Consider the following 72,089-nt stretch of genomic DNA (forward strand, 5'->3'; position numbering starts at 1 on the left):
GAGTCTTTTGCATTTCTACATAAAGGTATACTTGTCGTAACCGATTTTGGCACAATGTAGACCCTTCATGCATATTGTATTAGTGTTCATTATAGTTAGTATATTTCATGCACAATGTAAATATATTATGATTAGATGCATGTAGGTATTCTGAATTTGGTTTCTTATGTAAATGTTATTTAGCCTTATATGTTAATCTAGAATTATAGAAAGGAAGAATATTCGATATTCAACATCTAATAGAAAGACCGGTTTGACCAGGCGAGATGGGGTGCTAATACCTTCCCATTTTTGTAACCTAACCCCTTACCCAATCTCTGACCAGACCAGATGAAAACATGTAACCCTTTTTTTTATCATTCAGATAGGACTACACCCATTGGGTCCTAGTCCCTAATCCTAGGTGGCGACTCCATTTATTTGTTAAGCATGATCCCAATACCCATGATTATTTATATGATTTAACTCACCCAAGACATTAGACCTTGTCGCCAGAGGGGCCACGGGAAACTCCTGGATCCCCCGCCCCCAAGGCGGAGTTGACCCGCATTCGGAGGCCAGGGTACCTACACTTGCAAAAGATAGAAGAAGAAGAAAGAGGAAGAGTTATTCATACATAATGTAACATAGGACGCTTTTGCATGGATTGAGTGCATTTATGTGCCTGGGATGGTGCATAGTGCTTTTCGCCTCGATTTGTATGCATTTATGTGCCTAGGATGGTGCATAATACTTTTGTCTTGATCTGCTGCATTTATCTGCCTAGGATGGTGTATAATGTTTTGCCTCGATTTGTGTGCATTTATGTGGCTAATGTAGACGTTGAAAATTGCCACCCGCCCATGGAGATGACGACAACTGGACAAGGATGAACGACGACACCACTCTCATAGTCACCAAACTTCAGAAATAAGACCCAAAAATCCATAAAGATGGCATTCTAAACCCAATGGCACTAGAGTGACACTCCAATGGCACCGAAGACTATGCCATAAAACTGAGCGACACTCACTCAATAGGGCCGTCGAAGCACCATCATACAAAAGCAGTGCCAAAGAGCTCAATGGCATGGACGTCGCCGCCCGGAATCGCGTACGGTCATGTGCAGCACCGCTTAATTCTTGGGCGGCGCTGTTGAAGCCAGGGCCCCATTATAAATAGACGACCCCCTCCCCTTTGTGCCATAAGCTAGGGGAGGCATGCCAAGGAGTGCCATAGTCAGTTTTTTCCTCTTTTGAGCTCCCCTAGGCCATTTTTTTGCCCATTTCGATCCTCTCCCCTCTTGTCTTGCAAGATCCCAATGAGTTTTGCTTCTATCCTATCCTTTGAAGTTAGAAATCCTAAAGCTGTTAAAACATACTGTCCGTCAAACAAAATGCATATATCCCAACCTGATTGCTTTACGTGTGGGTGATGCTCCTACGTAAATTAAAACAAGGAGATTGGAAACATAATTAGGAACATACAGTATATGGGGTAGGGGTAGATATGGAAGAAACAAGTACTGAATCTACGAATGGGGGGTTAATATTCGGCTCTGAGAGCCAATTAGTTACAGAATGACAAACCAAGAATGGATCAGCTCTGGCTAATCCTTTAACAATCGTATTTCTGACAGTCTAAAGGTAGTAGCACGTGATAATAAAAACTAGAACAAAAAACAGATGTAAGATTGTTTGTCAAGGACTTTTGATGAGAAGAAAGAGGCACATAGATGGGCCATGGTGGCATTGGAGAGAAGTTCTGCTCTCAATCCGGGGGGGCTTGTAGCCCAGATATGCTAAGTCCAATTACATGATAAGAAAAGATGACAGATGGATTGACCACAAGAACCACATAAAGCACAAGTAGGCTCGGTCGAAATCCATTTCTCTCGAGTCACTTTAACTGGCAATCCTGCATTTAAAACACGCCAAAAGAACATCTTAAATTTTGGATGAAGGTTTAATTTCCAAAAAAAAATCGCCACCATTTTGAAAAGATAGAGCTTGAAAGAGATGGTGGATTAATGAATTTTGCTGCTAGTCGAGTGGAGAAGAGACCGTTCTTAAATAAAGAGCATCTTCACTGATCTTCTTGGCCTGAAATAGAAATTTTTAAAATTTCCCCAACAAATGCAAATGGTAAGATGTTAAGAAGAACATTAATATTCCAAAAAGATTGGGACATAGTATCACTAACAAAAGAGATAGAGTGGCATTGAGTAATCTCAAAAGGGATTGAACAACCAGGAATCGATGGGATCCAAGGGTCATACCAAAATCTGGCCTTGTCACCATTCCCAATATTTAGATAAACCATCTGTCTCAGTAAAGGGATGATTAATCCTAAGCTGTTCCAAGACCAAGAGCCTCTTTTGTTCAGAACCTGAAGGTCAACAATTGAGGTGTGGGGATAATATTTAGCTTTGATGGTTTGGACCCAAAAGGATGAATCTTCACCTAAGAGGCGCCACCCAAGTTTTAAGATGAGTGCTTTATTATGTGTCATAGCTTTTCCAAGACCCAATCCCCATACTGAGTAGCGGAGCAGATCTTATTCCAACCAATCAAGTGAAATTTCTTGGTCGGACCAAAGTCACCATTCTAGAAACTTAGGTAAATAGAATCGAGGGCTCTGCAAGTCTTTAAAGAATCAAGTGAAGTTTCTTGGTTTTTGTGTACTTGAATGTCTTAACGACACAATGCTGACTGGGTTGGCATTGAGGGCAACCACAGTATGATTATTCTCTATGATTTCAAATCCTGAAGGCGAAACACTCCCACCCACCCCTCCCCTCCCCGAGTCCGGATCAGCTACCCACATGGGCAGAAAATTCTGCACCCCACATGCCCCTGTATCAAGTATGTGACATTTGTCCAATGGCAAACAGAATTAAACGGACGAGATGAGAGCCGTCAGTTCGTTTTTTTTAAACCAAATTTCCCCTCCCCTCCATGAAAAAAGAAAAGAAAAAGGGAGCCTCCATGCGGGTACGATCAAACCCAACTACTCCTGCAGGGTTTGGCATTACATTTGAAAGCTGGACTCGCCGAACATTGGAGCTTGATGAAGGGTCGGCACAGCAAAAAAAATTAACTTAGATGAATAGGATTCCCACGATTCCGGGGGCCATTGACGCTGTGTCTAGAATTTGGCAGAATTCTATCCATCTTCGGCTCTTCCAGAAAGAAAGGTAGTCCCTGTAAGCTGAACGTTCAACTAGGAACTATTGTATTTTTTGGAAGCCATCAAAGAATGTAAACTTCTCTGTTATTAGTTCTGAGCTTGATGCAAGCAAGGGAGTAGTCATAGGGCATCCTCCTTAAGACGGGACTCAGTTGTGGAATCTTAACCTGCCCCTAAATCTAAAAGTTTTCATATGGTGAGGGCATCCAATTTTGAGAACATTATATTTGCATGAGAAGTCAGATTGATCCGATGATTAAGCCAAAACCAGACAAAGATGCAGACATTTTGTCCTCTTGATGAGCCCATCAAATTATTTGATAGAAAGCTTTCCACCCTAAAGCAAAAAGTTTCCACCCTCAAAAGAAAGCTGCTTGATCACATGATTCCTATGCCTAGACATAGGGCAAGAGATCGCTGGTTAGTCGTGTAGCCCATGCACCAACACGGGGACCAATGAGAGTTTATTCCACAGGGGATGAAACGGTAAATTTGCATGCTCCAATGTTTATGGACCGTGAACTCAAAAACAAGCCAAACCCGCCCCCAAAATGACCGCCCCAACCCTCATTGGCCCCACGGTGATGGTGATGGTGCTGGTGCTGGTGCAACGGCCACACGATCGAGCAACATGGGAAGAGTTCTCTGTGGGAGACCATGGCCCCTATGCATGCACAGGACCAATGGAAGCATGTCCGGAGGCATCAACAGGATAGACATTACCACCTTTCATGGGAGCGGGGCATTCATTTCACCCCATACCCGGCACACCCACACAGAAAAGCTTTCTTCCCTATTTATTTACATTTATGTAACATGCTATTGTAACAATCAATCTGCCTGTGATTATTAAACAAAAAAAATAAGAAAAGGGTAAAAGACTCTGTCCAGGAACATGGCTCCTACTCCCAGACACATGGTAGGTCAAAATGAACACCCTACCCCCATGAAACACACAAATCCCACCCATGTTGATGCTTCGATGTGCACTCCCATTGGCCTTCACACTAACGCAGGTGCCGAGCTCCCGGGCAGAAAACTCTTCAGCGCCCCCCAAAAAAAATAATAATAATAATAAGACAATAATCTGACCACATACATGTTATTTATCTGACCGCAAACTTGTTATTTATCTAATAAGCCCAAATCCATCATATGTTCCCCAGCTTATCTAAATCTGCTCTGAATGACCTGTAGCCTTGCAAATCACTTTGCAAACCAACTCCACATTATAGTCATAGTCGCCCAAATATTCTTTAACATCTGCTACTTCTGAAGCATCATCAAGTTCGATTTTTGTAGCCGGAGGAATCTCGTGGTGAGTTGCTGATAAATACCTGCAACTAAGGTCCTGTTTTGCAGCATCATCTTCAGAAGTGGTTGGTTTACTGATGTTAGAATCCTTCAGAGTCCTTGGCTCCAGCAAAAAATTGGATGATGGACAATGAGTTGATTGTAAGAAGTTGAAGTATGCATACTTGATATCGAACTGCATATCATACCCTATCAGAATGATCCGTTTCTTAGCATCAAAACCATCAACAGACCCCAGGACGGGGCGCAAAATAAAATAAAAAATTAAAAGAAAAGATGAAAAGACTGGTTTCCTTACAATAGTTTATTGCAATGGCAAGTCCTCTGTCATCTGGACTCTGTCTAACATGATGAAACCACATACTTGGCCTGCGTTAACTCCAGTTGATCAGTCCAATATGCGTTTAATGCACCAATGGTGGGTGAACAAATTATGAAGTTGCCAGATTAAAAGTTAGGGAATAGGGAGAGAGCTACAACACCAAAAGTGTTGTTCCCAACAAGGGGGGGTGAATGGGGAGGTGGATAATCGAATCATCTAGTAAGCGGGACGTTCAATAAGGAGTGTGGGGTCCACAGGTGGGATGTGAGAGGGCATGCTCAGTGATCTCCGCACTGGCAGCGCGGGCTTCTTTTTCCCTAAAAAGTTATATGGGACAATAAAAGCTTATTCATTTTTAAATTTTTTTCTATGCTTTGCTTCCACAATGCAATATGGTTCAACATTTGAATGGAGCTAGTGATTAAAGTGAATCAAAAATTCTGGCTCAGAGACCAAATGATTTTCCTGGGTGCATTCCCCTGAAATTAAGAGGTAAAAACACTAAACAAATGGAGCTGGCATGAATGATACTTGTGGAAGCATGGAAACTTGCCTATAGTGCAAGTTTTGATGGATTTATAGGCATTGAGAATTTTTGTTCTTCACACCTAAAGCAGGGCGATGAAACATGGACTTCAAAATCAGAATCGAATAGGCTAAATCGCCTGATTCAAATAAGAATCCATCGACGCAGATTCCGATTTCCACTGATCCTTCAGAAGGAAAACTGAATCAGTAAAAAATGCATACAAACCTCATCTTTTGGCAATTATCTCTTTCCTTTGATCACAAGAAAAAGCAGGAAGTCGAGGAAACTTATCGTTTCGTATAAATCTACAACATTCTTGAGCCAAAAAGCCCAAAAAATACAGAATCTGAGGAAATCTATACACACCCTCCCCCAAAATCCCATTTCTTCTGATGCGGCTGATTCAAGCCAATTTCATCTGGTTTCTGGAGGCCTATTGCGCCGCCAAGTCTGAATTTTAGATCCTTGCAACGAAGAGATAGATTTATACGCCGAGATGGGTATAAAAGAAATCCTCCCAATGCAGGAAAGCTTTACCAAACCTTTAATTTCTACGAGTAATGGGTCCATTTTGTTCATAGCATCCTAAGTAACTCCGAACCCCCCCCCCCCCCCCAAAAAAAAAGTCTACATTTTAGAAAGGCAAAATGTTTTATGGATGTGCACACCCATGTAGAATGTATAGGTGAGCATACCTAGTTGTGCCACACGAAAGGCTGATGTGGAAATTTCAACCATTGGACACCCAAGGAATGGTCTGGATTGGCCACGTGTCAAATTTGAGCTTCAAATTAGATCATTTTGCCCTCCCATGTTTTTCCATACAGCCCCTTTGTGGTCCCATATTCCCTCTTAATATTCCTGAAATTTTTTTAATAATTTTTTTTTCCATGTGGCCAACTCAGTCTGGACTGAAACTTGAGATGTGAGTAGGGGAACTCGGAGTCTCTAAGGGCTACCGCCAAGGGAATAGGAGAAAGTGATGAAGGAGAGGACCGTGAGGAGGGCGGGACCACAGATGCACTCGGTGAAGGAACATGAGTAGGGGGCGAGTAGGATGGCCGTAGAGATGCAACGGCCCATGGAGATGAGGTAGGGGAAGGTGAAGGTGGTGGATCTAAAATAGAGGCGGTGAGAAAAGGGAATGATGACTCATCAAAGTGCACATGCCTAGCAATGAAGAGGCGGTTAGATTAGAGGTCTAGACAACGATAAGCAAAGTGGGAGGGACTGTGTCTGAGAAACACGGACAGTTGAGACCGATACTCCCTTTTATGACAATTATAGGGGCGAAGATTGGGGTAATAGAGACACCAAAAACACAGAGTAAGGAGTATTTAGATGGTTTGTTGTGAACAAATTGAAAAGGGGAAAGACCACCAGACACCGTGAAGGGCATTCTATTGATGAGTAAAACGGTCATGTCAAAGGCATAATGCCAATAAGACATTGGGACAGACCCATGAGCATGAAGGGAAAGACCAGTTTCAGTGATATGGCGATGACGGCGCTCTACAGCCCCTTGTTGCTCATGAGTGTGAGGAGCGGCCGCGCAATGAATAATGCCAAGTTTAGTAAGAGTGGAGGAAGAGAGCGATACTCCCCTCACCAATCTGTTTGAAGAAATTTAAGAAACGTTCAGCCATTAGTTGAAATTGAAGAAAAATGGAATACAAATCTGACTTACACAATAATGGGTAAAACCAAATAAATTTGCTATGATCATCAACGAAAATTACATAATAATAGTGTCCGGACACAGAGGGGTAGCAGAGGGAACCCAAACATCACTGTAAACAAGATCCAATGGAAACAAGATCCAATGGAAACGGACTTCGCACATGAGACGTAGATAAAGACAATCTACTAGATTTACCCAACTGACACAACAGAAAAACTGGACTCAAGCGTGCGGGCTGGCACGGTAGACTATTAGCCTTCAACATATGACGAAGCAGGCGTTCATGTGGGTGACCCAAACGGCAATGCCAACCATAAAGAGTGGTGTGCTTGGCTACGTGACCAAACGGAGAAGAACGGGAAGAACTAGGATGGAGAGTATATAGCCCTCCGCTACTCGGACCGGGTAGCAATGTTGACTTGGTGACCTGATCCTTCACAAGAAAAAAGGAGAGATGGAATTCAAAAAACACATTATTATCCTTGGCAAACTATTGGACAAAAAGTACATTTTTGGAAATAGATGGGACAAGTAAAATATTAGATAATTTAAATGAAAGAGAAGAGAATGGGTAGGAGATAGAACCACTACCAATATTTGTGATTGGCAATCCCTTACCGTTGCCTACATGCACCTGATCAGGACCAGTGTATTCATCATAGGAGGACATGGAATGAATGTCAGAAGTGACATGGTAGGATGCACCCGTATCAGGGTACCAAGGGAGGGCGGTGGAGGGGTGAGGATTAGGGAGAAGTGGGAGGTTGAGATTAGGGTAGGGTGTGGATGGATTAGGGTAGGGGAAAAGAGAAAAATTGACATGAGGGGGAGGGGGCAAGTAATGAGGATAAGAGGTCTGAGGGCGAAAGAAACAGTTGGCAGTAGAATGATTGTTGCGGTTGCACTTTGAACACCATTGATAACCACGACCACCATATTGACCAAAACAACCAACAAGACCACACCCAGATCTGCCATGCCCCCCACGGCCTAAGGAGGAGCCATTGTCACCGGGTGGAAGAGCGGGACCACTGAACGGTATGGGCAAAGGGAGTGGAAGGAGCAGCAACATCGCTAATGGACAATTTCCGAAAGGTGCACATGCTTTCATGACTAAGTAAGAGACCATGAAGTTTAGTATAAGACGGAGGAGTAGGACGAATGAGGATGCCAGAAACAACGTCCTGCAAATCATCACACAGAGCTCGGAGGACATGTAGATTGAATTTGGTTGGCTTGAGGGCATTACCAGAGGCTGAAACTTCATCAAAAATAGTTTTTGCAAGGCGGAGAAGAGAAGTAACCGACTCATCAGGCTTTTGGCGAAGGTTCTGCAAGTCCAGATGGAGAGACATGATCCTGGTAGAGGACATGGACCCATAGGCTTCTGGAGAGTGTTCCAGCATTCAGGACTGGTTTCCTTGTCCAAGAGAGGAGGAACTAGATCTTCAGTGAGTGAAGCAACAAGAAGGCTGACTAACTGAGCATCTTGTTTTTGCCAGGCAGCAGCAGCAGGATCGGTTGGTTGTTGGTGAGAGCCACCGAGGAAACCAAACAAGCCTTAACCCTTTGAAAAGGGTATGATTTGCTTTTTCCAGATCAAGAAGTTAGATCTAGAGAGCTTTATGGATATAAAGTGTTGCACCGATGGGAAGGTAAGCAGGGGAGTGACAGATGGAGTAATGGAGATGGCGATGGGTGTAATTGAGGGATCGATGGACATGACAAAGAGCTTGTTGTAGAGAGAGGAGGCAGACGGTGTTGATGTATAGGATTGAAGAAGGTGAGATGCTCGCGGGAGCAGAAAAAGGGGAAAAAAAAGATGCTTGTGCCCGGTGGAGCATCTAGGCTCTGGATACCATATTATGGATTGATTTTCATTGCATTAATTTCTTTAAGGAGAATGAATATATATAATACAAGGATTGAGAATCCTAGTCTATCTCAATAACTAGGAAAGAAGTGATTGACTATGAACCGATATCACATGTGATATGGTTTCTATACAAGATAAACCAAATATATTTAGTTTCCTAATGTAGATGGATTACTATGCACGTGAGTTGATACTACCTGCCTACTTTCAGCACCATCTGACCTGCCACATGGCTGCACAATTAATGATGTGAGATTTTAAGACAAGAAATAGATCCTTACCTCTCTAAAATCAATAAATTCCACTATCATGCAATGCACATTTAAGGATCAAACATAACCAATAACAGCTACATATGTACTTTCCAGAAGCAGTAAATACAAATAACAAATCCAATAAAAAACCCACCAAATTCTAGATCTATGCCTGTACCTACAACCCAAGTTGGAAACCGTTACTCTAATTATATTCAACACCAGAGCTAATAAACTATTCAGTTGATTCCTGTTTACACCTTTAAATCCTTTCCAACACCAAGTTGGTTGTACTCTATAACAGTATAAACTTAATTGGTAACGTCAAAGAAAGACTTAAATCCTAGTTCTTGGGGGATGGGGTGGGGAGCCCTGATTACATTATGTGATTAAGCCTAGCCCTATAAACATAGTTGCGGGCTCATCCAAAATTCAACAAGAGGATTTTCTTTAGTGTGTTTTCTCCATAAGGGAGCTCGAGGGAGTCAATAATCTCATGTTGGAAGCTTAACATGAGTATATTGTGTTTCACATTAACCAAAGCACTCCAACTAATCGGATGATAGGGTAAGGTCATCATATGCATCCATTCCTAGTAACTAAGGCCAACATCAGATCTGAATCTTGGATGGTCTTTTCAAACTTCTTCTGTGGAACGGCCAATAGCTTCTGTTCATTACCTGAACCGTTTTGATTGGTGCGAAATGATTGTCGTTGGCGCATTTCAGCAGGCAGGTTGAGGATGGAACACTGTATGCTGCCCTTTGTGTTGGAATACACATTGGTTCTTCCTTCCACCAACCATAACATTTTTATCATATAACTGCGATTTTCCCAGTAACACATCAGTCAGCCTTAGGTATAACATCACACCAAATATCCTCTAAATAGAAATAGTTGCAAAGGTAGGAGCAATGCTGGTTTACCTCTAACTTATTGCCATTTAGTAGTGATACGTTGTATGGTTGTGGATGTTTCTCAGTCTTAAATCCAGCCCTTTTCACAAAGAATTCAGAAACAACATTAACACAACTGCCACTATCAACAATTACCTGTATATTGTGATCCCCAGAACGCATACGACTGTAGAATATGCAACTGTGTCAAATATCTTCCCCTTTGGTTCCAGCCACCAAAACTCCAGTAACCACGTGAACTTCATAAGTATCATCATCACAATAACCAGCCTCAAAATCTCCATTGTCCATGGGATAAGGATGCAGACCAGAATCACAGTTGAGAGACAGAGAGAAAAGACAGAATGATTTGGGCTTGTCAATGAGACAGAGGCCACCACTCTTTATAATCTTGAGAATGTTACAAATATGGTATGATTGCACAACACACAATCACACAATTAACGCATTAAACATGTTTATAATGAATCTAGACACTCCAACGTACCTAGTTATATTACACACTACCAAGAGAACCAAACTAGAAGAGAACCGAACCGAACCAGTCTTCAACACTCCCCCTTAAATTGGTGCATAGATATCACGCATGCCTAACTTGGAAACAATAGGATGGAAGGTTTTAACTGTTAAGGCATTAGTGAACATATAGGCCAGTTGGTTCTCAGTAGTAACAAATGGAGTGCAAATCAGACCATCTTCAATCTTCTCCTTGCTGAAGTGACGGTCAATTTCAACATGTTTTGTTCTATCATGCTGAATAGGGTTATGAGCTATACCGATTGCAGCCTTGTTGTCAAAGTAGAGTCTTATAGGCCCTTCAGTTGCTATTTTTAAATCTTGGAGGAATTTCTTTAACCACACGAATTCACAAACCCCCTATGCCATCGCCTTGTATTCTGCCTCAGCATTGGATCTAGAAACTACAAATGATTTCTTGCTCCATGTCACCAAATTCCCTCCAAGGAATGTACAGTAACTTGAAATAGATCGTCGGTCATGAACAAAGCCAGCCCAGTCAGCATCAGTAAAGGAATCCAACCTTATACTTCCATTGTTTGAGAACATGATTCCTTTCCTTGGGGCTGACTTTAAGTACCAAAGAATCCTATATACTGCTTCAAGGTGAGTGGTCTTCGGATCATGAAAAAATTTGCTAACAACCCCCACAACATAGGCAATGTCTGGTCTAGTGTGGAAGAGATAGATAAGTCTTCCAATGAGGCGCTAGTACCTCTCTTTGTAAACAGAGTCACCACCTAGGCTGCCCAATTGGTGATTGACTTCAATGGGAGAGTCAATAGGTTTTACACCCAAGCATCCATGTTTCTTCAAGGTCTATGACATATTTTTGTTGGGAGATGAAGATCCCTTTGCTGGATCAGGCTACTTCAATCCCTAAGAAGTGCTTTAGATGTCCTAGATTCTTAGTTCCAAATTCAGCTTTCAACTAAGTTTTTAGGGATGAAATTTCTGCTTCGTCATCTTCGGTAATTATTAAGTCATCCACATATACAATCGGCGCAGTGACTTTCCCATCCTTGTGTTTGAGAAATAAGGTATTATCAGCATTTCTTTGCTTGTAGCCAAACTTGATCATTGCTTTCTGAAATCTCCCAAACCATGCACGAGGAGATTGCTTAAGCCCATTGAGTGACTTTATAAGTCAACAAACTTTGCCAACTGTAGTAGGCAAGTCAAAACCAGGAGGTATATCCATGTAAACCTCCTCCTCAAGATCACCATTCAAGAAGACATTCTTTACATCCAGCTGCTAGAGACTTCATCCAAGTTTTGCAGCGCAGGATAACAAGGCTCGAACAAAGTTCATTTCTGCAACTGGAGCGAAGGTCTCTTGGTAATCGATGTCATTGGTCTGTGTGAATCTCTTGGAAATTATTATGGCCTTATAACGAGTAACATAGTTGTCAAGGCGGCAAGGCGACCCAAGGTGATGGAGGGGTGTCTAAGAGATTAGACGATAGGGTGCCCCGCCTAGGCAACCAAAGCGACCAAGGCGCCCAAGTGTTATATTTTATTTCCCCTCTTTTCTAACATTATTTAATATGCTACAATATGTACCTTATATCATAAAAAATCAACATTGAGCCACATCAAGTCATCAAAAATCAACATTAAGTCACATCAAGACATCAAAAATCAACATAGAAATAGAAGACAACAGAACTGAAGAAGCAAGCTAGTGGAACTTTGAAACAATCAAAACATACATTTGGTTTATATGTTTTTGGAATTGGTCAATTTCAGGCATACCTAGTCTCACATTTGGTTTATACTAGTCTTAGAAAATATGATCTTATCAATAAGTAATTAACTTGCTCTCGATTTAGAGAAATGTTTTTGTTCCCTAAGAAATTTGATTGATCAAATGATTTTATTTTTACATAAAACTTTTTGTATTAGTTAGAGCATAAAACCAGCTTTCCAACAAATCCAAGATTGGTTAAATCTGATTTATATTGAAGGAGTTATGTTTCGGTCAAACCTTATTTGGCGTGCGCGAATGCTGTCAAAATCGTTCTAAATGAAAATATTTTTTTAAATATCAAAACAAATGAATATTTTACCGCACTTTCGTTTTTTAGCAATGTTTTACCATATTAAGATTTATGGAATTTTTAGATTTGAGAGCAACCTCAGCATTAGAAAGTTGAAATTTCACCTACAGCAAAAAATCGAGTTTTTGTTCTTGAACTGAGGGGTTGATTTTTTATCCTTTCGGAATTTGATTTAAATAGCGGATAAATAAGTGCCAAAACCTGGTTCGATACCAATTAAACCAGTGCAAGGCATCCTACAATAAGGCGGCAGCCGCTTAGGCACCTAGAAATCCGCCTAGACGATGCCTAGACAACTATGACGAGCAATGGTCCCATTTCCATTTTGTTTTACTGTGAAAACCCATTTGCATCTAACTGGTTTCTTCCCATTAGGAGAAGGTACAAGCTCCCAAGTATCATTCTTCTTCAAGGCCTGCATTTCTTCTACCATAGCATTCTTCCATTTTGGGTCAGTAATAGCCTCTTTCCAACCCTGTGGAATAGACACAAAGGCACAATAGGAGGGAGATAAAGATTCATAAGAGAGTTAGAAATAGGGTGTTTGGTACAAGTTCTGACTCCTTTCCTTTGGGAAATAGGTCGATCATCAGAGGAAGAAGATGTATTACCTGGTGCTTGAGTTGGTGGGACCAGCTCAGGGAGCATAGGTGGACATGGTATGTTAGGGATAGTCTTTTGCTTTCTGTGATAGGTGATAAGATCTTTGTGTTTAGTGGCAGCATCGATCTCATTAGTTTGTTCCCCTAAAGTCGAACAGTGTCTATGATGAATGGAGATGAAGGATTCTCTTCTTCTAGAGTCTCCCCCTGAAGAGAAGACTGGTAATAAGGTTCATCCTTGTAAAAAATGACATCCATGGTAATAAAAAGTTTGCGAGAGGGATGATGATAACACTTATAACTCTTTTGAGAAGTAGAAAACCTAAGGAAGATGAATTTGAAGGTCCGAGAGTCAAGCTTTGACCAGGAAGGAGTTATGAGCAAAGCAAACGCATCCAAACACACAAGGAACGTGAGAGGCAATAGTAGGAACAGGAAGCTGATTCACAAGAGTAATGTAGCTCTAAATAGGAGAAGGATCCTACTAGAGGCAAGCAACAGGATCTCAAAGGGGCTGCTGATTCGAATGGACAGAACTGGGGAATTAGGGCAGAATTAGGGTTAGGCTTATGAGAATGGGGTTAAATTTTATATGGTTTTAATAGGCAGGTCTAGGAGGTTAATAATATGTAAAAAAATCAGAGTTTCAATAGGTTTGAAAATTCTGCAAAATTATGGCAGACCTGGCTTATCAATCTGGGTTTTTTTGGGGTTATAATGGTGTGTGGTGATGAGGGGGTTAGAGAAGGAATGGAGGGCTGAAACTTGGCTAGAGTTTAGAGGGGAATGGATAGGGAACTTGAGGGGAACTTGAGGGGAGTTTGAAGGGGATCAGGTGGCTGGAACTTGGTTACTTGAAAACCAAGCTATGGCTTCAATGGAGTTTTCTTGGGAAATTTGCAGGTTTGTTGAGAGAGCTCGGGTTTTTGATTCTATGATCTGATGGGCTCTAATAGGGATCGATGGTCTGATTGGGAGATAAAGGGGTTTGAGGGTTGCCCAAACAATGATATGGAGTTGCAGGTTTAATGGCTGAATGATGTTGGATCCATAGGGTGATTTAATGGGAGGGTCTGAGATGGCTTTTAATGATGGATAACTGAGAATTAATATAGGACAGATGTGAGAAAAATAAAATAAAACAAAGGAGATCGATGAGGGTTGGGATTGGAGGGATAGAAGAAGAAACTTGAAGTTGCAACAAGTCTTCAATGGAGGCAGCAGCTCTGTGATAGAAGGATAGAACCACCTTCCAGCTGTAGAGGATCCTCCCAGCCTTCACGGCGTAAGGAGTCGTAGGAAATCCACCTACCCTTTCCACCTTGATAGAACCACAAGGATGAACACTCTCAAGGAGCAGCAGCAGCAACAAGGCAGCAAACGATTTTTTTTAATTCATAAACTTGTGGGGAGCCTCCCACGATTTAATCTTTTATAATAGAAGGCCATAGGCCAAAACCTAATACAATTTAAACACTCCTTCATAAATCGTGGAAGGGTGTAGCTAAACTTAAAATAACTTAAAGTAAAAAGGCCTAATTGTCCCTAAAAACTTAAAATAAAAGACTTATTAACTAAATCACTTAAATTGAACCATGGTTTGAACCGGTTCAATTTAAGTTTACAAATAAGCTGAGATAAAAACTAAGTATGGAAAAACATGCAAACCTATGCTACAGCTCCAAACTAAGCCTACTTTCATGGCTATTTCTTTTTCTTCTTCTTCCTTCAGGTGTGGGCACTTGGTGCTGCATCAAAGAGTTTTAAAGCCGAGAACACTGGAAGGTACCCAATTTATCAGAAAGGCAGCAGCGAGAATAGCGTCACCCCAATAATAATTTAGGCAAGGTTTAAAGCATCGATATCAGGTATCATATCGGTCAGGTGATTTTAAGAGACATATCGTATCGTATTGAACACATCGGAGATACGTATTAAACAATATAGATACGCATAGAAATGGTCAAGATACACATGGAAATAAACTTTTGGAACAAAAAACAATATAAATAAGCAATATATAACAAGTGTCAAGCATAAACATTAAAATGGTGAATAATGTATAACCAAACAAGTGCATTAAATTGAAATTGCTATAAAAGATGAGATTTCTTACATGTTGTAATTGTCAATAGCCATGAAGAGTATTGGATGATGCAAAGGATGATGTTGTAGCACTCCTTGATTCGTTTTTTAGCCTAAGTGTGGAAAACCAAGATTAAATGCAAGATTTTAGATTCTTGGTTGAGAATTTTCCTTCATTTTTTTGTTAGATTAGGAGTTGTATCATGTCTGTGAGTCAAAATGGCTTTTTTATGGAATGTATCGATGGTATCGGCATGTATCGGTACGTATCGGTAATGTATCGGTATGTATCGAGTCGTATCGGCCGATACGTATTGATACATATCGATACGTATTAAACCACCCACAGAACCCTTCACTGGACGTATCGGTGGTATCGATACATATCGGTGGTATCGTATCGTATGTCACACCTCGGCCCGGTCCATAAGGGCCAAGTGTAACTGGATGTCCCTGACATCCAACCAATCCCCCAGGATCGCAAGTGCAATACCCTATTTACAAACATATCTCACAAATACAGTAAACAGAGGCAGCGGAAACAGTTTAAATAATAGAGGTAACATCAGTAGTAAGAGAAGTCTAAGTGATATTTCATTTATATAAAGGATAAAGCTTGTGATACAACTATATAGTTCTCAGAAGTACCACAAGGTAAAACTATACAAGAACCATAATATAACTATACAAAAGTGTTATAACACAAAAGAGTGGGGAGATAGCCTGGACTGTCAGGCCAAGATCAAGAGAATCCACAATCATCACGTGTACACGAAGCATCGTGCACTTCATACCCCAGTGCCGCAAATCCACCATCAAAAGTAACTAAGTCATCTGAAAAATAAGGATATCCACAGGGATGAGTTCCACTGAACCCAGCAAGGGAAACACACAAGCAAGTGCAAATAGTCTATGATGAATGACCTAGAACTAAGAATGCTTCTAACAACAGTACTAAGTCTCATGAGGTATAAGTGCTACTGCAATAGAATGCTAGCCTCGGTCCCGGAAACACATAACCAGACGTCGGTCACCCAAGCGAAACCATTCTACTACGGTGGAAACCCGCCAGTTCCGGAAGGAACACATCAGACCCCAACAGACCCCCAATAACTAACCCTGCTATTTGTTCCCACAGCAGAGTACACACGCTAACATGGGATAGTGAATGGCATTCCGGAATTTATCCTTCGGACCTACCACGGGTTATCCAACACCTCAACCCCTGTTGGTAAGAGTCGTAGCACTGGGTTCATGCCAATCCTAACCATATGCATACTATCATGATGACATATGAATCATAATATATAATACAGCAATTCTGTCCAACAACATCATCATCATAATAAATCCCAAGTATCAAGTAATAAATGCAAATGCAATATGGGAATGCAACCTAAAATCATGCACATCTAATGCAAAGAAGTTAAAGCTAACAAAAATACATGATCAGTGTTATTAATATGATGCATGACATAGCAACCATAACAAACCAAAATTTATATCACAAACACGCCGAAATTAAAGTCAAAATCCCCTAACCTGAGATAGTAGACTAGTTTAGGCACACAAAATCCAAGCTTCAGGTAATTCAAACAAGGACAGGGTTTAACAGTCCTAATTAGGCACAAAACATCATAAGTTAGATATAGGAAGAGTCCTAGGTTCAAGTACTAGCATTAGGGTTCAAAACCATCACAAAATAGTGAACCGGATTCAGGCTCTGATCCAACCGGTAGACCAGATTCAGACCTGCAACTCCATCCGGTCCATAAAATAGAATGGGTTTTTGGCTTAGATCTTCATAGATCATGACATGCATGGCCAAAAAACTAAAAATTGGATTTAAGGGAGTGAAGAACATGGTATTTGGGTTAAATCAACCCAAATGCATGTAAGATCAAGGTTTTTAAAACCAAATTACCTAAGGTCCTAAGCTTTTGGGGTTTGTTTGAGTTGTACAATCATGGATCCTCACATGTACAGGTCCAATTTCACAATTCAAGCTTTAGTTAAGGTGGGTTAGTAGTGTTGGGTGGTTAATTAAACCCAAAACCACATTCCAATTTGGGGATTTGCCTAAATACCATCAATCCCTAACCTTAAGGCTAAAATTGGTTGTATTCCATGAAGTGTTCAAAGAAGAAGAAGAAGAATTAGGGAATTTCAGTCTAGGTTAAAGACTTACCTGTACTTGAAGATGAAGGAGATGGTAGTATTCAACTCCAATTGATCAACTTCTATCCAGGTATGAAGATCCAACCAAGTGCAAGCTTCCTTCTCTTCTTCTCCTCCCTTTCTTCGCTTTTCCTCAATTTCTCTCTCTTGGCAGATTCGGTTCTTGGTTTAGGAGAGAAAGAAATGAAAGAAATGAAAGAAAAGCTAAGACTTCTATATATAGATGGGCTGCACTAAGGATTGTTTGGTTCAGCCCATAGTGAATCAGTTTTTAAAATGTGTTTTTCTTAACTGATTTTTATAAAAATAAATAGATAATTGATTGTCTAAGTCAAATAACATATGTCATGTGACATAAATAAATAGGAAGGTTAGCTAGGGTAGGCTATGAGAAACTGGATTCCACATTGGGGATGTGGGTCCCACAAGAGGAAATTACCATTTTGCCCCTATATACTAGTTAAATAAAAATTACTATAGATAAACATACAAGAAGGGTTTCTCATCTACAAGCCGGTCAAGAATAGAGTGAGGTTTCACATGCTATTAATCCAACATGCCAAGCTAATGTGTTGTTTTCCGCTAGAAACCTCAGACTCATTAGAGACTAAGTTGGCTGGCTGATCGGAATGCCTTTATAGGCAAGTCTCGAGATTGGTCTGAATTTTCAACCGAGGCAGCCCACATCATAGTGGCTAGCATGGGCATTGAACCAGAACCTGAAATTACATAGGTTCCAAAAGTTCAAATTTATAGCGGGTTTCACATTATATCGGCCGATACATTTCGATACAATTCGAGACAGTCCATTTAAAAAAAAAAGAGACGTATCTGATGCAGGACAATCTTGGACCGGGCCGACCCAACTGGTGTACTACCTTGGACCAACCCAAACCCAGTTGAACTGGGTCCAGTTTGAGTGTTTGAATCTAATAGGATTTTAGGAAGTTTATTTTATTTGGGAAAGTATTATGTAATCTTTTATTTTAAGGTAGTTATTAGACACGTAGGGAAATTTCCAATTTGAGTTTTATTGGGTTTCTATTCTAGTTAGCCTGTTTTTAGTAAGTAATTAGGAGTCTTTATTTTTGGGTTTTATAAATAGATGTGTAACCAATGTATTGGAGAAATTATGCAAGAATGAATTGAAAAAAAAAGTGAGTTTGTGCGTGTGCACACCCCCCCCTTCTTCTCACTGCTTCTTCTTCCCCCCCCCCCTCTGATTTCTTCTCAGATTTCCCCTCTCCTATTTTGTCCCCCATTATCTGGTATCAATTGATGCAGGACAATCTTGGACCGGGCCGACTCAACTGGTGTACTAGCTTGGACCGACCCAAACCCAATTGAACCGGGTCCAGTTTGAGTGTTTGGATCTAGTAGGATTTTAGGAAGTTTATTTTATTTGGGAAAGTATTATATAATCTTTTATTTTAAGGTAGTTATTAGACACGTAGGGAAATTTCCAATTTGAGTTTTATTGGGTTTCTATTTTAGTTAGCCTGAATCTAGTAAGAAATTAGGAGTCTTTATTTTTTGGTTTTATAAATAGATGTGTAACCAACGTATTGGAGAGATTATGCAAGAATGAATTGAAAAAAAAGTGAGTTTGTGCATGTGCACACCCCCCCCCCCCTTTTCTTCTTCTTCTCACGGCTTCTTCTTCCCCCCCCCCTCTGATTTCTTCTCAGATTTCCCCTCCCCTATTCTGTCCCCCATTATCTGGTATTAGAGCCTAAACCTGAGTAAATCTCTCCCCCTCTCTCTCTCACTCTGATTCTTCATCCTCTCAGTCTCTCTTCCCTGCTATTTCCTTAATCTCACTTTTCCCCATGCTATTCTTCGTCCTTCTCTTTCCTATTTCCTCTTCGCTGCAATTGTGACCATAGTTAGTAAATACGCGTATTATACGCATACCCGAACGTTTGGATGAAAAAAACGCCGTATTGCATATAATACTTCAGAGTCGGATAAATACGTGTATTTTAAGGCTTGCCGATTGATACTCGAATGAAACGCGTATTATATGTTTACATATATATATATATTTAAAAAAAAAATTCTATCTTAACCATTAGATTAAAAGAAACCTAAAATCTAATATAACCATTAGATAAAAAAACCTAAAATCTAACCAAGTACCCAACCCTCTCCATTCTTCTTCTCCAGCGGCTGGTTCCCGGTTCCCGGTTCCCCTTCTCCATTCCTCTCTATCTTGTCTTCCTCTTCTTGCGTTCTGCCCTACCGGCGATTGCAGTGGTGTTTCTTGTGGTCGTCAAGCCGGCGAGTGCAGCGGTGCTTAAGGTATTTTCCTAAAACCTTTTCCCCTCCATTCTTGTCCATCAACCATGAGACACGCATGTGGCTGTGTGGTTTGGGCTTGAGTTTATCAGGGATGTTTTCTCCCATTTGTTAGCCACGCATGGAGTTCTCCTATAAGGGATAGATCTTGACCTCTTCTCATGTGGAGGGTGCAAATTTAGTCCTTGTGGGGTGGTGTTTGAGGTTGAGTAGTGAATCAGAGCTTGGATTAATGGTGATGGGATCTTGTTACGTGTTTTTGTTGATTTGATTTCAGGAATTGGAGATAATGGGTTGTTCTGGAAAGAAGAAGGTAAGAAGCTTGACCTGAACATCAAGAGGAGGAAAGCAAGGAAGAAACCAAAGATGAGAAGCTTGACCTGAATAGGCAATTGAGTTGCAGATCCCATTTTTGAACTGTGTTCGAATTGGTTTCCTGAGGGTATTTTCCAGTTTGGGTTGGGATTGGAAGTAAAGAGAAGGGGAGAAATTTCTTGGGACTCAAGGCCAGGGTTTAGGTGATGGGTGAGACAATTGTTGAGACTTTCCCTTAGCCGTTACAGTGTCTTAACTCCTAATTGAGAGAAGCACAGTCAGGGTTGTGCTCCTTTGGTTAAATTAATTGGATTGGAATCTTTGGATAACAACTAAGTTTCTTGTCTCTAAATCTTTGGAATATTAGAAGACAATACATGATTTAGACTTCTAGGTTTGTATTTAGCAAAGATTGTGCACATGTGATGGAGAGAGTGAAGTACAGTGTCTCCTTGTCAAAGGAACCATGCAAACTTTCCAAAATCTGAAATTCCCATTAGTCCATGACAAGGTTGGCCTAGGACACTTTCCTCTCTTATTTTCAAACTTAATAAAGAGTCTTCTTTGCTTGTGTATATGGGATTTATAACTTATTCATCTACCTTGAAGAACAAGATAAGCCAACATATTGGGTAAGTGGTCCAGCTTGATTCTTGGCCCTAAAATCTGAACAAGATAAACCAACATTGCTTCTGCTATTGTAGTAATTACTGTTATAGATCATAAAATGTTTCCAACATTCCTTTTGTTATTGTAGTTATTAAGTTTGGAGATCCTAAAAAGTTTATCAACATTGTTTTTGTAATTGTAGTTATTAAGTCCTGATAAATTTACCAAAATTGTTGTTTCTATTGAATTCAACTGAGCCTTGGAATTCCTAATAATTTCTAGTGCAGAATTGTCGATCCAGTTCTTCCAAGGAAATAAGTAGGTGTTGCATCTCCACATTTCATCTGTGCAACAAGGTGTGTGTATATTCCACTTTTACTTTGTATGGAATAAAATGAGTCCGGTTTTGCAGTTCAATGTGATAGATCCGTTCGAAAACTACATGAAATTGATTCAAAGGATGCATTCCCATGCTTCTTTCTGATTTTGCATGCTTAACAAACCCTTTTTTATTGATTTGTATTATGGAATTTTTTTTTATTTTTTATATTTGCTTGTTTATTAGGACACTAAGGGAAAATGGTTAAACAAAGAGATCAATTATGGAAGTATGTGGAAGATTTAAAAGGGCGTTTCAAATGCAAATTTTGTAATAAGGAGTATGCAGGTGGTATTTTAAGAGTGAAATATCATTTAGCTTGTTTGAAGGGAAAGGATGTTGGGATATGTAGCAATGTGCCTAATGATGTCCATGCTGAGGCACTCCGTGCATTAAGTAATAAGAAAGCTAAGACTAGGGAAAGCTCCACTGCATGTATGTTGGAACTTCACAAAGCCCCCTAGATAGTAGAGAACATATAGGTCAGTCTTCAAGTCTTCAACAACCAAGTGTAGATGGAATGTTTAAGCAGAAAAGCAAAGATGAAGTTGATGATGAATTGGCTCGTTGTTTCTTTTTGAATAACATTTCCTTTAATGTTATTCAAACTCCTAGTTTCATTCAGATGATACGTTCTGTTTGTTGTTATGGTCCAAGTTATGTCATACCTAATTATTCTACATTGAGGACCAAATTGGTACAAAGGGCGAGGAAGGATATGTTGCTTCAGTTAAGGAGTCATGGTCTACTACAGGATGCACTATTATGTCTGACATATGGACTGATATGAAAGAGCGTTCCTTCATTAATGTTATTGCATATTCACTCAAGGGGGCTGTTTTCCTCAACTCTTTTGAGTGCTCTGATTCTTCTAAGATTGGACTATTTCTTAGAGATATACTTGAGCCTATAATAGAGGAAATTGGAGCAAAGAAAGTTGTTCAACTTATCTCAGATAACGCTTCCAACTATGGGTTTGCAATCTCTTTGATTATGGAGAAATATCCTCACATTCATAGGGTAAGGTGTGCAGCCCATGGAGTACAATTACTATTGAAGGACATTGATGCACAAATTTCATGAGTAAAAGAAGTATTTGACAAGGCAAAGTTGGTTGTTGGTTTTATATACAAGCATGGGACTGTTTTAGCCTTAATGAGGGAATGCACAGGAGGCAAAGAATTGAAAAAACCTTGCAAGACCAGATTTGCCTCTAATTTTTTTATGCTTAAATCTATTCTTGATGTTGAGAATGTGTTGAGAGTTATGGTTGCATCAATAGAATGGAGGATCAACAGGCACTGCAGGTCTGATTTGGGTGCAATGGTAACTCAAATAATTCAGAGTACAGAGTTTTGGTTGAATGGAAAAGATGTGTTGTCCATTTTAGAACCTCTTATCATAGTCCTTTGCCTAGTTGATGGTGATGGAGCTACAAGTCCATTTTTGTATGAGGCTATGGAAAGGGCAAGGAATACCATCATAGATCGTTGCAACAGAGATTCATCGAAGTACAAGAGGTTATTGCAATTGTTTGACAGTAAAAAAGAGGCAAACATAATAAATCCTGTGCACGTGATGGCAGCTTTTTTTAATCCTTTCTTTATGTATGATGGAAAAATTTCATACTACCAAAATTATGTGCAACAAGCAGTAATCTATATATCATAAAGACTATGGTTTCTCCAGATGACAAGAGAATTTGCAAATAAGTTCATAAATTATTATGAGAAAGAAGAAAAGCTATTTCAAGAACTCTTTTTATTAATGGTTGATTGCCATCCACGTAAGTAAAAAAAATTTGATAATTTTTGTTATATTCTTATTTTATTTCTTCTTTATTTTTATAAATTTGATAATGAATTTGTTCTTTATTATTTCCTTATATACTTTTATGTTTGTAGGTTCATGGTGGACTATGCATGGAAGTTGTGTTCCCTTGCTTCAAAAGATAGCTATTCGCATTTTGAGTCAACCTTGTAGTTCATCATCATGTGAGAGAAATTGGTGTGCTTTTGAAGCTGTGCAAACCAAAAAGAGAAACAAGCTCTCTCCTGAGATGTTGCAAGATTTGGTTTATGTAAGGATGAATAACCTTATGAAACTCAAATCAAAGGAAATTGAGAAATTCAGCAAGGACTCAATTGTGTAGATAAACTTCTTGAGATTCCAATCAATGAAGATGATGAAAGAGTTGGACTTGAAAATGAGGGGGATACAATGGTGGAAGATGATCAAACATGGCTTGATAGAGAGCTTGGGCTTGGATCTGCATTTAATTCTAATGAACTTTATACTCCAATCTATAGTGGCAACTTAAGTCAGCTGCGTACTAGTATCACTCCTTTCACACATGAATTAGAGACACAAGCACCATCAGATTGAGGACCAATTGGTGTTTTGTTTTCTTTATGACATGAACTATGTTTTGTGGATTGCATAGGATAATTTGATGGGTGATCTATACATTTTATTGTAATAAATATATTGTGGGATTTTCATGGTTCTATAACACATAATGTGTTATTTTTGTCTTTGATGTTTTGATTTATTTGGTAGAGTATCTGTTAGACTTTGATTATGTTATACTTTGTCATATTTATTGTTTCATTCCATTGAGGAATTTGTTGTTCAAATTGATCCACAGTTTTCAAGAAACTATTCAATGACCTTTGTTGGTTATATTTTTTCATACTGTTATTTTTTGGACTTTAACAAGGATATAAGCAATATTCATTTCAATCATCCCTTTTGATTGGCCATTCTAATCCCTACAATAAAGAATGTAATGAATCTAGGCTTGTTAACCAATCAAACTATATATTTAGGCACATCAGTAAATGCTATTATTGTGTTTCTTATGTGTACATGTCTATTGTATAGTGAATATATGCCCGTATTTTTGCTCCCGGATTTTTATAGAGCAACCGTATTATACACGTATTAAACACGTATCATATTATTGCCATAGCGTTTTATTGCGCCGGATTTTTTGCAAAGTATTATTGTCATACAGTCCATTTGACTGCCGTACGTATCCGTTCCCGTATTGTTGCCGTTCCGGAACTTACTAACTATGGTTGTGACCAAACTCAGCAGCAACCATACCACCAAGCCCAACCCCACCCCCAACAAACCCTATTCCTGCATCTCTCGCAATCTCTCAACTCCATCCATTCACTCCCACATTTAACAAAAAAAAAATCGTATGTCCCCTTCCCATAGCAACCCTCTTCCTCCCATCTCACTGTGAAACCTTACCCTTTCCCTGTCCATCGACTCCATTGAAACCTAAGCAGCAACCCCCTTGCGATTCCCATAAATAAAAAAATGGAGCAAACCACAAGCCTTCGGTCCCCACCACAAGTCCCCTCTCTCCTATTCCCCTGTGCTAACCCTTCCCCCACTGCTCTCACTTGTTTTTTCTGCAACTTCGATCAACATCATCACTCTCGCCCAAGGTTCCGCCAGAGCAAAAAAAAAAAAAAAAAAAAGTGGAAGGCGTACCTGGTTGCTCCTGGATTTTCTCCTCCTTCCTCGCATCACCCCCATAGTCACAACGTAGGAGACGATCACTTTCTCCAATATTACCCCCTCTTCTAACGTCTTAACTCTTGCCTTGTTAAAAGGTCTTAAATTCCTTGTGATACCATAATCACCCCTCTGTTAACAGATTCAGAATTAGAATAAGGCTTGGATGATCTAAGGTAGACCCCAAGCAATGTATTTATAATAAGGAGTCAAAATTACAAGGACATATTTGCCCCTAGCATAGCCGACATGACTGTACACATAATATAAAGAAGAAAATGTCCAGAATACCCAATTACAAGGACATATTTGCCCCTATCATAGCCGACATGGCTGTACACATAATATAAAGAAGAAAATGTCCAGAATACCTCCATGATATTCTGGCTCATACAATCCAACACCCTCCTTTCTATTTTGTTCCCCTAGGTCTTTTTTTTATAGTTTCCAAGTTTACCCCCCCTAACAAGTACTACACCACATTTTTTTTTTCTTCTCTTCAGTTTGCAGTAGGGGTGTCAATGGGTCGGGTTGGGCCAGGCCTGCCCTAAACCCTAATCCAACCCTAGGGGCCTTAACATCAATCCTAACCCAACCCAACCCTGGCAGGGCCTAAGAAACCCTCAACCCATCCCGACCCTGCCAGGGTTTCCCCTAACCCGACCCAGCCCTGATTGACCCTGATTGGGTCGGGCAGGGTCGGGTTGGCCCTGATTGACCCTGTCTTGACCCCTGACCCTGATTTTTGTTTATTTTTATTCTACTTCCCATAAAAATAAAGATTACAAGATTACCCTGACTAAACAAATAAATCCCTAAATATCCTACTGAACCAACATCTGTTACCTGATCATACCAACGCACACTATAAACCGAATTCAACCTATTCAATTCATAGAAAGTTTCTAACAGAGCTCACGGATTTGGAGAAATTAAACAGAGCTCTTGGAATTGAAAAGAAGAAGAAACAAAATCCAAATAGGCTTACAGAAGGGAGACGGGATAACTTGGATTCAGTCATCATGTACTAATGAAATCAACACAAAAATAAAAATCTGCCCAGCACAAACAATCTTCAAAAGGACAGCAATTCAACTCCAGATGGATCTCCAAGCCTGGAGATATGAAGAATAGTAGTAGGGAATACAAACTCCACAGAATAACACTGGTATATATATCCAGTTCATACAGACCGCAGCACACTACTTCAAATCTTAAGTGAAAATTCCAGAAATTGGAAGATTTTCAATAGCACACAATCCGGTGGTCAAACAGACCCCAAACCAGAATCGAGTCTTCTATTTAAGAGGGTTAACAATCCCCCAAAACCTTAATCTGATCTGCTTGTCAGATCAGAACCCATAGCAAAAATAGATGATGAGAAAAAAACTGAAAAATAGAGTATTGCCATATGTGTGGAGAAATCTAACTGGTGATAACCCAGACCTCTGATCAACTCAAAGCATAGTCAAGTCCCCCTTGCCAATAATATGAATGAATTCCCAAAAGAGTAGGGTTGAAGGCTGGCTTGATGCAATGTATTGATGACACACCTTGCTGCTACAATGAGCAACCACAGAAATAGGGGTTGATGCCCTACTATGGATCGAAATCAATTTTGAAGGAGAGAATCCTTCATGAAAAGCCAGCAACTGATAGTAGACATTACACCCGAAGATTTGCAGCAAAAGCTGCATGAAGGGAAAGAGATGGAGTTTGGAGAAGATTTGCAGCAAACCCAAACAGCGCATGAAGGGAAAGAGATGGGGGTGAGTGAAATGTCAATCGCATTTAGGGTTTTGAGGGTTATGAGTGTTTTTTTATTATTTTCCATTTTTGAGTGTTAGGATAAAGAAGATTTATAATATAAATAGGGGAAAGGCTTCATACACGGTCGTGTATACCGTGTATGTGAGAGGTCTCTCACAAAGAGTTGGAAAAGTCATAAATCCCAACCCATTAATTAATGCCTTGAAACTCCCACCCTCTCACATACACGGTTTACACGACCGTGTATGAAAACTTTTCCCATATAAATATAAATATCTATAAAAGTATATATATATATATATATATATACTTATAAACTATACAGGGTTGGGCAGGGCCGGGCCGGGCTCAACCCGAGGCCTAAACCTGATCCCGACCCAACCCTGCCAGGGTCAAGCTATTTCTAAACCCTAACCCGCCCTTCGGGCTAAAAATTCAAGGTCAGGTCCGGGCCGGGTTCAGGGCGGGTTCAGGCTGACCGGGCTTTCTTGACACCCCTAGTTTGCAGTCCAATAAATTATAAATCTGCAGATCAATTGAATAATCAAACACAGAATGAATCCTCTCCCCCCCCCCCCCTTCTCCCCCCTCCTCTACCTCCTACCCTCTCTCCGGCACCCCACCCTGTACCCTCCGTCGCTGCCCCCTCTCCTTCTCCATCATCCCCACCCATCTCCACCATTCCGCCTTCCCCCCCCCCTCTTCAGATCCTTCTGTAATTGTTTCCCCCCCTCTGCCACCACCCCCTTTACTTCTGCTGGACAGAAACAGTGGTCATCCCTATTCCCTCAAACCTCTACTTCCACTCTCGATACCTCCCTTCAATTTGTCAAACCTTCCTCTGAAAATGGGGTCGCATTTGCTCTCTGTCCCAACTCCATCCTCTCTCCTGAAATCCCAAAATGGAAATCTTGCCAAGTTGGCCATTTTCTGGGAGCTCGTCCCTCATTCAACATCGTCAAAGCTTCTCTTTCTAAACAATGGAAAGTCTCTGGCTTGCTTGATGTCTTTCTCTTTGACACTGGAGTGTTCATCTTTAAATTCTTCTCAGATGATGCCAAGTCTAGAGCCCTTGATGGAGCCCCTTGGATGGTAGGATCCAAACCAATTTTCCTCCGCCAATGGCAGCCCCATCTCCTTCTCCACAAGGTCGACTTCAGCACCATTCCCTTGTGGATCATCCTTCCTGGTCTGCAACTCCATTACTGGACCCAAGATTGCCTAGGCCGAATAGGCTCTGTTATTGGGTTTCCGCTGCGCATTGACCATGGTACCCTCAAAATGGACCGTTTATCCTTCGCAAGGATCTGTGTGGATGTCTCGGCCGATGCCCCTCCTCCTTCATCCATCTCTATCAAGGAAGAAGATGGCTTTTGATTCGAGCAGCCAGATAAGTATGAATGGATCCCCCCTCCACTGCATTCAGTGTAAAAACTATGGCCACCATTCTAAGGACTGCACTACCTCGTTGCCCCTAGCCACGGCTGCTCTTGCCTCTGCTCAGAATCCCCACAACGATTATGTGCCTTCTCCGGCAATCACTCAAGTGTCTTCTCTGGCAATCCTCCTTGGTGCCACCACCCATAATACAGCATTGACTTCCACTCAGGTGTCTTCTCCGGCAATCCTCCCTAGTGCCACCACCCATAATACAGCCTCGACTTCCTCTGGCTTCCCCAAATCTGTTAGTCGAGGTAGAGATCCCATTCGGCACAATCGTAATCGACGCCACCATCGCCGTCGTCGTCAACAAGACTATCAATAAAAACCCTCAACGTGTTGCCACTGGTTCTCCTCCTTGCACGACGCACCTCTGGCCCCCGATGCGATGGCTCTCTTGTCGCCAGTATCCTCAATGCCTGCGCCTGCCTTAAATCTCAAAGATCCCGTTGAAGCTAGCCCTACTATTAAAGCTCTCTCTGCTACGGCTTAGACGAGATCCCTACAACTGCTCTTTGTCATGCGTCCTAAGTCTGGAAGGTACACTTTTCCCTCCCCTTCATCCGATGTGCCGATCAGCAGACCATTTGGTAAGAAAGCTTTTCCTGTAGGTGCTCCAGTCGAGGCCCAGGCGATGTCCATCGCCAATTGCCATTCTAGTGCTTCGTCTCCGTCTTCTACGGTAAGGTATGCAAGCCCTTTATCTGTTTCAGACCACCCCCCCTTTTTTACCCCCATTTTACCACTTTTACCCCCTGTTACCTAACCCCCTGGCCAACCACCTCGCCTTCCACGTGCCCCCCTTTCAAATCAAAACCCCCCCACTCTCTTAATTTATTTGGGCCTTCCCCTTAGCCTATGACCAATTGCTTTTGCCCCCTCCTATTTCCCGGCCCAGTCTCTCGGCCCAACCCCTTCACAACTTAACCCATCCCCCCCCCCCCAACCCAAATCCAGTCCTTTTTTACCTATAATCTCCCCATCTTCCAACCCCCAGCCCACCTTTACCACAAATACTTCCCCAACCCACCTTCCCACTCCCTGACCCGATCCATCTCTTCCCCTCCCTCTCGGCCATCTCCCCCCTGTCCCCCCCCCCCTCTGTTTGACCTGACCACCCATTCCCCTTTGAATTATCAGTCCTTATCCGTAGGGATCCCCTCCCCCTTCCCCCCCTGCAGGTAGCACTGTAAATGGATAATCGAAAATCCGAATTCGATCCGCATCCGTATCCGTTTAGGGGCATCCATATTCGATTAGAGATATCCAGAAAAAAATCCGAATACTCCGATAAAAATCCGAATCCGAATACTTAATTATAAAAAATTAAGTAAATAATGATCTTGAGGGTTTTTGAAGATTCAACAGGTTCTAGAATATGAGGAAAAGAGAATCATGATCTAAAACTATGGATTGAGAGTGAATATATCCACTAGGGGGAGGAAGGTTCGGGTTACACAAGGCAGAGGTGTAAACGGATGGTCAAAAATCCGAATCCGATCCGCATCCGAATCCATCCGAATCCGTTTAGAGGTATCCGTATTCGACCAGAAAATATCCGAATCCGATCCGTTTACAGGCCTACTTGCAGGCCTCTTGTCCGCAGCTCGACAATTGTCTTTTTCCGCCGTGGTTACAAAAGCACCCCCCGGTGCGCTCTTTGCTTTTCCCCCCTCTAGTTCTCAATGTCAACCGGCTTTATTTGGAATGTCAGGGGTCTCAATTCCCTAGCTAAGCATCAGGATATTAGATCCCTTATCAAATCCACCCATTCTTCTTTTTGTGCCCTCCTTGAAACCCACGTTCTCCAAGAAAATGCTGTTCACATTGCAGCCTCCATTGCCCCCTCCTGGTCCCTTCTCTTCACAATTTCTCCATCTTTCTCTCTCCGTTCCTAATTCCCCTACCATCTTCCACTTGACAGTGATCTATGCTTGCAACCAAGCTGCTAGCCGTCTTTCACTTTGGTCTGATCTCTCCCTCCTCAAGTCAGGCATGGATTCCCTTGCTTGGGGTTTAGGTGGTGACTTCAACATGGTGCAGTCTCAAAGTGAGAAATTGGGAGGAAGACCCATCGACCCTTCTTCTGTCTACGCCTTTAATGATTGCATTGAGGATCTTGGCATTGATGATCTTCGCTAGTTTGGTTCCCCCTTACTTAGAACAACCGTCGTGTGGGACCAGACCGCATTGCTTGCAAGCTGGACCGCTTCCTATCTAATGAAGCGTGGCTCACCTCCTTCCCCACTCCCTAGCCAACTTTCTCCTTCAGGGTCTTTCTGACCATTGTCCCTGTCACATCCTTATTCAGCCCTCGGTTCAATTCCCTAGTGATCTTTCTAATCAGGTGTGTATTGCGTGTCAAGTGCGAGATTGGCATCGAGAAGCCGTGGGCCCAGTAGTGCCCGCATACGACACCGCTGCGGAGCTTTGCGGGTCGGTAACCTGTTCGACCAATCAAATTGGATTGAACTAGAGGCTGCGGAAGCAGCTCGGTTCTATTAACTTCATACCGAGAGTATGCGGCTGAAGATGAACTCGGGTCTATGACTGAATATACAAGGAGCGAAGCAACGAGATTTAAGGAGAGGAGACCGTTCTTCTATTGAAGAGGTTCCCCTTCTTCTATGTGAGGTGGGGCGTACGTAAGAGCGGAACCTAGATAGAACGCGGAGTGCCGGCCTAGGCCACCAATACAGTTACCATGCTTACCAGACTCCCTTGGAAATAGCAAGGGAATCTTACTAATGGAACATATAGGAATAGTAAGACCTATTGTTTCTTTTGGTGCTCTTCATAAGCAAAAGGCATAAAAATATACAATCCAGATAGGTCCTAAGCCTTTCAAATTCTTTGATATGTGGACCTCCCATCAACTCTTCCTCCCCACTGTCTTGAAAGCTTGGCGTATCCCGGTCTCCTCCCCCTCCCTCCCCCTAATTGCCCTTGCCAGCTTCGTAACACCAAGTCAGCCCTCAAAAGCTGGAATCTCTCCACCTTTGGTAACATCAATTCCATGCTTTCCTCTTACAAATCCAATCTTTCCATTGTCCAGTCCACACTCCAATCTAACTCCCTCAACCCTGAGCTTGCCCTCAAGGAGAAACAGCTCTCGGAGGAGCTTCACTCCCTCTCCTCCCTTAAGGAAAACTTCTTGCGCCAAAAATCCCGCATTAAAAGGTTAGAGCTGGGAGACTCCAATTCAGCCTACTTCCACAGATCCTTAAAAGCTAGGCTCAACTCTAATTCCATCACCCTCTTGCATTGCCCTGATGGCTCTCCCCTAACCTTGGTCCACGATATCAAATCGGTAACCATAGTTGTCAAGGTGTCGCCTTGGCGTCCAAGCGGAAACCCATGTATTAAGTAAGCCTACGCTTAACAAGACTCGTGAATGGCGGCCGCCTTGGCCATCTAGGCGGCTGCCTTGGCCATCTAGGTGTCGCCAAGGCGGTTAAATCGACGCCTTGGGACGCCATGAAGGCAAGGCAGACGCCAATATGGAGTGTGTATTTGTTTTTTGTTTTTTTCATACACTTATATATTATTTTTTTTGTTTAATTGGTATTGGTTGGTGTATAATTATCTCACATATGCTGCTACATGGGATAAATAGCCTTTACAACTAAAAATATAAAATCCCTAAAAGTTAAAACGTAAAACTGTAAAAGGCTTTTTAACTTCTTCTCTAAGAAATTAAAAGTAAAACCCTCGACTCCTCTACACAAAAGGTTGTGCGACACTGCGACCTTCCACCTTCCTTTCCGGCTCCGGCAACGGTAACTCGACTCAGGTAAAGGCGAAGCTTCCTCCTCCTACCTTTACGGTAAGGTAAGTCTCTTCTCCCTATGCTTCTTCTTCTCTGTAACGGTAACTTCTTTTGATCTTCTCTTTTTTTTTTATGCTTGGTAACTTCTATGGTTCTATGATGCTTCTTCTTTGTAGTCTGTAACGGTAACTTCTTGTCCTTTTTTTTTTCTGCTTGGCAACTTCTATAGTTCTACTTCTATGCTTCTTCTTCTCTATAGAGTGTAGTCTGTAACGATAACTTCTTCTCTGTTTTTTTTTTTTTTGTTTGGTAACTTCTATCTATGCTTCTTCTCTGTAGTCTGTAACGGTAACTCTCCTTTTTTTTTTGCTTGGTAACTTCTTTACTTCTTCTGCTTCTTCTCTGTAGCCTGTAATGCCTACTGCTGCTGCTTTTTTTTATTTTTTAAGTCTGTAACTTCTAAGCTTCTTCTGCTTCTTCTATGTTGCTTTTTTTTTTTTGGCTTGGTAACATGGTTAACTACTGCCTGCTGCTTCTCTGGAACGCACTTATATCCTACTACTGCTGCTGCTGCTTCTTCTTTGTTTTTGTTTTTTTATTGGTTGACTGCTGCTTCTTCTTCTTCTTCTTCTCTGTAGTACTAACAACTACAGCAATTGCTCAAGAGATTTGGTTCTGCTACTTCTTCTATGCTTCTTCTGCTTCTTATTCTCTGCTGCTTCTTTTTTTTTGGCTTGGTAATGGTATTATAGTAACTTGGTTAACTGCTGCCATACTGCTTCTCTGTAACGCTCTAGCTTGCTTTGCTTCTTCTCTGTTTTTTTATTGGTTAAGCGCTTCTGCTGTTTCTTCTTCTTCTCTGAAGTACTAAGTACTAACAGTCTAACACTTGCTGCTGCTGCTTCTTCTCTGTTTTGATGTTCTCTTTGTAATGGAGAATACCTGAATCACTAAAATAGATAGTCAGATACTAGAAATCTAGAATATTAGATACTGATGTAGCTTCCCTGCTTCTCTATTTTTTTTTTTTCTTTGCAATGACATGATGTGATGATGAATTGATGATAGAGCAATGGATGCTGATGCTGCTTCTTCTTTTTTTTCTTTCTTTGCAACATTTTTTTCTCTGAAAGTATGAATCAGAGATTCAGAATCATGATGATGAATCAAAATCATGATTTCCTTTTTTTTCTTACCCTTCTTGCTTCTATGTTTTTTCTTTTCCTTTTTTTGTAGTTACTTTTATCCCTTGGCAGTTGGCACATTGCAAGCCTGCAAAGTATTGAATATTGATTCATTACACAATGGATAGCAACGGCGAGGGTGGTCATGTTGGCGTTGCTAGTAGTGGGGCTGATAACGGCAGTACTGCGGGGTATGATCCATTCAAAGACCCAAAGAGGAAGGCCAAATCAAATGACCCAGGGTGGAAGTATGGGTATTGGCCTGACCTTACAGACAAAAATCTTGTCAAATGCAATCTGTGCAAAAAAGATCTCAGAAGTGGGAGTAAAAGGATAAAGCAACATTTGGTGGGTGGATATGGAGATGTTGCGAAGTGCACCAAGACAACTGCAGCAATTGCTCAAGAGATGAATGCAGCTTTAATGCGCAATAGGAAGAAGAAGTTAGCAGATATATTGGATGACGATGATGATCATGAGGGAGGAGGAGCAAAAGAGACATATGTAGAGGTTGAGCAGATACAGTCTCAATCTGGTCCTGGTAGGTCCCAATCTTCTTCCAAAGTTATTCCAAGCTCTGGGACAGCTGCAAAGAAAAAGAAGAGTGTCATAATTCAGCCACAAGTAAGGGGTCCAATGGATGCTCATGTGAAACGGACCCCTGAACAAGTGGTTGCTGACAGGAGGCTTAAAGGTCGTAACCAAACTACAATAGAGAACTGGATGAGATCAGCTGAAGAGAAAAAAAGAGTTGATAATCATATTGTAGATTGGCTTTATGAGTGTGGGATTCCATTCAATGCACTAAAGTCAAGAAGTTTTGAGGTGATGATTGAATCCGTTGCACAGTATAGGTCAGGATATAGGGCCCCTACTTATCATGAAGCGAGGGTGCCTTTGTTAAAGTCAGCAAAGGAGAGAACTGCAGAGATGAAAAAGACCTATGAAGGGTATTGGAAGCAGTATGGATGTACACTCATGTCTGATGGGTGGACAGATAAAAAGGGAAGACATTTGATCAACTTCCTTGTCAACTGTCCGGAGGGGACTTATTTATGGGTTCTGCTGATGCATCAAGTTATGTACAAGATGCAAATACGTTGTTTCAATTACTTGATAGCAAGGTAGAAGAAATTGGGGAAGAATATGTTGTGCAAATTGTTACAGATAATGCTGCCAATTATAAAGCAGCTGGTGCATTGTTGATGGAGAAGAGGACTAGGCTCTATTGGACTCCTTGTGCAGCCCACTGCATTGACCTTATGTTGGAAGATATTGGTAACTTGAAGGCATACAAGAAGGTGATAGTGAAGGCTAGGAAAATAACAACATTCATCTACAGACACACACGCCTTCTAGATGCCACGAGAGCTAAAACAAATGGGAGAGATCTTGTGAGGGCTGCTGTAACTAGATTTGCAACTTCATTTCTAACACTCCAGAGCTTATTGAGGCATAAAGATGACTTGAGGCATTTATTTATTTCTGATGAATGGAAGCATTCTAATTTGGTAAAGACAGAGGCAGGAAAGAAAGTGGCTGAAACGGTCTTTGCTATTACATTTTGGAATGGTGTGGAAGACTGTATTAGAGCATCAAAACCACTTATTGTTGTTTTGAGGATTGTAAATGCTGATGAGAAGCCCACCTTGCCTGAAGTCTATGCTGCCATGGAAGAGGCTAAAAAGATGATTAAGAAAAATTTTGGGGATAAAGAAAGGTTGTGGAAGAAAGTCATAAATATTGTTAATAGGTGATGGGAGTGTCAGATGGAGCGCCCATTGTATGCTGCTGCATTGTTTCTTAATCCTGGGAAGTTTTTTCAGCGTTCAGAAGCTGAGGATTATCAAATGAGACAGACTTTACAAACAGCTTTTAATCAAGTTACTTCAAGACTAGTGCCTGATCCATCTTTACAAGACAAGATATTACATCATGCTGGTGAATATAGAAATGCTCGAGGTCTTTTTTCGAGCAGTATGGCCATTAGACAACAGACAACTATGAGTCCTAGTAAGTAGCCAATTGCCTAATTATTTTATATTATTTAGTTATTTTGTTTGTAGTTTGTACCTACTTTGTATGATATATTAATCCAATTTTTTTCTTATATTTATACTTTTATCGTTCTTTGGTGGGATACACATGGAGATCATTCGTTTGAGCTTTCAATGATTGCACGGCGTTTACTGGGCCTTTGTTGCACCTCTTCTGGTTGTGAGCGCAACTGGAGCACATTTGATTTTGTAAGTATTTTGTGATTACATTTATTTTTTTTATTTTTAGACTTTTAATTTTGTTATTAGTTTATAGAAGAATGACTTGGGATCCTCTATTGAATTCAGATTCAAACCAAGAAGAGGAATAGACTAGAACATGAACGTTTGAATGATCTAGTCTATGTTCAATACAATCGCCGCCTTCAAGAAAGGTTTCGACAAAGGCGTGAGGAGAACAAAAATTATGATCCCCTATTGCTTGATGAGCTAGACTGGACTAGTGAGTGGATGGTTAGCCAACCAATGGATGATCTCACATGGGGCGCTGCTGATAGAGCAATGGGGGCATCTACATCATTTGAAGGCCAAAACCGAGCAAGGAGAGCTCAAACATCAACCTCTGGAGCAATCAACCCTTACACACGTCGTAATCGAGGGACGGCCTGGACGGCTATTGTTGAAGATGATTCAGGATCAGATGGAGATATGGTAGAAGAGGAAGATGTGAATGACGATGAGGATGTCGTAGATAATTTTGGAGAAAGGGCACGTGGTTCCATGGAACAACAACAAGAAGATCATAATCAACTACCAGCTGCTAATTTACTTGATGATGATTTTGATTAAATCATTTGACATTTGTATTTGGATATTTATGGATATTTTGAGTCTTTGACATTGACACTTAACTTGACTCTTGAGTATTTGAGTATTTGATTGCTTAAGCTAGGATATTTTGAGTCTTTCATATTCTTCATCTTATTTCCATTTTTCCCCCTTAATTTGATTTATTTCTTCTTTCTTCTCTATCTATTGTTTTTAACAATTAGCATGCTTACTTGCATTGTTAATTTTCAGGATTGATACATGGAGTCATGGACAACATGAACATCCTGATTCTTGGCAGTTGACATCTCTTCAGTTTTTTTTCATTTTCTTGGTAGCATCCTGGTTAAGGTATGCTATGCAACTATGTCTTTTATGAAATGATGATAATAGTTAGTTTTTTATCTAGGACTTAGTGATTATTGACTAGTGATTAACTGATTTCTAAATAAGAGAATGTTGACTACTTGATTAGCCATTGGTGATTTTATGCTGTCTTTTAGTTTCTTAATTAATTTATGATGTTTGATTATTTTGAATTTTTATGTGTCATGTATGATTTTTCATTTTGATGACTTGAGGTGGCTTAAATTTAATTTTTAATGATATAAGGTATGATACTGTGATGCATCATGCCAACATGTATTGACTATTGAGTTTTTTTTTTTTTTGTTGGGGGGGGGGGGGGGGAGGGAGAAAACTAACATTAGACCGCCTTTACCGCTTAAGCTATGCTTAGGCGGCCGCTCTACCGCCTAAGCGCTTAGACAGGCCTCCACCACCTTGGACCGCCATGCCGCCGTGACAACTATGCCGGCAACCATCTCTTTCTTCTCCAACCTGTTCAATCCTCCCCCCTTTTCCCCTTCTCCCCTCCCTCCTGACCTCATCAACAAGTTTATCCCTCCTCTCCTTGAGGATTCCCTCCTTGCCATCCCCTTCGATGATGAGATCTCTAAGGCAATCCTCACCCACAAATCCAACAAAGCCCTTGGACCTGACGGGTTCAGTATGGGTTTCTTTCTAAGACGTTGGGACTCTATTAAAGGAGACCTTTTTAAAGCCATTCACAGCTGCTTCTTCAAACCCAGCCAGCTGGCTCAGGTCAACCAGACCTTCATCTGCCTCATCCCTAAAAAAGCTGGAGCCACCTCTCTCTCTAATTTTAGACCTATATCCCTCTGTAACCTCGTTTACAAGTTCATTGCCAAGATCCTTGCCAACAGAATAAAGGCTGTGATTCCCTCCCTGGTCAGCCCCAACCAGTTCGCCTTCATTTCTGGAAGAACCATTGCAGACAACATTATCCTCTGCTCTGAAATCGTGCGAGGATTTGACCGTAAATCCCACTCTTCGGCTGCCCTTTTAAAAATTGACCTTCACAAAGCTTTTGACTCCCTCCGCTGGGACTTCATCTGTGATGTGCTTTTTCAAATGGGCTTTCCCCCTGCCTTCATCCGTTGGATATATGCTTACATCTCCTCCCCCTCCTCCATTCTGGTCAATGGCTCTCCGGCCGGGTTCTTCCACTCCAAAGTGGGCATTCGCCAAGGCTGCCCCCTCTCCCCCTTCCTGTTCTCCCTCGCTTTGGAAGTTCTCTCAAGAAGTTTTCTATCCAAAACGGATCTTCATCTCATCTCTCCTATTCCCAAATGCAAGCACATCAACCTTACCCACCTAGCTTTCGCAGATGATTTGATGATCTTTTCAAAGGCCTCTCATTCTTCTATCTCCGCAATTATGGATTCCTTCCACCTCTTTGAGTCACTCTCGGGCCTCCGCATTAATCTCATCAAATCCAAAATCTTCCTCTCTGGCATCCCCGACTCTGATAAAGATTCCCTTCTGTGTCTGACTGGGTTCTCCATTGGTTCCCTCCCAGTCAAATACCTTGGTCTCCCTCTCATCCCAGCCAGGCTTTCCAATCACCATTGTGCTCCTATGTTGGATAATATCCGCAAACGTCTCTAGCTATGGAAAAGCAAACTCCTATCCTACGCTGGTCGCCTTGTTTGCATCCATTCTGTCCTCCAAGCTTCCTACATCTACTGGAATGGGATCTTCGGCTTACCCAAAGCCACCATCCAGGCAATGGAGCGCTTCTTCTATGCTTTCCTCTGGAAAGGGAATGATTCTTCTAGATTCCCCCATCTTGTTAGTTGGAAGTCTATCAGTCTCCCTAAATCCGAGGGAGGTCTGGGAATCCAGCGCATCCATGACTCCAACTCCGCAGGCATTCTTAAGCTTATTTATAAAATCTCCTCTCAACAAGATTCCATCTGGGTCAATTAGGTCTACTCCCACCTTCTCAAGTCTGACTCCATCTGGACTGTTGCCATCCCCTCCGACTCTTCCTGGATCTGGCGCAAGATCCTTGCCCTCCCCCCCCTTACCCTTCGTGGTATCTCTTCCTCTATCATTGATGGCAGCACCACTTCCCTCTGGCTTGACCCTTGGCACCCTCTTGGAGTTCTTTATTGTGTCTTTGGCCCCAAACGATCTACTCTTCTGGTCTCCCAAAAGATTCCTCCCTATCCTCCCTCATTTCCTCAAGCTCCTGGTCCATTCCCCCTCACCTTAATCCCTCTATAGCCTCTCAGATTTGGCCTGCTCTCCTCCCTTCCCCCCCCCCCCATGCGGACAAGATCCTTTGGCTGCCTTCCCCCAATGGCCTATTTAGCACTAGCTCTGCTTGGAACTTTGTTCGTGAGACTGCTCCCACCGTTCCCTGGCACAAACTCATCTGATTCAAAGGCCATATACCTCGCCATAGTTTCACAGCCTGGAGATCCCTTCGCCTTTGCGTCCCAACCCAAGCCTTCCTGCTTTACCGAAACATCCCTGTCCCCCCTGCTTGCTCCCTTTGTTAGAATGGTTTTGAGGATACCCCCACACCTTTTCTTTGCTTGGCCTTTTACCTCTACCATCTGGAAAAAAGCCCTCTCCTCGATATGGCCCCGTAGCAAGAGACCTTTACCCTTTAAGCAAGAATGGCTTTGGATGGACATGACTTTTTCTGGGTCCTCTATATGCGACACCATTGGCAAGTTGGTTTTTGGAGCTGCTATCTACCATATTTGGATGGAGCAGAACCTTAGGAGATGGACTTCCAACTCTCGATCTTATGATCTGATTTGGAAAGCCATCTCCTTTGAAGTCTCTTCCAAGCTCAGTTGTACCCGTCATCGTTCGGTTTTGGACTCCCCTAGGAACAGGTATATCGCTGTCTCCTGGGGCCTGGATTTGTCTATTTTACTTCCTTCCACCTCTACGTAGGTTAGCTTGTTGTTTCTCCCCCCCCCCCCAATCTTTTTCCCCCCTTTGTATATCCCTTCCCCTCTTTTCCTGCCCCCTCCTAAGGGTATGGTAAGATATTTATTCACCCAAAAAAAAAATTACAAATCTGCCATTGTTATCATAAATCCACTACATCCTGGAGGTTGATCGCGAGGAGCGTTGAATCATCACCCCATCAAAACCGATGTTTATGGATGCCAATTGAGTGATGCTGATCTTTTCGTTTTATAAAACTCATAGTCGAGTTTTATTCAACTTCGGGAGAATTGATGCAGGACAATCTTGGACCTGGCCGACCCAATTGGTGTACTACCTTGGACCGACCCAAACCCAGTTGAACCGGGTTCAAATTGAGTGTTTGGATCTAGTAGGATTTTAAGAAGTTTATTTTATTTGGGACAGTATTATGTAATTTTTTATTTTAAAGTAGTTATTAGACACGTAGGGAAATTTCCAATTTGAGTTTTATTGGGTTTCTATTTTAGTTAGCCTGATTTTGGTAAGCACTTAGGAGTCTTTATTTTTGGGTTTTATAAATAGATGTGTAACCAACGTATTGGAGAGATTATGCAAGAATGAATTGAAAAAAAGGTGAGTTTGTGCGTGTGCATACACCCCCCCTTTCTTCTTCTTCTCACGGCTTCTTCTTCCCCCCCCCCTAATTTCTTCTCAGATTTCCCCTCTCCTATTCTGTCCCCCATTAGTATCGGTATGTATCATATCGGTATCGACTAATACCGATACGTATCGTTCTGTATTGGTCCGTATCGTATTAGTTGATACTTTAATCCATGACTTTAGGACATGCCTGGTAAACATTAGAGCACACGTAACCTCCAGGAGATGACGGTTCTTACGTTCTAGATACCATTCTGTTCTGGTATTCGAAAATAGGAGGTCTAAGAGAGGATGTCATGGGTATTAAGGTACTGGAGGAAAGGGCCATCTGTCCCATTGTCGCTTCGGAGAACCTTAACCTGTGCATTGAACTGTGTCTAGATCATTTTATGGAAGGACTGGAAGCAGGAAAAAGCCTCACACTTGGTGGGAAGAACGTAGACCCAGGTTAGTCTAGTACAATTATCAATAAAAGTAATAAACCATTTATACCCACCCCACGCAATTGTCTAAGAAGGACCCCATAGGTCAAAGTGAATAACAGAAAATGGAATCAAACTTTTATTATCACTTGGAAAATAGGAAGAGCATGTGTGTTTGGCGATGTTCATGATGTAATTGTCGGAGAGCACTAGCATCTCGAGTAACATGAGCTGAAACTGGTGAGGGAGCTGAAGTGAGACTAGGGTTCAAATAGTAAAGACCATCCCGCACTCTACTACATCCAATCGTTGCCTGTGTCGCTAGGTCCTTAAAAACACAATGGGTAGAAAAAAAGTGAACAGAACAATTAAGATCAGTGGTAAGACGATGTATAGAAAGAAAATTGGCACAGAGATTAGGGACATACAAAACGGAGGACAAGGAAATGGTTGGGGTGCAAGAAATAGAGCCTTTACCAGAAATAGCTGAGAGAGAACCATCAGCCACTCGGACCTTGTCCTTACCCGAACAAGGGAGATAAGAAGAAAACAAGTCCGAGGAGCTGGTCATATGGTTAAAGGCTCCAGAATCAAAAAGCCACGAAGATTGGGAGGAGGCCAAAAATATACCTGACTGGGCAAGATGTGAGGTAGGTGAAGTGGAAGGTGCCACGGTAGAAGATGAAGTACCCATTTGAGACATTATATATTAGATCTGAGTCACAAATTGTTCTATAGACATAGATGAAGTACCAGTAACCTCAGGAGTTTCGGTCAAGTTAGCCTGAGGACGAGCAAACCCAGCTCTCCCTCCCTTTCCACCTCCCTTTGGGACGGCAATGTAATTTCCAGCAAGTCTCCCTAGTATGACGAGGGCGGCCACAATAGTCATATTGTACTGGAGGACAAGGAGAAGGCCACAATAGTCACATTGTATTGAAGGACGAGCAAAACTAGTTTTAATAACTGAACCAGCACTATCCATAAGTAAAGAAGTCTGTGATGTAGTAACAAGAGCAGACCAAGGAGGTGTAGTAGGAGGCGTCATGACAGAATGGCGATGATCCTCATGCTGAATCATATTATAGGCTTCAAGTAGGAAAGGTACTCCAGTTGAGAACTTGAATGCGTAGCTGATCATACTCTGGAATAAGGCCAGCGAGGAAAGCATAAACTCGTTCCATTTCACGTTCCTTTGCAAATGCATCAGCATAACTACGCTAGTCATAGTGACAGGCTGGTAGAAGTCCAATTGCTAGCATAATGTCGGCAGGGCAGAATAATAGGCAGACACAGAAAGATCCTTCTGTTTAGTTTCCTAAGCTTGACAATAAATTTCATATATTCGGGCATAGTTGTTGGTTTGACCATAAGTGTGCTTCGCAACATCCCATAACTCCTTGGCCAAATTGAGGAGGAGAAAACTGGAACTAATGGATGACTCCATGGAGTTCGAAAGGAACGACATGACCAGGGCAACGTTTGCTAACTAGTTATCCTTGGCCAGAGTTTCAATGGGCATAGGGATGTCACCATTAATATACCCAAAAAAATGATTACCTCAAATGGTAAGGAGGCATGCACGAGACCAAGCTAAGTAATTTGTTCCATTCAACTTAGTGGGGTCAGGTTGAGAGTAGGACGATGGTGAGGAGCAATAGGGTGACATAGATCACCGCACCCAGTAGCACCAAGATGTACTAGATCCCTCCATGAAAAACCCAACAAATGCACTAGAAGTTGGAAAGAACATGCTACACAAGATAGGGAGAGGTAGAAAACCATAAAGAGGGCAGAAACACCTAAAAGATGCATCAAAGAGAAATCACAGCAGTTGTAAAGTCAAATATGGGGCCGGAAAAGGCAACGACGGGGGCTAGAGTTGCACTAGCAGGGGTTGGAGAGCACCAACAAGGGCTGGAGAGGCCTAAGAAGATATGGCAGCAAGCAAGCATGGCTAAAATGTCACAGAAACCATCGGTGATGGCAGGCAGTGGCCGAAGGAGGGCTGGTAGGTGGCCAGAGCGACCAATGGTGGCAGGCAGTGGCTGAGAAGGGCCACCAGGTGGTGGCTGTGGGAAACAGATGTGATCGACTCAAAAAAAGGATGCCCTAAAGGAGGGTAAAAAGGTTCACGGTGGTGGCGGCAACGGTACATGGTAGAGCGGCAGCGATAGGTAGCATGGTGGTAGTTAGTGGTCAGCTATGGTTAGCATGGTGCGACATACATTAACACGTGTTCAGTAAACCATGCTGAACCAAGAGGTCGAAGCCTCGACGGTAGTGGTGGTGGTGGTGGTGGCGGCGATGGCGGACTCTAAAAAAATCCCCAAGGGCATTGCACTCTGATACCAAATTGAGAGATAGAGAGAAAAGAGAGAATGATTTGGCTTGTCAATGAGACAAAGGCAACCACTTTATTTATAATCTTGAGAATATTATAAATATGATATGATTACACAATCACACAATTAGCACATTAAACATGTGCATAATGTATCTACACACTCCAACGTACCTAGTTACGTAACACACTTTACCAAGAGAACCAAACTAGAAGAGAACCGAACCAATCTTTAACAATCATCCTCCTCGTGTGCTTTTTTTTCAGCAACAATAGCCTTCCTACGGTGAGGGCAATCCTTGGCATAATGCCCAATATCCTGACAGTGAAAACATCACACCCAGTCGGTGCTAACCATAGGTGCCATACCCTTGTTGTCAACCCGTGGAGGAACTGTAGGATGTGAAGGACCAACAGCAGGTTTGGGTACTGGATAATTTTTTATGTTGTTGACAACGGGAGTACCAAATAGTTTACCAGTAGAAGCCAGTAGTTCTGCTTTTAGAGCCTTCTCAAAACAATCCCTGCCATTGGCCACATCAGCAACACCAATAGCCCTGTTAATATCATGCCTCAATCCCAACCGAAATCGAGATAATACCTGAATTTCATTCTCTAATGCCAATACGAGAAGAGAGTGAATCGAACTACTGCATATATTCAGCCACAGACAAATTCCCTTGGCGAAAAGTGATTAACTTGCCCTATAACTGTGCCCTGAAATGCCTTGGCAAATATATTTCTTACTCAGGTCATCCTTCATCTCTGCCCAACTAACAAGTGCATTACCCTCGTATTCCATATTACTTTTCAGTAATTCTCCACCACTCACGGGCGGAACCCACTAGCTTGGTACGTGCCAGTTTCATCTTTCTAGACTCAGGCAATTCAAACCAGTCAAAATAATCATCCACTGCAGCTAACCAATCATAAAACTTGTGGATCGTGTCTGACATTATATTCCTTCAAATCGAGCTTGACCTTCTGTGTGTCACCATAGCGTCAATAAGGAGTGTCATTATCACCATTAAAATAAAATCTCATATGGTCTTCAAAGCTAAGTCGAGCTTCTAGAGTTCTCTGACATTCCTTGTCTTCTTTGTACCTTTCCCTGTGTTCCTTGTATCTTCGATTAGGTCGATGAACTTGAGATTGTACTTGATATCTATCCCCTTCAGGTGGTACATTGCTGTCCCTTACTGCAGTAACTTGACGTTGTTCAATTTGCTGCAACCTTTCAGTCACAACTCTCTGATCAGCCCTTCTTTCTGCAGATGTAGCCCTCTGTTCAGCCCTTACTTCTTCAAATATAGCCCTCCGTTCAGCAGAGTACTTTTGAAACATCTCAATCACTGTAGCCATAGGATCGAGTGCTGCTGGCAGCACTGGACTACCATGTTTATCCATTCTCTGATACCATTTAATGTAGTTCTAGATTGGTAGAGGACCAACTAGAAGCCAAATAATTAGGATCTGCTATGAAAAATAATTCTGGTAGGTCAAAAATAGGTGTTTTGATCAAATTAGGGTTAGGGTTTAATGGAATCTTGGGTTTGATGGTAGGGTTAGGGTAAGTTGATGTAGAGGAGTTTTCCAGTGAAGGTCCTGTTAAACTTTAATAAGTCTAGGATGGGTAATCAGAATCAGCAGCAGGTTTTGGAGTTAGGGTTTGGGTTTTTTGAAAAGAGAAAAAGTGATGATTTATAGGGTTTGAGTGGGATGCTTGGCTGCAACTTGGATCGAGTTCTCCAATGAGGCAGAGGAGTATTCGATCCAAAAACAGGCTTGTTTTGATGGCTGGAATGGTCTAGGCAGTAATTGGGTTACGGGAAGAAGTTTAGGTATTGAGGGAATGCTAGGGTTTGGTGGTTTAGAGGACTACAAGAAGAATGATTAGGGTTGGAATGAATCAAACTCACTGCTATTGCCACGTTTCCTTGGCAGTAGCTTGTTTGATTGTAGAACTTGAATAGAAACCAGAACTTTACTTGAAGTTGAATAAAAGCTTCAATAGAACCACCTGGGCTTCACACCGCAAGGTGTCGATTGGATCAAACACCAATCCCACCAGCCTTGATTAGACACAAGACAATCTTCAATGGAGAAGAACAAGTTGCAGAGCAGCTTAGAGCAATTTTCAAATTTCAGTGATGACAAAAACACCTCCCATGAATTTACTTTATTTATAATGGCCAAAGGCCTACTCCTAACCAGCCTAGGAGAAGGAATGATCCCCCCCCCTAGCCGAGCTCTAATACAAGTCACCTAAAAGGTCATGTGACTAACTTAAGTTGGTCACATGACACTTAAATAAAACACTTAACTAAAGACTAATTAAGTTGAACCACTGGTTCAACCAGTTCTGGTCCTGTTCAACTTATTACATTAAAATAGAAAATAAGTATGGAAAACTAACAAAAACAACTAAGTACTAATACTACTTGGACAGCTTGGACTTCTTTTTCTTTTGAAAGTAAGTCTTTGTATTTGCATCCAATAGTATGGCAAATATATAACCCAATGGAAATTCTGTAAAGTTTGGCCACACTAACAAGCCATCCAAGTAAATAGACCATATAATGCAATCCGGGATTTCAAAATCCGGCTTGATTCACTTACAGCCCCACCCATAAGGCAATGGTAGTTTGGTAAATAACTAGAATATGCAAAGGGCAACTTGGTAGGCAAGGATATAAAAGGGTTTAGATTGACTGTTCAGGGACAGACTTGGAAGCAAGTTAAAAGTAAGGGCATGAGAGATTTAACAGTAAGAGGGGTAAATATGGAAACTAAATTAAGTTTATGACACATGCGGGTAATTATGGAAACTTAAATAAATTATAAAAAAAAGGTAAGAACAAAACAAAAGATATTACCCATCGTTTTTCTGGTTGCGTGAAACCAGCGATTAGGGGGAGGGTGGTAACAAAGGAAGAACCTGCTCGAGATGGTTTCTTCGATCGACTCCACGACTCCAACAGAGACACTGAACCAACATATAACCTGGAATTTCAGCAACAAATCGATACTCCTCAACAAATCTTCCGGCGATAAATTCGTTCCTCAAATATCGACAGCAAATAGCATCGACCAGTGAATCGATTCATCAACACTTGATCAAGATGATGAAACTGGTGAATCGATTCCAAAAATCAATAGCCATACAACCAGCAGTAACCGGTATATCCTTGATACAACCAGCCACAAGATTTTATCAACGAGCAGTAACGATAGCAGTATATGAAAGCAAAAAAAAGGGAACAACCAGAGGTAGTAACAGGGTCTACTTCAATGGTAGGAACAACTTCGGCTTCAACCTCAAACCGAACAGGTATGAATTTTCACATAAATCGTCATTGAAATCAGTATATGAAACCCTGCTTCTTCTTCTTCTATGAACTAGGGTTTTCTTCTTCAAACCAGACACTCAAAAAAAGGGCAATCACTGAGAGCAGCAGGTACAGGTTACAGCTCTGATACCATGTAACAAAACCAAGGATGGATAACCAATAACTGCAAGTAGAGAGAGAGAGAGAGAGAGAGAGATTAGGGTGATGGAAGAAGACTGTGTGATAGAATTGGATAATCTATCACCACAGCCAAGGTTCGTTTATGTAATAGACTTGGACACATTACATACTCAAAATAGAACTCTATTACATACTTAGAATAGAGCTCTACTAAGTAAGCCTAAACAGAATAGGAAACTAGGAGAACATAGCATAAACTACTAACCCACGATAAAACCCCATGGTATGAAGGTCTATGGAGGTCCATAGAGACCTCCAACCAAGATATATTCTCTAACAACACTGTTGCTCAATTCTGGTGCTGAACTGTTTGTCTATTCTTAGTTTCTTATGATGCTAAAGAATTATAAGTAAAGAATGAAGAATCATGGATGAGATGAAACCATTGGAATTTCATTTTTAGTTTTTCTAAAGGACTCATGGATTAAATGAAACCATTGGAATTTCTTCTTTTAAATTTCTAAAGGAAAATTCAACAATAAATAATTTTTGTCCTATTTTGTGTAAATAATAATTAGATCTCGAAGACCAAATCAATGAAGCATATTGTACAACCCCCCCCCCCAAAAAAAATGTCTATTTTAATATCACATGGTGATTGTAGTGGGATGAACTCTCGGGTGCCATCTAGTGGCAGTGGGGGGTGCCATCTAGTGGCAGTGGGGCATGCCAACCAGGCATGTGTATCACTGGCAAGGAGCAATCGCAGTGGTGTATCAAAGACTACTGCAGTAGTCCTTCCAGAATCCCAACGCTGGTCGTGTGCAATCACCCAACTAATATTGGATATCATAGGCAAGACTCACTCAATAGTGGAAGGATGAAAGCTTCAAAACTTTGACAGGAGTAAGTTCTCATAATATCCACTGATGGAGTGTAAGGAGTCATGTAATTATGGACAGGTTCAAGGCTGCAATATACTTGTCTATTGATAGATCCTCTAATAAATAAAAGAATTACAAGGACTGACTTGGACCTTCTCTCTCTCTCTCTCTCTCTCCAGCTGCCAGATGGATACTTGTGATTTTATACTTGTCAGACCAGTGGTTGGATTTCAGGCCAAGCCCAGCCCTGCAACATGAGTGTATCCATGTCAATAGGAACAGTATCTAGTAATTTTCCTATTTTATATCATGATTTATCGAGTGAAAATATATGGTTCAGAATGTAAATCATTCACAATGCAACAAATGTTACACACATTCAGGGTTGGTTGGTTGCTTGAACAGAGCAGTTGAACCTGGCCCAAGTTGCAGCCCTGATTCAAAGACACAAATCCTTGCAAGGAGATACTTTTCTTTCTACCATGCAATGGTGATAAGAGCTTTCTGTCACAGAACCAGCCAAACAAAAGATTATACTTTTGGAAGCATTGGACAAAATCAATTTTATATGAAAAATCAATGTTTTTCAGCAAAAACAACCTGAAAGACCATATAATCGTATGTCTTAGTTTTTCTCTACCTAGAACTACATAACTATAAAGTTGTTGGAATATAAGATTTATTAAGCAACTTCTAACATAGTCACAAACAATTTGCAAGCTGTCTTGTCAATCTTCACAAGCGATACGCTGTCAATATTATTAAGACAGCATCTTCTTATCACTACATTCAATTTTTTTGCAAAGGCACAGACTTATTTCAGAAGATAACTGATCCAAATATAACACATGACTTTTTTTTTTTGGGGGGGGGTGCACTATTAATCAATCAGAAGTGGAGTTGAGTAAATTAGGCTTACAAGTAAAGAACCTCCCCGGGCTTAACGGTGCACTCAAATGGCTTCGGTCCATTGAAATACAGCGAGAAGGACGTCAATTCTCTATCTCTATCGCCAGAAGACGGGTAAGGGTTCACACTACACCAAGGCACGTATCTCAAAGGCTTCTCAAGTTCCAATGTGAACTCACCGGTATCCTGCAAAGCTGATTACCAGATAGCTAAATACATGCGGTGTGCATTGAGAGAGCAATAGAAGGGAGATAGAGTTTGTGATGTTAGACCTGTGAATAGGAATAGTGTGCGGCGGGGTAGTCGCGTACGTACATGCGGTGGACGTCGGTGGGGGGAAGGAGGAGAAAATGCTTCTCGCCGGAGATGACGGCATAGAGATTCTCGTAGTGGTCCTTGTGGAATGATGTCTCAGAGAGATGGTTACCTATCCAGAGATTGACAGCATCAGGGAGGTAGCCAAGAGCTTCTGTGGCCCAGGAGATATGGGAATCGACATCGGAAGCAAGAGCAGAATATTCTGAGTGGAAGCAATCGTTCTGCTGCTGAGCATATGCGACGCATGAATCGGAAATTGAAGAAGAAGAGATGAGATTGAGAGCGGCAGAGAAGAGCATGCGCTGGACATGGGCGGAAGCGAAGCAGGGAGAAGAAGGGTCGTCGGGGTTGGGAACAAGGGCGTCTGCACGGCCATTCGGGGTGAGGTGGACGGAGACAGTGGAGGAAGAGAGGGCATCGGAGAGATAGGAGGGGTGGGTCCAAGAGGAGAGGGCTGGCCAGTTGAGAGTGGCATTGGAGATGATGCAGGGTTTGTTGGGTGAGACGAAATCTCTGAGGAATCGAAGTGGTGAAGGGGGTGATTCCAGGCGTTCCACCTGGGAGTAGGTGCCAAGGCTCAGCTCCCTTACCTCCTCCCACAGCTTCTCTATCTCCATTCAAACTACCATCAATCTCTATCAACTTGCACACTCACTGATCTGGTTGTCATTTTGAGCTTTTCAGGGGTCGGGAGTCGGGAGTCGGGAGTCGGGAGTTAAGGTATAATATTTCGTGATATATCGATATCTCGGGTCTACTGAGATATCCGAAAAATATCCGAAATATGTCCGAAACATTGCATTTTTTCTGCAATATTTCGGGGATTCATCTCGGGGGTATTTGGCCATATCTAGGCCTTAAATTTCATAGACACCCTTATTTAAGATAAATAAACACATTTAAACCATAAAATTACAGAAAACATGAATTCAAATTAGTGTTTTGGGCTTGCACCCTTGATTGACATACAGTCGCCGACCCTAATGTATAAATAGTTAAATACACATTGATTAGGCAGTTTTTTTTTTTTTTTTTTGGTAAAAATTAATTAGGCAGTTAAAGACATGATAAATATATAAACAAACTAATTAAAACTCATAAGACATAATTCATAAATCATATTCTTATAAACTCCATAATAGATTAATAGTCAATAACTCAAAAGTCAAAACTCAATAACTCAAATGCTTAAAGCCTTAAAGGCAATACACAAAGTGTCAAAGTCACAACTCACAAGTTTACAATTCAGTAAAATCACAACTTACAACTTACAACTTACAAGTGCTAATAATAGTTGTTGTGCCTCCCTGGATCAATCCCACTCAAGCCTCGTTGGAGTCGACGTTCATTGTTCTCTGTTTGAATGACATATGTGGACCACGGTATAGAATCGGAGAAGAAACGAGTGTAGTCATTCACAAGTGTCATGTAAATGGAGTCATCAACATACTGTAGGTAATCTATCCTAGGATATATGCTAGGGTCACCAATCGATCCAATCTGTGAAGAAGATGATCCAATGTGATATGATGTCGGCACCGACGGAAGAGGCGTTGGCACTGGCTGCATGTATGGCTGGTGAGGTTGGAAGCTAGGCCCGCTAGGGTATGCAAAGATGTCATCTACAAAAGATGATCCAGTATGTCCCTGGGACTGGGACTAGGACTGGTAGTCATAGTCTCCTACCCCACTAAACTGCCCATATGATCCATATCCATATCCATATCCACCGTAAGGTTGTGATGCACTATAATCCGATGACAATGGAGTGGTATGTGCGTCAAAAGATGGGGCACTCCGATGCCCATTCGGTCCTCCCTCCCTATCACCCATACTCAAACCGCCAACAGAGCTAGATAGGTCATCAATGTCCATGTAATCAGATTGCAACTGTGTTTGTCGACCCCTACGTTTCCTGCTGTATGGTTGTAGGGGGCATCTTGAGGGTGGGGGTGCGGGGGCACGTGCTCTGTGGTCTGTATCTTGTGTGGCATGATCAAATTGTGTCTCTCCAGTGAATCGGACTGGCTCTACAAGCACCGTATCCTGGCCTACCACATAACGCTCTCGCATGCCGTCAAAATCTTTACCACCACCACCACCACCACCATCACCATCACCATCACCACCACCAGCATCACCATCACCACCATCATCATCATCTGAGGACCTAGACCAGTCTTCATCATCAGCAACATTGCCACCAGTGGGCTAGAATGGTATGGGTGAGGCTTCACGTGCATGTATCTGACCCTCGTCAGCCATATAATCATCCACATTAGCACCAATCTCGAAAGCTATCACGGGGTCGGGCCTTCCTCCCTCCTGATCCAACACTGGCTCACCTTTATCCCTCACCCAATCCACAATAGGGTCCTCATCGTCTGAGTCAACTTGAAAGATGTTAGCGAGATCAATTAGTGCCCCTCTGTCCCTCATGTCCCATGCGTATGTGTTGCAGTTTTAGCCTCAAATTGTAGTGCACATACACCATGTCAGATAAACGTTGAGACCCCAATCTGTTGCTCCTCTTGGAGTGGATGAGTGCAAAGGTACTCCAGTTCCTCTCACAGCCAAATGCGAAACATGTTTGGGCAAGGACTTTGATTGCTATTCTTCTTAAGTTCTCAGGCGATTCCCCATACAACACCCACCGTTCAGCTGCATTACAAGTTTACAACAAAAAAGACATGTGTCAAATGTTGTTTCAACTTTCAAATTTCAATACATATGTAATTTAAAACTTAAAAGAATCACCAGCATCATTGTGTGCTCTGCCTTCTATCACAGCATCAGTTCCAAAACTTTTCAATGCATCCCTAAATATCTTGATCTACACCCATGTGAAAAATTAGTAAGTACTTCTTCACTACTTGTTTGAAAGCATCAATAAGTTGAGTTTTCAAATGAAGTGTAAGACTCACCTCATTGTTGCAAATTGCTTGTAGTGCACCATCTGGCTCCAACTTCTTCACTGCTTGTTTCACAGCATCAATAAGTTGAGTTTTCAACCCAAGCCTATTGTTATATTGATACTTAGGGTTCAAGTAGTATGCTAATATTTGACATATAAAATAGAGATATTGTCAAATGTATAGGTAATTAGTAAATAATAATACTATGAATTAGTTACATAAAACAAATTTACTCACCAGCCTTATGCAGTGGATGCATTAGTTGATTCTCCCAGCGAGCATTGATGATATCCAAGAAGTGTTTGCTACTGCGAGGAGCCACACTGTAGACACTATCTTTCATCAAGTCCATTGCAGCATATAGGACTGGCATGGTTAGGCCCCTGAGAGCGGAGTCAGCAATATGTAGAACTTTAACTACTGGCTCCAAAACTTTCACCACTTTGCTTAGTTTTGACCAGAAGTCCTCAGATGACATGGTTGCTTATGCTTCCCTCCCAGTTGCAGTCTTGGAACCCTTCCACCCAAACCACTCCTCAGAAGCAAACATACTTCTCAGCCCGGCCTTCTTTGTCTCAATGCTTTTTAGGGCAATGTATTTGGTGGCAAATCTTATGATGCCAGGCCTAACCAAGTCACCCCCACATTTTTCCCTCAGTAGATTGAGTGCATAGGAGTTGTTGTATACAAAGTTGGTGACTTGTCTTGCACTTTCAACTATAGTCTTCACCAACTTTAACTTTCCCATATCCTTTAGCATTAAGTAAATGCAATGGGCTGCACAAGGAGTCCAGAAGAGCCGGTACTTACTGTTGTTCATCATCTTCTAACCGGCCAGCTTAAAGTTGCCTCCATTATCCATTACAATCTGGACAACATTCTCAATGCCCACATCTTTTTTCACTACTTCCTTTAACAATCCGTAAATGCATTTTTCATCCTTTATCTCTTTGGATGCATCCACAAATTTGAGGAACACTGTCCTCCCATCACAATAAACCATGAAATTGATGATGGACTTTCTTGTAGGCCCAGTCCATCCATCTGCCATTATAGTCACCCCATATGTCTCCCACATACTCCTCATCTCCCTAATGTACTCATCAATCTCAGACTTTTGTTGAGGTTGATAAACATTCATTACCTCATATGGGGTGGGGCCCTTGAATCTTGGGCCAACCTCTGCAATGGTATCTATCATGGTATCATAATGGGGGCCTTGTGCAGTGTTTGCTAGGATGGTATGGTATAGCATCCACTTAGCTATTGATTCTTTAACCAATCCCTTCATCCCCTTCCATGCTCCTTTGATTCTTGGTTGACTGCTTCCTTTCTTCTTATGCAATTTAGGATCTGATGCTGATGGTGGTACTGGTACTGGTAGAGGTGTTGGGGCTGCCCTCACACTTTGTGATCTTCTAAAAGGATTGAAAGATCTAAAACCTCCAGAACTGCCAGCTCCTCCACTACCCCCTACTCTCTGTCTCTATTGATCATCTTGAAAACTTACTCTACTCCTTGAAACAGTCCGCCTAAAATCCCTAGTCTCCTCTACTATTTGTATGTCATCAGGTACTGCAATGTCCTCATCATCATTAGAGGAGTCATCATCATCATCATCATCATGATATTGGCTTCCTCCTCCCATTGAACTCCTCACTGTATCCTCAAGTTGTTCTCTTATCCTTTGCTTGTCAGCCTTCCTCTTCTTCTTTCCTCTCAAACTGCCACCAATTTCTCTAGCTACTTGAGTAGACACCATATGACAACCTACAACATCTTTAGATCCTCCAGTCAAATGTTGTTTAAGTCTACTGGACCCACCTCCCAAAAACTGCATGTGACAATAGTTACATTGGGATTTTCTCTTATCCCCATCAATGGGAGTGTCATGTAACCATGCAATGTCATCCCTATGCTGGCTAGCTGGTCTCTCTTGTTCCCTCTGTTCTCTTTGCTCCCTCTACCCCCTCTCAATGACAACTTTCCCCCACCTTTTGCTTGCCCTTCGCATGTTGTCTATCACGATCTGCCATAATAATACTTGTTTACTGCAATGTAAGTAACACAAATAATTAAAAAACTTAATGTAGATGCACTTCAATAGACACTTTTAGATTACTAATACACTTGTATAGTTATTTAATATTTTTCCCCTAACCCTTATATTTTTCACATAATTAAAAATAATTTTTTATATATAATGTTAATATAAATATTGACCTAACACAACAAAACCGAAAATTAGTAAACATAATATATATGTAATGCATTTTAAAACATGTAGAAATTACTTTCATATTTTTTTATTATTTTTCAAACTTAAAACTCATATTTTTCCTTATTTATTTATTTATTTTTTAATTTTATATATATTTTTCTTAATTTCAAAAAATTAAAATAATTATTTATGGGAAGAAAATAAATTTGACACCGTGAAGCCGTAGATCGGCGATTGGTGTCTAACATATATTTAATTCATTACCATCTAACTCATATTATCCCTAATTATTTCCTATTTTAGTTGTAGGAAAATGAATTTTTAAAACCAGAAAAAAAAAAAAAATACATATGGAAAAAAAATTTCGACACCGTGAGGTTGTAGATCGGCCTCCGGTGTCTAACATATATCAATATCATCACCATCCAACAACATTTGTACATAGTATTTTCAAAAAAATAGTTTTAGAGAAAAAGAATTTACCTTAAATAGTGAAAAAAGGCTTGGATGATGAGCTTAGATGACCCTCCGACGTGTTTCCGGCGATAATGCGTCAAAAACTATGAAGACAATCAAGGAGAAGAGAAGAAATGAGGAGAGGAGGAGGAAATATGTGTTCTGTAGAGGTCTTGGTCGATAACGAAATATTGCTTTTATGTAAGAGGTCACGTGACCTCTTAAGTTAAAATTCTGTTTTTTTCAATATCTCGCAATATATCGGCTTTATGCTGAAATATCTCGATATTTCATGAAATATCGATCGAAATATTGTACTTTTCCATTTCGGTTGGGCATTTCGTCTCGGCCAGGTCGAAATTACCGAAATATGGCGAAATTTCGCCGATATTTCGTGAGATTTGAAACCATGGTCGGGAGTCGGGATTATGACCAAAATAAAAAGGTAAATTACATCTACTCTACTATACTTTGCCCTAATCAAACATTCCTTTCCTCAATTTTCCTAATTACACCCAGACCCCGCTATTAGTTATTGTTTGGAAAAAACTATTTTACTCTTGCGCTAAAATATTATAAATAAAATTACACCACTAGTCTTCATCTCCAGCAAACTCCGATGGAAACGAAAGACCTCATCCCAATGAAGAAACTCTAGTTGGAAGTGACAATACAACTATAATGATGTCAATGTCGGTGACAGATTTCTACAGCTGCACCGCACTGAAACACCCATCTTAGTGTAGGTCAAACTACGGTCCATGGGATCATTGTGGTTCACCTTGGTAAACCAATAAACTTTATACTTTGAGTTTCCAACTCTTGGGGCCTCTAGGGTTACCCCCAAGGCACCCTATTTTATTTTTAGGGATTCCGATGGACACATATAAATCTAACACTTAGGATGTACAAGGAGCAGACCACAAGCTCAAAAATCTGACGCTTTCAAATAAAGGGTCGTTGAACAAGGTGGGTTGGAAGACATAACCATCCCGAGAGTTGCGTTGGAGGGGAAGGACTATAATATGGGAGACAATTTTCCGTGGCAGAATAAGGGAGCATTTATGTCTAGCAAAGGTATGGAAGGTGCAGTCGGTGATTACCCAAATGGGTTTTCACATAAATAGAGGGTTATGGATATGGGTTCTAAAGTTAAAGTTGGAAGCTTAGGGATTGGAGGATCAACACTCGTGCTTGCTAACGTTGGTGTTGATCCTAGTCAGATGCAGATAAAATTTGGAATTTGGTTCGAATCTTTGTCAGATTCACTCTAAGAAGTGCTCCACAAATGCCTGTCAACCGAACAGGAATGAATATTAGTATAAACCGTCCTATGGTGAATGAAAATCCAAGCTGGTAGTTGTGGCATTAAATGAATAGCAGAAAGGGTGGGGATGAGGAAGGGACAGGGATAAATGGCAGGCGTGGGGAGTTGTAAAGGGTAGAGTTGCACGAAAGGGGTTGCAACAAAAAGAAGGGTTGACCGTTTTGAAGATTTCTTGAATTGCAATTTGAGAAGGGTTCATGCAAGCCGTTACGAATTCACTTGCATTTCTCTCCTGCAAGGCTGCATGAATTGTCAACTTCTCTTTGCAACTTCAACAAAAGTATGTGAATTGATGAAAGACACACGATCTACAGATAACAGTAAGAGAAAGGGGAGTGCATAAGATAAACGGGTTTGTCTTTGAATGTCTTTTGAAAAATCTTAGAAAACCAATAGAAAGAAGGTGAAGAAAAAGTTGAGAAAGACTCACCTCACCCAAGTGAGAAACGAGGTTGGACCAGCAGCAGGGGTGGGGGCGGAGTTGCAGGAAAGGGGTTGCAGTAAGAAGAAGAAGAAAATAAGGGTAAAAGGGTCATGTTACATGGACCCACGATTAGTTTAGGGATTAAAAAAATACTACTTTGCCACGTCACGATTTAACAGACGTCCTAACGACATGGGTGTAATAGTAATTTATTGTAAACTATTGGTGTTATATCTGTACCCAAACCTTAACCCGAACTCCGAATGTAGGTCCGAAACCCGGAGAATCTAAGGTCATGCCCATTAGCAACCTATGGTGCACTGACCAGGTGATCATTCGAGAAGAAGGTAGTCCGGTGATGACATCTTACTTACCAACCAGGAGGCAAACACCAACCCTATGCAGTTGTTCTGTGCATCAATTGATGTACAACCTAAGGTAAACCTTTCCCTTTATTTGAATTAGGATTTCTAAATAATTGAACCCTCTTGTAGCTTGATAATCATGTTTGGCAAGTGTCCAAACAATGGCCTAAGCTTCTGTTATGTCTGGATACAAAAACAATAGGAATTCACCCACTGGTCCATTCCTATTGGTCGATTGGATCAACCACTTTAATCGACCAGTGCAGCTGAAGTATGTAAATTTCACTTCTGCTGTGTGGGGCCCAATGTCCTGCAACCCGAATCATCTCCCCGCACTTCAACCAACTCGTGGAAATATTACCTCGACAATGTGACCATATGGGCCCAGCTATAGGCCTATGCGCATTTAGAATGGGCTATAGAATGTGTTTTTAGCCAAAGTGATCCCTAGCCATAAGTCAGCCTCTATATAAGCTACATCAAACCTCATAACACAACCCTATTCATTTCGTTGAGAGGAGAAGGAGAGAAAGAGAAGAGAAGAAGAAGAGGAGCTTGGATCCTTCCTTGTGCTTGTGATCTTTAAGGTAAATTCTTCCTTTGGTCAGTTTTCCTTAGCTTCTATGTTGTTCCTAAGTTCTGAGAATGATCAGCTCCTAATTCTTATTATACAACCATGTAAGAATTTGCCCTTCTAGACCTTTCATATACCTTCCTCATGGTCTATATTCTATGACCACTATTTCCAACTTGTAGATGATCAACTGTCATACCCCATAGTAAGCTTAGAGGGTGTTTTATGGTGTTGGACATGTCCTTCCTTGAATGAATATTAATTCCATGACCAAACATATATGGCATTACTATTTTTGAGTTAATCAAACTCTTCTTTGACTGGTTTCTGCAGATTCATGTGTATAAATCCATGCATGTTGGCTATGAGAGCAATAAATCCTAAAACCCCCATGCATGTTTAGTCTTTCCTTTTAGAATTTGATGTTTTCCATAGAAGTAACCTACCTGTGCTCCCTGATCATTTTTATTAGCCATAGATCAGTAGAATCAAGCTTAAACACTGAAAACTTTCAAATTTCTTGGGCTGTACAGTTACTGGTCGATTCATACAGGTCGATTGGATCGACCACTTGGAAACGACCACTACCAGAACCTTGAACCAGGTTTGAACCTGATCAGACCCAGGGGCCGAGACATCATGTGGGAGGCCATTTGTGTGAACCAAATAGGAAACCATGTCATTTCAGCCCTATTGCTATCTCTTGGTAATAGTTTGACTTCCCAAGATTGATTGGCTCAACCAATACAAAGTTATGGATGAGATCCTGACCCAAACCCTGTAGAAACCACTGGCCCATCACCTGAAGACCTTGTGGTGTGAAGCCATGTTCAGTTCCATTAATCCTTTTCAGTTTTGTTGCTGCTGGCACTACTGGTCGATTCATACAGGTTGATTGGATCAACCACTGCTGCTGTCATTCCAGAATTGAGTCTGGCCTTGGTTTAAAACTTAGACCAAGGGTACCCCTTGACTATTTAAACACTAATTGATGATTGCTTTTGATTTAATTAACCTCAGACTATAACAACTTGCCTGATAACGCATATCAGAGTGCTTTTGAGAATCGACAGTCCTTCGAATAAGTAGATCATAGCCAAGGTGAGTGGAGATGAATCATTCTTGTAGGTGTAATGTTGCTAAACACTGTAAAGATAATTAAATTCTTTTCTTTCTTTTAAATTGCTATGAAATTATGAAATCAATGATATAAATATGGAAATGAATATGTTATGATTGAAATGCTACATTATGATGAAATTCATGATATTGAACTGCTAGACTAGATGTTGAAGTCGGCTTGGAAATGAATGGTATGGTGAGCCGTAATATGGGCTACGATAGTACTGTACACTTCACACTTGGAAATGGGGAGTGTGGTAGCCCATAGAATGGGATACGATTGATACCACTCAACTCATACTTGCCATGTAGATCATATGGTTAGGTTGAACATACCCTTATTCTACTATCCTTACCAACAAGGTGCATGTGTTGGGTGATCATGGTCTCCTGAAAGCTGAGGAGGGCAGAATCCGAGATAGGTTGTCATGATTATCTTAGGGTTTGCCAAGGGAGGGAGTTGGTGCTCCTAATCCCAGCACAGGTTCCATTTGTAATAATTGAGGCTACAACCAAAGTGAGAGTGAAGCGGCAGAGGTTGTTGCCCGAGTCATTGCAAGTAGCATCAACCTAGTGACTTAGTTGTGTTGCTAGGTGGACTAGAGTAATAAAACTGAATCCAAGCATATAGATTCATGATGATATGTTGCATCTGCATGCATGATTTATTATTCATTTGCTTAGCTTAGTGGAGCTCATCCGTCAGGAAATATTTTCTTTTAGATGATTTTACATGTGGATGTCTCCCTGAATGGGAGAATCATTTCGGACAGGATGGTGGTGGTGATTGTGACTTTCTTGGTCTGAACCCCGACGGAGGTGATCCCTCTAATCATAGTGCATAGAGTAGAGCTGGAAGTGGAGACCTGATGGAGGTCTGTCCTTATTTTTCTGTTCTTTGAGCATTCTTTTGTGGATACCCTGATGGCATTTCTTTTTGTAAAGCTTATAGATGCATCTTTTGTTTAACCTTATGACCTTGATGTAAAGCTTAGAAAATGTCATGAATGTAACACATGGAACTGTAGGCTTGTGAGCTACTTCTGAACAATGTACTTAGTGGCTCTTTATGTATAAATCTTTAGTTTTCGTTGCACTCTAATTTTACGATTCTATATTATGAATATTTGTGTGTGTGTTTGTGAGTGGTGTTAGCTTTTAGATCCTGAAGATGTAGCGGATGTGGTTTGACATTCGGGTCACTCATTCAATAATCCTCCTAGGGGGTGGTTTGGGGTGTGCTAGAGTTTGGTATTAGAGCGAGAAGCTCTCTAAGCAATGGAAATAGGATAATAAGCAAACAAGAATTAAAGAAGTAAAAATCTTGAGATAACAAACAAACTAGAAGTAAAATAAATAATACCTTTGGGTGAATAAACAACAAGAAGGTAGATGGACATAACAGAAAACTGATTTGATTCAAAAGTTAAGCTTCATAACATAGAAAAAGGGCTTAAAGCCATTACAATCAGACCAAAATTGGAAGTACTACTTCCCAAAATATATTATAAGAAAAAGAAGAAAAGTACAACTAGTAAGCTGGAGAAACAGAAACAAACATAAAGAAGAGTTATAAACTTATAGAAATAACAAAGTAAAGCTACTCCTGAGCTGGATAGGAATCAACTTGAAAGCGAGCATCCTAGAAGTCCAGTCTCAGCTCCAAGATGCCCATCCTACCATCCAGAGAAGAGAAACCTTGCTGCACAAAAGTGGAGAGCCCTGTAAGCTGGATGCTTATGGCTTGAAGCTGCAACATCATATCCCCCATGCTATAGGTTTCTGGAGAAAGAGGTGTTGCTTGTGAAGTCGAAGTTGTAAACTAGCCTGCACCGGGAAGATCTCCTAGCTGTGAACTGGTCCCTGCTAGATTGCCTTCTTGAACCACATTCTCAACCTCCACACCACTCTGGAGTATCCAACATTCCCATCTTCTTAATAGTAGTCTTGCCAATAGGAGCCTTACCTGCACCTCCTTCAATCTCATAAGAAAAACTAACCCCAAAGTGTTTAAACACTTGAGAGAGAAGCCTACCATTCGATAAGTTACCATCCGATGGGTGTTGGGCGTGATACAGCATCACCTCCATAAGTAGATAGGGCAAGCAAATCTCTGGACCTCCTGTGCCTGCCCTATATAGGCATTAAGTAATAAAGGCCCGCAGCATAGATATGCCCCGCCTATTCCCTCCTTTTGGGCAGATGTTGTATTGTACACACACCTGCTCAATATCGGGGTTGAAGGTTTGAAATCAACCTCTGATTCAGGAATCTCATCCCTACTACTAAGTGCCTAAAACATCTGCTCACTGTATTCAAGAGGAAAGACATCTGAGGTGTCGGCCCTCGGTCTATAATAGAACCTCGCACCCCTATTGGCTACCTGTAACAGGGTAGCCAAGTTTGCACAGTTAAACACAATCTTAACCCCCTTTACCCAAATCGCAAGGCCATAGCCTTGGCACTTGTTACCATGGGCAAGCCTAAGGTTACAATAAAAGTGTCTAACTAGGTTAGGGTAACATGGGAGTTCTGGGTTCAGCATTGGTGCCCAACCCATTGCATTGAACCTTTTATACACCTTAAACCTTGGAAAATCCTCTACTTTTACTACCTTTCCATTCTCGATCTTCTTGTCTTTGAAGTCCTTCCAATCTCGAGCATGTTGGTAGCAGGAAAACCACAACTCAGCAAATTCTCCCTCTTCGGAAGAAGAGTTTTGCTCAGAAGAACCATCCCTCAGATGTTAGAGATGGTGGTGTTGAAGAGGAAGATTCGGTCTCAACGCGAGGATGCTTGCTAGAAGCCAATTCCCTTGCACCACTCCGGGTTTGGCATGTAGACATCTAGGTAAGAGAAGAAGAAATCAAAAGAGGGTAATAAACCCTAGGTTTTACTTAGAAGAAAATTTAGATAAAAGGAAAACGAAATGGGAGATGCAAACCCTAGGTCTATTTGAAGGAAACAAAAAGAAATAGAAAAAAACAACAGAAAATTTAGGGAAAATCTGGATTTTCTTGTGAACTCACCTTGTCTTTGAGTTTGGATGCAAGAATCTTGAGGTAACACCTTGGAATGAGGAGGGAGAAGCTTACACATCCTATTGGTCGTTCCTGGAGTTCTCCCTTAGCCAAAATAGAAAATATAAATGAGAGAAAATCAGTCGCGGACTTGGTTATAACCTGTCTCGATTCTTAGGTCGATTGCCACAGGTCGATTGAATCGACCAGTAGAAGTCAGTCAACAGATTTTTGATAAATTTTATTTTTGTGAGCCATTAATGTATGGAAAAGGGTAGAACCCTTGTACAAATACATATATATATATATATATATATATATATATATATATATATATATATACCTACATGCTAATGTGAATATATGAATACATGAATATGTATATGAGATATATGTATGTATGTATAGTAACAAATTAAACATAGATTATTGATAAAAAAAAAAATGTGTGTGAACTTGCAAAAAAAATAGGGAAAAATTCTTACTAACTTAAGTGCTTTCCCCTAGATAGATGGACTATGTTCTAAGGCCCATTGGAGGGTATCAATATGATGACAACGAGGTCCATGAGCTAAACTTAAAGCTTGGAATGATGATTGATGACCATAGGTATCTACAGTCTCAGCTGTACCACAACCAAAATCTGGCCACCCAAGACTTTAACGTCATTAATAGGAGAGTTGAATTCCTTCAACACCATACTGCCCGTATCCAGAGTATACTAAATCGATGGGCAGACCTAGTTCAGTGCCTAATATAAGACACTCAGCTGATTGATAACTTAGAACTTTATTTTATGGAATCATTGAATCATGTGTTATAATGTGAATTCTAAACCTTGATTTGCATTCTTACGTGTATAGGTTATTATTCTATAATGGTCAGTACTTTTGTCTTGTGTATTGATGTAAGCTTATGACACTCAAACCTATCATAGATTGAATCATCCCTAGTAGATTAACGATCGACTTTCCTATGTCAGGGAATGGTCGTGTTGTTTGGACTTAGCAGACTTCCAGCAACATGCGTTTACATTAGTAAATTAAGGAAAAGGCTAAGCCGACTCCGTGCAATCAAAACTAAAGCAAAGAGAGTGTTAAAAGAACATTTAGAGTGGGTTGACATCTGTAGGATCGAAGAACGAGAGTTTTTCCTCAAGCTAGAAGAGGAAGTTAAGGCAGACATTTTTTTACCTAGATTTGGACTTGTACATTACCGGGCAAAGACTTGAGAACCTAGCCTGCTGAGTACAAGTATATATACACATACACTAATGCATGAATGCATAGATAGAAAATACCCTTACACAGGCATACCCCTTAATGAATGACAAGAAACATGCTGACTATAGGATAGAGACATAAATTATGCCTACTTATAAGTATTATTTGAAGTACATAGATTCCACAAATTTATGGTTTATTTTGAAAGACATGTGAGAAACAATTAGATCTATCCAAATACACGTGAATAATAAACACATATACTCTCAAACCTCCTTTCAGAGAATAATCATGGTTAGGACGAGATTAAACAAGAGTGTCCATCGTGAAATGCAATCTCGTTTTGTTCGTGAGGCAGGACCATCAAATGCTCCGACCCCAACACTTGAAGCATCTGCTTCTTCAGAGAGCCTGCTTGAGGTTCCCCAGCACCTGAAGTTCCTTCAGCTCATGCACCTGTACCTCCATCGATCATGACCGCCGGAGAAGTGACTGCAATTATGGCTACTATGATGTAGTCTATGCAACAGCAGCAGCAAGTTCAATTGCAGATTCAACAACAATAACAAGGGCTGATGAACAACATGAACATGCAATTCATGGCTGCCACGCAATAGAGAGTAGTGCCGCCACCTGACCGTCTCCTGAACTTTCCTCCTCCTGTACCTCAAGTTACACTAGAAAATTCCACCGCCAAAGTGATGGAAAAATTTAAGAAATTCCACCCTCCATCATGTTGGAAAAGTTATTCCCTCCCTCTATAAATGTTTTGATGATAACAAACGAGTTAGCACAAGCCATTGTGTTTTGTTATGTTAACAGGTTTAATGTAATAATAAAGAAAAATGAGTCAAGGCTTAAAACACGAGGAAGCTCAAGACAAAGCCTGAAGAGATCAAGCCTGTAAAGAATTTCCAAGATAAATAGCTCTTGAAGATGCTCATATGCGCATACACATACACACACTTGCATAATTATAATTGTAATTGTATACATATAAATGAAATTGCATTTGCATCATATAGAGACTCTAGGAAGGTACTTAAAGACCCTAGAAGTCCTTAGCATTCGTTGGGAAAAGACTGAACCAAAGACTGTCAGAGACAGGCTGACGAAATGCCTAAAAATCCTAACTAGTAGGACAACTGGTCGATCAGTTGCAAAGCCAAATCGAGCTCTGAAAATACTTGAGCAACCGGTTCCCCCAAACGGTCACCCAATGCCTGTCGGTCGCACAATCGGTCAACCTACTATCGACCACTTGGACTTAAAAAGTCCTAGCGGTAATATTTTCCCCCAACGGCTATATCTAGCGATTGAGCCATTACAGTAATTTTGACGCATGATTTTTTAGCATTAAATGATGCCTATAAATACCAATTGTGTCAGACCTTTTGACTATTACTACAATTCAAAAGAATGCTTTACTGTGAAGTGAAAAAGTCAATGCAAGCTCTTAGTGCTAGTATCTTAAGTCAAGAAGAAAGCTTAGTAACTAAAGCTTGATATCATCATTTAAATACTTACCTTCTTCTAGTATAAAGCTCAAAGATCAAACATCTTCATATTATTCATTGCATATTCACAATTGCATTGTGTGAAGTAAGTTGGAATACTTCTGCTTAAGTAACAATTTTCTCTTAATCTCTCTTGTTAATTATTTTTTTACTCTTGAGTCAGGTTGACTCTAGACAGGTAAAATATGCTTACATTTTCCTAGACTGTACTTAGGTTTTGTAAGGAATTTTCTTATCCTTAAAAGATTATGGGATTCGTTTATCCTCAAAAGATTGTAGGATCAAATCTTCCTTTAGGTACCCCAACCTTTTTATAGTTATTGTTCTTATCTAGAACATAACCTTTAGGTCATTGATACCTAGGATCACAGATATCAAATGGGGAAGGTACCCTTACTTATTTTTGTGGCTTTTGATGATCAAAATATTTTTTAGGCCTCCTTCTTCTTTGAGTTCTTTGGTGTACATTTGGTCTATAATAACCATATTGTTCATGATGATAACTCATATATGACTTATGAGTATGCTGAGGTCTAGGCCTTCTTTCCATCATGTATGGAGCCTGAGGTTGATGGTATTGCCTTTGGATTCTTTAAGGTGCAAAGTTTCTTTGGGGTCTATCCATTCTTTGAGATGCATATTGAAAGGCATAATTGTTTTGTTTTTCATACCTTTGATTCCTTTCTCTATTTCTTGAATGAGGACCATGAGAAGTTGATGTCTGACCTTGATCAAATCTTTTGTCTTATTGATACACTACTTTTCCTTTGCCTTTGGCTTGATATGAGATTCTTCTATTATAGCCTAGTCCCTTTTTTTCTAGAGGTCCTTTTTGTGGTGTACCAAAAAGAGCATCTAAGGACTTTTGTCCTTTGGTAAAGATATGTAGAGCAGTAGTCAATTTTTCGTTCTCCTTTTCAAACTTTGCAATATAGGTATGTAAGTCATCTACTTTATTATGTAATAAAATGACTTCTTTTTTAAGATTGGTTTTGGTTATTTCTAGTCATTGATTAATTTCATATAGTGCTTTAAAGCCTTTCTCAATGTCATTCTCATCAATGTTAATAGTATCTCTATCATCACATAAATTACTATATTTAGATGCTGTGATATATTCAGAAATTACCTCATCATTGTCTTCCTCTTGAGTAAGTGTCATAGGTGCTAGATTACTTTGTTCATTATCGGACTCCTCTTCTTTCTTCTTTGCTAGAGTCTCAAGAAATTTTTACAGCATAGGCTTTCTTCTTTTCTTCAGATTTTGGACATTCGATTCTGAAATGTCCTGGCTTTTGACATTTAAAGCAAACAATATCCTTTTTGTTAGTAGATACAGTTTTGTCTTTAGATGGGAATTTACCTTTTTGTTTCTTGGAAGAGCTTCATTTGTTGGATGATCTTCCTCCTCTTTTTTTGAGAAACTTTTGAAATTTTCTGGTTATCAAGGACATTTCTTTATCAGAGAAAGTGATGTTGTCTTCCTCCTCACTCTCGTCATCAGATATATTTGACATTTTGAGTGTGATGACTTTCTTCTTAGGTTCCTTTGTCTCAACATATTTTTCATCTTCATTCAACTCAACTTCATGAGTTAGTAAAGAACCCAATAATTCATCCATACTTATATTTTCAAGGTCTTTGGCTTCTTTGATTGCAGTTACCTTTGGCCTCCAATTTTATCGAGTTCTTTAGAGAGAGTTATCTCGTGCCCCTAGGTATTCTCTACCTACCCACTTGTGTCAATTTCGGGTATAAGTACTCTTTTGTTAAAGGTCGTTCGAGCTTTTCCTGGGAGTATGGCATGGGTTACTTTAGCGCCGTAGCGCCTGGTACTTGGACATTGGCTCAAGGCATTTTCTCTACCCCTTCTTACCTTGAAAAAGCAAGGTCACCTTGCGTCTTTGAACCGATAACCATCTTTCGGCTAACCTAGCCTCCTTCCTTTGTTGAAGTAAGGGCAAATGGTCTTATTCAAGATTTCATAAGAATGGACTTAGTGAAGTCCCCCCATTTCATATATCAAAAAAAGGAATGATCGGAGGGTGGGGTTCAGGATTGAAGCATGAACCTCTTCTTCTTCTATAGAAGAGACATTTTTGTCTTGGTCCCAATTCACTACTAAACAAGTCCGAACCAATTGAATACTTGTGTGAGAAATTCCTCGAATTGGTTTACCATTTCCATAAAGGATATAATTGATAACTTGAAGTTGCACATTATCCCTTTCCTGCAACAAATCTTGTGAGACAAGCGTTGCTAAATTTATTAGATACTTTTTATGAATGTCAACTAAGTATCGTAAGTAAATGGATCCCGGTTGTTCAATCATTTGATAACCAGAGTCATTCTTTGATAAATTATCACTATGAGTCAGACTCAATAGAATTTGATCCATCCTTTTTTCTGTCGTTAAGGTGGAGAACTGAAATGCGAAAACTTCTGGATAGGTATCCTACATTTGAACTGAATTCTTTCTGGTTAAAGAATCTCTTTCTAGTTGCTCTGGAATAATTAGGAGATTCTCTAAAAGAAATACGGGGTTCTGACAGCAACATGCTATTGGGTGGTGGTCTCGCTTATGGGGTCAAATCAATACGTTCTAAGAAGAAATATTTGAATACTTTGGGGGTAGTGATCTGAGGATCTTTTGAACATTTTCCAATTTGGTATAGGTTTTTTCAAGGCCCTTCAGTTTATAAATAATGTTAGTAAATCTTAAAAACATGTTAGCAATATTCTCATTTTCTAACATTTTAAACTGTTCATATTCATGACCAAGCTTGTCTATTTTGGATTCTTTTACTTGTGAGGTTCCTTCATATAAAATCACAAGTGTATCCCAAATTTTCTTAGCTGTCCCACACATAACTATCTTATTGAATTCAGAATTGCTCAAGGCATCTTGTAAAAAAGTGATAGCTTTGTAATTATATTGAACTTTCTCCTTTTCCAAGGGAGTTAGTTTAGATGTGTCCTTTAGCACAGTTTCACCATCTACTAATTTAGAGTATAGATGTGGTCCATTTTCAATCACATGCTACACATCAAGATTGTGGCACATGTGAAATTTCTGAATCTAATTTTTCAATAAGGAAAATTATTTCCATTAAACAATGGTGGTCTTGATACATTCACCCCTTCAAGTGTAGTAGGGTGATGTGATCCCATTGATCTTTTAAACTCTTAAAGTGAGCTCCTACTCTGATATCAAGTGTTGGATAACCTAGAGGGGGTGAATAGGTTATCTTAGTGGAATTTTTGTTCTTTTAAGATTATACTAGAGTTTCAAGACAATGAAATTTAAAGTAAATTAAAACAAGAGAGATACAAGCATTTATAGTGGTTCGACTCAACCTTGAGTCTACATCCACTCCTCTCAATCTTGAGAGATTTCCATTAATCCTTTCCCTTTCAGTACAATAGGTGGAAAAAACACATTTACAAATCTTTTTACCAGGATAAGAGGATCTTACAATCTTTTTAAGGATAAGAGAATCTCATAATCTTTTAAGGATAAGAGAATCCCTTACAAAATCTAAGTACAGTCTAGGAAAATATAAGCACACCTTACTCGTCTAAAATCAACCTGACTCAAGAGTAAGAAAATAATTAACAAGAAAGATTAAAAGAAAATGTTACCTAAGCGGAAGTGTCCCAACTTACTTCACGCAATGCAATTGTGAATATGCAATGAATAGTATGAAGATGTTTGACCTTTAAGCTTTATACTAGAAAAAGATAAGTTTTTGAGTGATGGTGTCAAGCTTGAGTAACTAAACTTTCTTCTTAACTTGAAATACTAGCACTAAGAGCTTGAATTGACTTTTTCACTTCACAATAAAGTATTCTTTTGGATTGTAGTGATGGTCAAAAGGTTTGACATGATTGGTATTTATAGGCATCATTTAATGCTAAAAAACCATTTGTTAAAATTGCTCTAACAACTATAAAATGGCTAGTTTTTAGCTTAATCAGTCGATCGCTTGGTTCTACCGGTCGATCGCTAGATATAGCCATTGGAGAAAATAAAGCCGTTAGGACTTTTCGTATCCAAGCGATCAATAGCCGGTCGACCAATTGTGCGACTAGTAGGCATTGGGCCACCGTTTGGGGGAACCGGTTGAAACTGGTTGCTCACTGCTTCCAGCGGTCGATTTGGCTTTGTAGTCGGTTGACTGGTTGTCCGACCATTTGTGATTTTTAGGCATTTTGCCAACCTGTCTCTAACAGTCTTTGGTCCAGTCTTTTCCCAACGACTGCTAAGGACTTCTAAGGTCTTTAAGTACCTTCATAGAGTCTCTATATGATGCAAATACAATTTCATTTATACGTATGCAATTACAATTACAATTATGCAAGTGTGTGTATGTGTATGCGCATACGAGTATCTTCAAATTGATTTCTTCTTTAAGAGATGTTCTTCAATCTTCAAATGGTCTTTTCTTCAAGAGCTACTTATCTTTGAAATTGTTTACAGGCTTGATCTCTTCAGGCTTTGTCTTGAGCTTCCTCGTATTTTAAGCATTGACTCATTCTTCTTGATCATTACATTAAACCTATTGACATAATAGAACACAATGGCTTGTGCCAACTCATTTGTTATCATCAAAACATTTATGGAGGGAGGGAAGAATTTTTCCAACACAGGGGCTTCCTGCCGGTCCTCTGTTTTGGTTCTTGTCGGTCCTGCTGTCTTTACCAATGTGGGATTGGTTTTGAATTCTAGGGTTTGTGGCTCAAAGGGGCATACCCTATGGTCTTATGAGGTTACCTAGGCATGAGGATCACCTTCTTTCATGGTTTAATGCCTCCCAAGTCCTTGGGTCCTTAAGCCTTACGTTTTTAAAGGATTTTCCAAAACAAAGCTTTTGGGTACATAGGGTGTTAAAAGGGGTGGGAGGGTTCATTTAAAGTCCCCAATGTAGCTTAAGGCATAACCACATGAGAAGCATTCTCAAATTAATAGAAAACCCCCAAAATCATTAGCCTTCAACCTAGGGTTTACTCATATGGGTTGGGGTATCAATTAGAAATGGGATGGAGGTCATAATGGTTCATTTGGCTTTCAATTACTGAGAATGACACCTCCCATTAATGGCTTCCTCACTTCAGTAGGTTGAGCCCCATTGATGGTAGGTCATTCCAACCTATACCTAAAATGAATAAATGAGAGAGAGAGAGATAAAGTAAGATACTCACCAAGTACGAGAGTTGAGTTTGGGCTTAGGCTCAAGCTCCACTCCTCCTCCTTCTTCTTCTTGTTTTCTTCTTTCCTCCTTCTCTCCACGATTTCTCTTTCCTCTTCCAAGACTTCACAAATGAGAGGGAGAGATGAGAAGAAATTGGTCTTAAGTGGCTTAAGGCCCTAGGGTTTGTTTGGGTGTTTTCTAAGACCTTAGGTTCAATTAACTAAGGCTGGTTTGGCTAGGCTTAAAGTTCTAAAATGTGTTTTAGTCTAGGACTTGTTTGGTTAGACTTAAAGCCCATGGGTCCAAAATAGGTTATTGGGCCATTTGCCCACTTAAACCCATAACCCAATTATTAATTAAAGTCAAATGACCTTAATACCCCTAACCCAATTTAATATTAAGTAAGGGTAGGTCCGACCTAGGGTTAGGTGGGCCCACACAATTAATGTGGATTATTTATATTCTAAATTACTAATTATATTTAAAATATAGGGTACGGGAATAGTAATTCACCTCACGCATATGGTGACAATAACAACAGCAGCCATAACCTTATCCCAACTAAATGGGGTCGGCTACATGGATCCAAAAGAGGCTATGACAATAGTAGAAAAGAGAAGTAAAAAGGAAAATAAGTAAAGAAAGAAGTAAAAGCAGTAGTTAAAGCAACATCCCAGGAACATCCCCCTAGAAGGGGTCGGCTACACGGGTCCTTGTCCTCCAAACAACTCTATTTGCGGTCATACTAGGATTGAGCCCTACCACATGCATATCCTTCCCTACCACTTCTCCAATAGTCATTTTAGGCCTGCCCTACCTCTTTTAGCTGCGTCAAATTGAATCTGGTTACTCCTTACAACGCATATGGTGACAGGGCCAGGAATAATCTTCTTCTTTCCACGCACTCTTCGCACATACACGAAGGAACATCTTCATAGGCCGATCTCAGGTATCTCTTTCTTTTTGCTTCCCACCACTCACCAGTAGGTGGTGGCCCATCGAGGAACCTACCTCAGTCTACTAACCTACCCCAGGTATGATTTAGGAACCTTTCTTTGACAGCTTCTCCTGACACTCGATCAATGATTTTGAATGTCAGCTTGACGGTAGCGGCCCATAAGTCGACGACTGACAAACCTATGCTTCATTCACAAGAATTCAAATTAGTACGGGTTTTGGGCACAGATATAGCATAAGGACTTTAGAAATAAACTTGTACATAAGGTTGCACATTGAGATGGGCTTAAAGTCTGACATGGCCGAAACACTTCCTTCTTGGGGATGAGGCAATGGACTTAAAGTCTAACATAGCAGAAACACCTTCCTTCTTGGGGATGAGGCAAATGAAGTTGTGGTTAATCCCCTTGATATGACTGGGGTTGAAGAAGAAAATCTTGATGGCCTTGATGAGGTCTTCTTTAATAATATCCCAGGAGGAGGAAAAAAATCCCATACTAAAACCATTGGGCATGTGGGTTCTATTAGCTTCTCAATTTTAGCAGTTGCCCATTCTTACAACTGCAAGCTTACTTTCTCTTTAGGCTATGTTGGTTTGACAGTGAGTAAATGTAAAAAGAAAAAAATGTAAGGACAAAATCTTATGTGTCTTTCTCTCTCCTTTTTTCTTTACATTTCTCTCAATTTCTGATCAATCAAACATAGCCTTAAGCTTTGCCTTATTGCATTTCAACAGTCTTTACTCTTTTATTTAAATGTTTGACCATGTAATTGAGAGGGCTCAATATGCACTTAAGCTTGTCACATGCTTTGGAATATGCATGTTGTTCACCATGTTTTTATTTTTATTTTAATTTTAGATTTAGATTTTTTTATTTTTTAAATTTGCTTAAAGAATGAGTTAGTGGCATGAAATTGCAATTCCATTGTTGTAGCATTGGACTTACTTGTGCAATTAGCCTTAATTTTTTTGTGTTGTTTCTAGAACATTACTTTTGTTGGAATGTTGTTATTTTGATTTTAGATTATGGTGAAGTATTAGGTCAGAGTTTTTCCTTTTCTTAAAATATTTTTGATGCAGATAAATCATAAAAGATGGGATTGTTTTAGTGGAAATAAGCCTGGTTATTTAATGTGGTTCTGATTTAGAAGTTAACAATCAGTACCAAAACAGGATCGATATAGTATAATTTCCAGAATAAAGAGAAAACCCATAAAACATAATCAGCATGAAAGTCTGGTTGAGTGCTTCTTTTATAGGGTAGAATCAATACTAAAAACTTCTACCAGATCCAATGGTCAGATCTGCTGACGTGGACTACTAGTGGAACTAGGATAGGTCAAAAACAGTCAAACTAGGAGTCATATGACTAATCAGATTACAGATTTGATAAATACCCAACAAAAAAGCAGCCTACATACAAAATTTTAGGACATATAGGACATTAATATTCAGATATCAATTTAGGCTTCAAGTAGTGTTGTAAGCAGGTACCCGATTTGAGAGAATAAGATTGAAACGAAGTTGTTGATAGCCACGAACAGAACATGAACCAATCATGAACTAATAGATGTAGTTGAGTCGCACCAATAAAGACGCTCTCCCTTAAGGTCTGAAATGCCCTCTGTACTAGTGCAACGGGGGTTCTCTGCGTTTTACCTCCAAGATAAAGCAACCACCAAACCTTGGTCTTTTGCACGAAGACTTTGGTTACAAGGGAGAGCAAGGTCAGCCTCAAAAGATGGTTTTAGAAAACCACTGTATACAGTAACAAAAAAAAAGGAAAAAAACAAAAACAAGGTTCTATTTCTGTAGAGAAGAAGAACTAGAGAGAGAGGAGAGAAAACCAGAAAATGGAATGCTTTGGGCTATCCATTTCACCTCTATTTATAGTGTTGGATGCATCTCTTCAAGTCACCTCATTGAATGGGTGTGTCCATTGACTTGAGTGGATAGGATTAAAAGATTCTAATCCAAACACTTATATGTAAGTGTCTCTTGAAGATACCCCATGGTGTAGGTGTGTCTCTTGGTTCAATGGATTAGATTAAAATATTTCAATCCAAGTGCTATGAATGCACCTATACAAATGGATATGTTTCTTTAAAGATACATGTCCCTTAGCCAAAAAACTAGGCCAACATTGAACCAAATAATGACCCAAAATTGGGCCAACTTTGAACCTACTAACTTTGAACCAAAATTAAATACAACACATCACACTACCACGACTCGGCTCGACGCATGCGCGCATATGCCTCTATCAATTCTCTTCCACTTCCGATGTGGGACTAAAACTTTACACAAGCTTTAGCTACCTTCTACACTACAAAACAAGAAACTAAAATGCAAGGGAGATGTTTTGAAATTAGTTTTTAAAATAAAACAAAATACAACAATCCCCCACAAGTTTCTAAACATCGATAAACCATGAATGAATCTAGTGAGCGTATTAGCCACAATAGGACACATCGTTGCAAGTATTTTCATGATTTGAACCTACACTAGGTCTGATGAACTACGCTACAGAGTATGGGTGAAGTCAGACTTCTTGAACCTTTTCTCATTGTCATAGCTGACTAGCCCACCAGCCATATCCTATCGGTTGACCTTAACAATCATCCCTTTATAAAGAATGAACATTTTTAACCGGCCTTGTCCCTTATCTTGGTCTCATGAATGTTTAGATAGTTCACCTTTAAAACTATCATCGGTAGACGGTCCCACCCCCTACATTAACTTAGGTCAGCCCATAGTGTGCACCACAGTTTACACACCCCACATTTATGAGAATTAGCTTAATTAAAAGTTTAAAACTCATCCTCCTTTCTTTGTGGTGGTGCTACTTTACTATCTAACCAGAATGAGCAAATTATAGTAGTACAAAACAA

The 72,089-nt window shown here is 40.6% G+C and overlaps 1 protein-coding gene and 3 long non-coding RNA genes across 5 annotated transcripts in view; 2 read left to right on the top strand and 2 right to left on the bottom strand.

Moving 5' to 3' along the window:
* Window positions 1-4,309: 4,309 nt before the first annotated feature.
* Window positions 4,310-48,523, bottom strand: LOC122646579 (bifunctional peptidase and (3S)-lysyl hydroxylase Jmjd7). 2 transcript variants are annotated; one of them, XM_043840156.1, is made up of 4 exons: window positions 47,839-48,523; window positions 47,577-47,752; window positions 4,781-4,851; window positions 4,310-4,671 (listed from the first exon to the last, which is right to left on the bottom strand). In XM_043840156.1, exons 1-4 carry the CDS (start codon window positions 48,499-48,501, stop codon window positions 4,340-4,342), a joined length of 1,242 nt encoding a protein of 413 aa, XP_043696091.1. In that variant the 5' UTR covers window positions 48,502-48,523; the 3' UTR covers window positions 4,310-4,339. The 2 variants fall into 2 exon arrangements, with proteins under 2 accessions (XP_043696091.1, XP_043696092.1); XM_043840157.1 differs by having other exon boundaries at window positions 4,548-4,657.
* On the top strand, window positions 9,138-33,251 carry LOC122646581. Its single transcript, XR_006330653.1, has 3 exons — window positions 9,138-9,263; window positions 16,348-16,349; window positions 33,236-33,251. It is a non-coding gene; the product is annotated as an uncharacterized LOC122646581 (long non-coding RNA).
* LOC122646580 lies at window positions 22,468-33,228 on the top strand. Its single transcript, XR_006330652.1, has 3 exons — window positions 22,468-22,479; window positions 32,980-32,988; window positions 33,124-33,228. It is a non-coding gene; the product is annotated as an uncharacterized LOC122646580 (long non-coding RNA).
* Window positions 48,524-64,739: 16,216 nt separating the features above from the next.
* The window catches only part of LOC122646582, a 21,493-nt gene continuing 14,143 nt past the window's right edge, over window positions 64,740-72,089 (bottom strand). The window contains exon 3 of the long non-coding RNA XR_006330654.1: window positions 64,740-64,992. This is a non-coding gene — a long non-coding RNA (uncharacterized LOC122646582). The remainder of the gene's footprint in view (window positions 64,993-72,089) is intronic.

This window comes from Telopea speciosissima, chromosome 11 (assembly GCF_018873765.1).
Source record: "Telopea speciosissima isolate NSW1024214 ecotype Mountain lineage chromosome 11, Tspe_v1, whole genome shotgun sequence".
NCBI lineage: Eukaryota > Viridiplantae > Streptophyta > Magnoliopsida > Proteales > Proteaceae > Telopea > Telopea speciosissima.

Coding starts and splice junctions, on each gene's coding strand:
- LOC122646579 (XM_043840156.1), bottom strand. CDS start 48,501: ATGGAGATAGAGAAGCTGTGGGAGGAGGTAAGGGAGCTGAGCCTTGGC. Junction 47,753..47,838: donor CACACTATTCCTATTCACAG/GTCTAACATCAC, acceptor TCAGCTTTGCAG/GATACCGGTGAGTTCACATT. Junction 4,852..47,576: donor CCCGGGGAGGTTCTTTACTT/GTAAGCCTAATT, acceptor GAGTTAACGCAG/GCCAAGTATGTGGTTTCATC.